Consider the following 72,089-nt stretch of genomic DNA (forward strand, 5'->3'; position numbering starts at 1 on the left):
ACAGAGCCCCTGAACCATAACATCGCACCCAATGCACCGCCGTATCAAAGGAGGTATACTCCACCGAACACAACTCTTTATAAATATCGTCATTGACTGACAAACCCTTTGGGTATGATAAATGCTGAATCAAACGAAACTTGTTCGGCTCCTTCTTTGGCACTACCCCCAAAGGGGAAACAATAAAACCCGCTACTGGTGCCGTGGGGAACGGACCAGCCATCCTGCCCAATTCCACTTCCTTTTTTAACTTCGCATCCACCACCTCCGCATGAATCGTTGCCGACCGCAAATTTTTAACAGAGAAAGGTCCACGTGACCGGGAGGTGGAATCTTGAAGCCTTCAACAAAACCTTTCCAAATAACATTGGCCTCTCCCCGAGCCAGGTACATATTTAGAAAGGGGGCCATCTCTTGAATTCTCACCGGGCTCTCCCCCTTGACCAGCACCCACATGTGGCTTACCCTTTCCTTTCTTGAAACATTTTGAAGCCCCGTGCGAGCTATCATTGCAGTGGTAGCACACGTGCTTGAACTTGCATCTGTTCCCGTACTTACACTGCCCATCATTAAATTGCCAGCATGTTCCTGACTTTTCCTTTCCTCCCTGGGTCGCCTGATCGCCACTTCCGTGTCCTGTTTGCTGACTGCCACTGCCCCCACTCCTGTGAAAGGACTGCCCATACCTCACTGGAGCCATCACCTTCAGCCACAACCCGATATCCTTCTGATCCCATTTTATCTCTGGCCGTACCGTCTTCCTCTGTCTAAACTGCTCGTCGTATCGCAGCCACGCCTTCCCCCCATAAATACGATGCGCCTCCCCAATAGCGTCTAGATAACAAAACAGGCCAGAGCAATTATCCGGAGACTTTTCACCTATGACACTCGCCAAAATAGCGAATGCCTGCATCCAGTTTACAAACGTCTGTGGAATCAGCCGCCACCTCCTCTTTTCCTCCTCTTCTTTTTTACTATCATCCTTCTTCCCCTTATCTAGGTTAAACTTTTCCAACGGAAGGAGGGAGAATATCTCAACATACTCATCCCGCCAGATCTTTTCCTTCACTTCTTTTTTTAAATGGTCACCCAAAGGCCCCTCAAAGCATACATAAACCTCTCCCTTAGCCCTATCATCCAGTTTTATCCTATCTCCCTTGTCGGTCTCGGTCTGCACCGAGACCGATACCCTCACCGATGCTCCTCCGTCGCATTCAACCGAGCGTAGCGCCTCACCTACTGAGTGCTGGACCCGTGACCAGCTAACCATGCCCCCGCCGGAGATGGGGCTGCCTCCCCAATTACCCCCCTCCAATCTCCTCAATATTTGTGATATATTGTCCAAAATATCCCTCAGCCCGGGCACTTCAGCCCCGCTAGGCCCACTACACCCCCTCTGCTCCCTACCATCCCCCAGCCTACCCCCAACCTCCTGCAATACAGCCCCTGTGGGCGACAGACAAGACATGGATCCATACCCACATAGCTGTGCGGGTGCTGTGTCCCCGTCAGCCGAATATCCCGAATCCTGACGTCCTCCATGATCCTGATGTCCGCTCCGCTGCTCACACCCCTGGCCTCCTCATCACCAGGGGGACCTGAGCATATGACTCCTGCCATTCCATGGAACTCCCACCTGAGCGGGACCTGTATGGATCCCTAGACCCAGACTCAGCCTGTCCGGTCCATTGCACCCTCCAGCCAACTGCCGGACAGGTGCTCGTGGCTGCATGCCGCTCTCTCCATCCTGCTCGTAGTGCTGGGGCCAGGCAGGACGTCATCAAAATGCCCCCCCGTCCGCTGTGTCGCTCAGCCTGGCACCCTGTCTGGCAAGCACCTCGGAGAGGGCCTCATCCCCGGGAACACCTGCCTTGTCATCTGCTGCCGCCATCCTCACCGTCACTGCCTGCTCCCGCTGCCCGCCTCTCCATTGTGGCACAGGCCTGCCGTGGCCTGCTCCTGCTCCTGTGAGCTGGCCTGGTGCCGCCGCGCTCCCCGATACTTCAGCTCCCGCCCGTGACATCATCATTTCTGGTCTGGCCTGAGGTTCCTGTGCAACTCCTGCTCTCCTCCTGCTTGCACTCGCGGGCCGGCTGGGCGGATTCCTGCCGGGACGGGCACCAAGGGGAGAAGGTACCCCGGCGCTGTCACTTCCGGTGACAATCTTTCAGGGGGCCGCGTCCTTCTTCCCCGCTGGCTGGTTCCCGGTGCATCGGCCGCCCTGAGGAGGGAGGACAGCTGGGTCTGGAGCCATCCTCCCCTCCTGGACCGGGCCACGTCCTGGAGCCGGGACATCAGCTCATCAACGGTCTCCATCTTCTTCATGGTCTGTAAGGTGAGTCTTCACTCCTCTGCTTGCAGCTGCCAAATGCGGCTTTTCCAGCACTTTCTCCCCACTGCCCAGGCTGCCCCCACCCCGATCTCCTCCCCTGGCCCCCATCCCTGCCATTCATATCATTCCGGCCAAAAGAAGTTTAAAAAACTTGCACGCCTACTGCAGTCATGGGGGGCTTTCTCCAGGCTGTGCCCTCCCCAGCCCCCTCCTTTACTTTTTCAGTTTGTTAATTTATTAGAAATGAACACTAAATCTTCTATTTTTGAAAGTTTACATTTTATTGTAGCATTTTTTCCCAGCTGCGGTTGGACGAATTGATGGTACTGTATATGAGCATTAGCGCCATGCAAGTCTGTAGAAACAGTAAGAACATTCATTTATACCAACATCTAGTGTAGCAGAATAAAGTTGATCAATTTTAACTACAGGAAACCGTCTTCATGGCTATGTTTATTTGATTTTTATTAAGGAAGTTGATTTGAACCTGTCAAAAGAATGCAAACCTTCACTTGATTAAGGCTCCTAGTTGAAAAGTGTTGGTTTGTTTTCTATGGATTTCTGATGGTGACCAGTACATTTATCTTTAATATTGGAATAATAAAAGCTAGTTTTTATATATTTTAACCCTACCTTGACGAAAATGTACTAAAATACCCCTGAAGAAGCTGAATGCGAAACGCGTGTCGGGGTGAGGAGAGGCGCCAGTCTTTTTGTGTCACTGCTACCTTCACCATTGTTCTATTTCCCGGTAATGTATACCATTATCTTAGTACATTTTCATCATGATGGGTCTTTGTGACTGGTCTATGTAGCAATTATTTTTTATCTATTTACCGGCTTTACTTATTTATAATTGGTGTTTGTGTTGCCATATATTAAGTACACACCTGGCATCTCCCCTAGTTTGGGCGCCATGATTGATTGTTTTCTATTAGGATTTTATTATGTTTGATTTTAATAGTATTAATAAAATATTGCAGTTTTTTATTGTTATTTTCTGGATCTCTTCTTTCGGCAATTATTTGATGTAAGTCCGATATTTTTTGCTAATGTTTTTGTGAAGTGCCAGTCTTCTATATACTATCGGACATCTTTATGTATGATATCTATATGTACATTGTCTATTGATAGTGAACTGCTTATCACAGAAGGGGCCATGGTCCAAAAACTGCTCACCAGCCCGCTTGCAATGACAAAGTCATAGTGATAGAACCTTCATTATTAGTAAACAACAGCACACAGCTTGATAATGGACACATCCTTGAATTCAGTGTTTAACCCCGACTCATGCTGTCATCAGATTACATAGCAAAAACCTGCTGACAGATTCCCTTTTAACAATGATAGATTTAGACCATTGGATAGTGTTAACCTATTTTTTTTCCAAAATTTGCTTTCTAAACTTCAGTACATTAAGAGCTTTTCTAATATGTTTTACAAAAGTTATTCATTTTGTTCCATGAGATTTAATTTTCAGTGAAAGATTGTAACAGAATAGAACCATAAATCATATTGCAGTGCTATAATGGGTCATGGCTAATAACTTTATAACCTAAAACAGTTTTAGAATGTGCACTCCAAGTAATTTAATCTTTTCTGCCATTTGACCTGTGATTCAGGGGAATATATCTTTCCTGTGGAACAGTAACAAATATTTGAGCAGTTAGATGTTATCGTTTTCACTTCCACAGTTATCTATTTCTTTGCCTGCAGAAAGATGTTCAATTATAAAACTATGTGGAACTAACTAATTGGAGAGATTCCTAGGAAAGATTAGCACACTGCTTATGTCTACAGGGAATGAACTTATCTTTACAGTGAATATTTATTGAATGGAGTTAAATTCAAGTAGAAAATGGAGACTCACCTTTGAATGTAGAGTTTGATAAAAAGTGGCTTGCTTGTTGAATTTCAATCTCAGGCCTATTTATTGCAATACTGTATGTAAGATCAGACTCTGGCAATTTTATTATAATTTGTTCTTATTTTCTGTGGATGAGAACAGTCTTGCATCTATTTGCACTTGTATGATTTCATCAATTCTAAATCTATGATTGTTTTGATAGATATTTTTTATATGAGTTGAGATTCTCAATATCCAGGTTAGTTAAATTAAATGTTGTTTGGATTAAAATTTGAGGGTAAATTGAAATGAAATGAAAAAGATTTTGTAGGTAGCAAAAAATGGCACTTTCAAGATTTGTTCTCAACACTCTCTGGTTTGTGATGCAGACTCTAATCTTATATGTTTCTCGTGTTATTTCTATGTTATTACTTAAGCCCCCATCACACACAGCGAGATCGCTGCTGAGCCACAAGTTTTGTGATGCAACAGCAATCTCACCAGCGATATCGCTGTGTGTGACACCTATGAGCGACCGCCCCCCCCCCCGGGTATCGCTGATCGAGCTCGAAAGCCCTGGACATTTTTTTGATCGTTGGTCTCCCGCTGGCCAGCATGCATCGCTGCGTGTGACAGGTGGGAGACCAGCGATCAGCGAGCTGGAGCCTGGTATCCAAGGTAAACCACGGGGTTACTAAGCATGCGCGTCACTTAGTTACCCGCTGTGTACCTTAGATGCCAGCGCGCTGGTGCAGGGAGCTGGTAACCAAGGTAAACAGCGGGTTTCTAAGCGCCGCACGGTGCTTAGAAACCCGCTGTTTACTTTGGTTACCAACTCCCTGCACCAGCGCGCTGGTATCTAAGGTACACAGCAGGTAACTAAGCGACGCCCTCGCTTGTTACCCGCATCGTCACTGGTCCTCATCGCTGGTGAGATCTGCCTGTTTGGCAGCTCACCAGCGATCATGTAGCGACACACCAGCGATCCTGACAAGGTCATATCATTGTCGGGATCGCTGGTGCGTCGCTATGTGTGACAGGGCCTTACTGAGACTTGTTCATCATCTGACCCAACTTTTACTTTATTTATATCCCCCCTCCCAATAAAAAAACTACCTTATGCAGAATTAATCAATTTGTCCTAACATAGAAGAGGAGGAGAAACAGCAAGAGAGGAGGAAAACAAGGAAGAAATAATTTCATAAATGATCATCAGTACAAAGAAAATATGGAATTATGATTTTATCGAAGTGCATAAACAACAAATATGTACCAAGTTCACTGAGATGTTTTGGTCCAGATGCATGGAGTGTCGGAAATAAGCCTCAACAGATAAACAGAATGGCATAACCCATAAGTCTTTAACCCCTTCACCCCCAAGGGTGGTTTGCACGTTCATGACCGGGCCAATTTTTACAATTCTGACCATTGTCCCTTTATGAGGTCATAACTCTGGAACGCTACCATGGATCCCGGTGATTCTGACAATGTTTTCTCGTGACATATTGTACTTCATGATAGTGGTAAAATTTAATTCAAATAACTTGCGTTTATTTGTGAAAAAAATGGAAGTTTGGTGAAAATTTTTAAAATTTTGCAATTTTCCAACTTTGAATTTTTATGCCCTTAAATCACAGAGATACGGCACACAAAAAACTTGATAAATAACATTTCCCACATGTTTACTTTACATCAGCACAATTTTGGAACTAAAATTTTTTTTTGTTAGGAAGTTATAAGGGTTAAAAATTGAACAGCGATTTCTCATTTTTGCAACACCATTTTATTTTTACGGACCACATCACATTTGAAGCCACTTTGAGGGGTCTATATGATAGAAAATACCAAAAAGTGACACCATTCTAAAAACTGCACCCCTTAAGGTGCTCAAAACCACATTAAAGAAGTTTATTAACCCTTTAGGGGCGTCACAGGAATTTTTTTGAATATTTAAAAAAAAATGATCATCTAACTTTTTTTCACAAAAAAATTACTTCAGGTTCAATTTTTTTTATTTTACCAAGGGTAACAGGAGAAATTGGACAGCAAAAGTTATTGTGCAATTTGTCCTGAGTACACTGACACCTGATATGTGGGGGGACCACTGTTTCAGCGCATGGCAGAGCTCAGAAGGGAAGGAGCGCCGTTTGACTTTTTCAATGCAAAATTGGCTGGAATTCAGATCGGACACCATGTCACATTTGGAGAGCCCCTGATGTACCAAAACAGTGGAAACCCCCCACAAATGACACCATTTTGGAAACTAGACCCCCCAAAGAACTTATCTAGATGTGTGGTGAGAACTTTGAACCCCCAAGGGCTTCACAGAGGTTTATAACATACAGCCGTACAATTAAAAAATCATATTTTTTCCACAAAAATGATCTTTTCACCCTCAATTCTTATTTTTCCAAGGGTAACAGGACCCTAAAAGTTATTGTGCAATTTATCCTGAGTACGCTGATACCCCACATGTGGGGGTAAACCACTATTTGGGCGCATGGCAGAGCTCGGAAGTGAAGCAGCCCCATTTGACGTTTTTGGCTGCAATTGAGATCGGACACCATGTCGCGATTGGAAAACCCCTGATGTACCAAAACAGTGGAAACCCTCCACAAATGACATCATTTTGGAAACTAGACCCCCCAAGGAACTTATCTAGGTGTGTGGTGAGCACTTTGAACCCCCCAGTGCTTCACAGAAGTTTATAACGCCCGGGCGTGAAAATAAAAAATTTGTATTTTTTCCACAAACATGATCTTTTAGTCACCAATTCTTTTTATTTTCCCAAGGGTACCAGGAGAAATTGGGCCCCAAAAGTTGTTGTCCAATTTGTCTTGAGTATGCTGATACCCTATATGTGGGAGAAAACTACTATATGGGCACATGTCGGGGCTCAGAAGGGAAGTAGTGACGTTTTGGAATGCAGACTTTGATGGAATGGTCTGCGGGTGTCATGTGCGTTTGGAGAGCTCCTGATGTACCTAAACTATTGAAACTCCCCACAAATGACCACATTTTGGACAATAGACCCCCTACGGAACTTATCTAGATGTGTGGTGAGCACTTGGAACCCCCAAGGGCTTCACAGAAGTTTATAATGCCCGGGCATGAAAATAAAAAAATAATTTTTTTCCACAAAGATGATATTTTTGCCCCCAGTTTTTTGTTTTCATAAGGGTAACAGGAGAAATTGGACCCCAAAAGTTGTTTTGCAATTTGTCCTGAGTAGGCCGATACCCTACATGTGGGGGTAAAACACTGTTTGGGCTCATGGCAGAGCTTGGAAGGGAAGGAGCACCATTTGACTTTTTCAACTCAGAATTGGCTGGAATTGAGATCAGACGCCATGTTGCATTTGGAGAGCACCTGATGTGCCCAAACAGCGGAAATCCCCAATTCTAACTCCAACCCGAACCCCAACACACCCCTAACCCTAGCCCTAGCCCTAACCCTAACCCTAATGGGAAAATGGAAATAAATACATTTTCTTTTAATTTTATTATTTTTTCCTAACTAAGGGGGTGATAACGGGGGGTTTGATTTACTATTTATGGCGGTTTTTATTTTTGGCAGCTGTCATATGCTAAAAGACGCTTTTTATTGTAAAAATAGTTTTTGCATCATCACATATTGAGAGCTATAATTTTACCGTATTTTGACCCACCGAGTCATGTGAGGTCTTATTTTTTGCAGGATGAGTTGACATATTTATTGGTACCATTTTCGGGCACGTGACATTTTTTGATCGCTTTTTATTCCGATTTTTGGGACGCAGAATGAACAAACAACAGCGTTTCATGAATTTCTTTTGGGGGGGTGCGTTTACACCATTCCACGTGCGGTAAAATTGATAAAGAGGTTTTATTCTTCGTGTTAGTACGGTTACAGCGATACCTCATTTAGGTTATTTTTTTATGTTTTGGCGGTTTTATGCAATGAAAACTATTTTATATAAAAAATAATTATTTTTGCATCGCTTTATTCTGCGAGCTATAACTTTTTTATTTTTTCGTTGATGATGCTGTATGGTGGCTCATTTTTTGCAGTACAAGATGACGTATTCAGCGGTACCATGGATATTTATATGCGTCTTTTTGATCGCACGTTATTGCACTTTTTGTTTGGCGGTATTGATAATAAATCATTATTTTTTGCTTCGTTTTTTATTTTTATTTTTTAAGGGGTTAACTAATGGGACAGTTTTATAGGGCAGGTAGTTACGGACGCAGCGATACCTAATATGTGTACTTTTAGTGTTTTTTTTTGTTTTTTTTAAATGGATTTATTGGGGGAATATTTTTTTTTTCTAATTTTTTTGGCGATTTTTTAAAATTATTTTAACACTTTTTTTTTTTTAACTTTATTACATAGTCCCAGGTGGGACATCACTGTCCTGTGGGCGCCGCTGATCGTGCTAGATGTACTATCCCGTCTATGGGCATAGGGGCCCGGGTCCCATGGACGGGATAGTACGTCTGATGTCAGAAAGGGGTTAAAATGTATTCAAATCAGAAAGAAAAACCATACACATTTTAGGCTTAGTAACCCATAAGCCAAAAGCGCTCCAGCTCCCATAAAATCGTAAATCTTTATTCTTCCATTAAAAGCATTAGACAAATGGCATGCTCATGTGAGGCAGCTCAGGGAACAAGCGACGCGTATTGATCAATATCAGTGGCTGTGATAAAGATCTTATTGATTGAAACGCGTCGCTTGTTTCCTGAGCTGCCTCACATGAGCATGTCATTTGTCTAATGCTTTTAATGGAAGAATAAAGATCTACGATTTTATGGGAGCTGGAGTGCTTTTGGCTTTTCTTCATGTGATCCACGCTTGTTCTGGCAGAGCTCCGTGCACTCGTGGCAGACCGGTGAGCTGATTACTTTCTTTTTTTTTCTAACCCATAAGCCACAGCATAAATAAATCATGGAAAATAGGAAAAATATAAATGACTCACTGGTCAATCATCTTGTAAAACAAGACCACCTGAAACAATAGTATATAAAAAAAATTAGAAACCCCATTATTGTAATTAGGCATTAGCATAAGAAATTACATTGAAAAAGTTTGAACATCACAAAACTCACAAATTGCACAGAAAATGTACAGTAGCATAATAAAAATGTATGAAAAATGTAAGAGAAAAAAACAAACAAAAAATTCCCCAGTATATAAAAGGGAAATAAAAACACAAGGAAACCCCATGGATATTCATAAATATATACAGTCAGTTCAAGACAATGAAGTATTTCTCAAAGAAAATTATTGCAAATACTCATGTTTTGTTATACACATGTTTATTTCCTTTGTGTGTATTTGAACAGCACAAAAACAGAGAGAAAAAGGCAAATTGGACATAGTTTCACACAAAACCCCAAAATACTTCATTTTCTGGAACAACTTCAAGGATGACCATGACAAAAAAGGTGGAGTGTGTATTTTCGTAAAATCCAATGTCCAATATTCAAAGGCCTATTTCATGAGTTTTATTTTTTTAAATTCTGTGGAGGCATGGTTGAAAAGCAAATTCTGACATTCATTTGTTCATTTTCATAGATTTTTGATTTATTATTACTTTTGTCAGATTAAAGTTATTTCTGTCACTAGTGTGGGTTTTTCTGTCATTAAATGAGGGGTACCAACAATTTTGATCACGTGTGTATATTCTCTCTGTAGCCAACTGTTTTCAGTCATCAGAGTAATGCAGGTTGATGTAAGAGTCACCACTCACTATACTGTAACCATACTCCTGCAATTTGATTAGGAGCAGAATCTGTGTGAACAGCAGACTATAAATCAAATCATAGCATTAGGGAGTGATTACAGTGCACTTACAATATAATCTGTAGTGACTATTCGCTCCCTGCACTGCCCTGATCATTGGATTTAGAATGTTTTTGATGTATTAAATAAGAAAATTAAAGGAAGCAATAATCACGGGGTAACAAAGCTGTGTAGTATATATAAAAATGAGGCTTGCAGATGGGACCAAATGGATTTAGGCATCTCATCTTCCTGTTGACTAACTATGCGCCCAAATGTTGTAAGTCTCTCTCTTTTCTACAGACTGTAAGCTTTATTGGTCAGCATGGCTCACTCTCCCCTACATGTATTTTCTTAGCAATTTCAAGTTTTCAGTTTTGAAATTTGCACAAATTTATTCACCACAAATCAAATTTGTTGCGAGAATTCAGCAAAGCGAGAGAATTCAATTTTCCAAACATCTGCTCATCTGTAGGTAAAATCAAGAGTTTCACAATGTGTTATTCATGTGTTTAATATGAAATACAAATGCCCTGTATTTTATGGGTTAAGATACCAAGAAAATATCAAATAAGAATTCAATATAGAAGTATAGGTGAAGGAAAGAATGATAGGACAGCAAAAAGAGAAATAGAGACAAAAGTTCAGAAATAGTGTTCCTCCAGACTTCAATTTTAGATGAGAGAATGATCTCTAATTCAGCCAGTCACATGAGTGCAAAAAACTGTCTCATATTTTCCTAATATTAGATAGGTTTGTTTTAAGGAAGAAGATTTTGGCAATCCTGTCTGTGGTCGAAGTACTATCTGGTCAGAAGTTTGAAAATTGCTTCATTCGTATTCTGGTGTCAGTAACATGTGTAAGGAGGTGGCGAGAACCCCGTTGCTCCCCCTCTCTCTCCTATGTTCACATGGTGCGGTACCCGGACGGTGTACCCATTTAGTATTATCTGCATTCCAATTGATTTGAGTTTCTGTGGTAACTTGTAAAGCACTGTAATGGATAATGTCTGCTGATATACCTATATGTTAATATGATGTCTGTATTAGAGTGCTACATTTGTAATGTTTTATCATGTAAGTGCCCTTTAAATTGTCTGTGTTCCAAATGTACAGCTCTGGCAAAAATTAAGAGACCACTTTCAAATGTTCAGTTTGTCTGATTTTTCTCTTTATAGGTATATTTTTGAGTAAAATGTTCTTTTAGTATGTACACTTCTGACGACATGTCACCCAATCTCCAAGCAATAAATTTTGCATTTTTTTCTGACAAAGAAAAATGGTCAAAATAAAAAAACAGTGCTTTCAGATGTAAAATAATGAAAAGAAAACAAGTTCATAATCATTTGGAAACAACAATACTAATGTTTTAACTCAGGAAGAGTTTGGAAATCAATATTTTGTGGAATAACCATGATTTTTAAAAACAGCTTTCATGCGTCTTGGCATGCTTGCCAACAGTCTTTCACACTGCTTCTGGTGCAAAAATGAAAGGAGTTCTTATTTGTTTGATGGCTTGTGACTTTCCATCAATCTCTTGATTATATTTCAGAGGTTTTCAATGGGGTTCAGGTCTGGAGAATGGGCTGCCCATAACAGGGTTTTGATGTGGTGGTGTCTTAATTTTTGCCAGAGCTGTATATGCTTTATTAGAGTTAGGGTAAGCAGAGAGTTAATAGTTAAAAGTGGGCTGGATCAGCAGCTCAGAAAAAGGCAGCAGGAAGCTGCTGCTAGTGCAGTAGCCCGGGCTTGTTGGCCCTGGGCTGATGTATAGGAACAGCTGGCGCATTGCCAGATCCCAAGAGGGAAAAAAACCTCAAAAAATTATTAGAAAGGATCAAGTAAGCAAAAAGAAAACCAAGATAGCAGCAAGCAAAAGACCCCTAAAAATTGTAACTTTTAATTCAATATTTAAAACCTGGACAATACAAGTTCATAGGGTGCTGGGCATTAAATCACAAAAACACCAAAAAACACCAAAAAATATTGGTAATAGATAATAATTATACAGGGCAACTACACTCGCCCTAGTGGGCCCAATCAAGTCCCTTCCTGACTGCGGAGGTCGGCACCCAAGTTGTAGACGATATGGCGCCCCCGCTCAACGTCGGTGACCCTAGAAAGCCCTGCAAAACCCTAGTCAACGACGAGGATACACAGAAAAAACACAAACACACAATACCCGAAAAAAATCCCCCTAGTGGAGAGACTGAATAACGTCTCTTAAAGTGAAAACTTATCTCGCAGTAGAGCCAAGGGCATTCAGGCTCATCCTAATTAGAGTTGAGCGACTTTTGGTTTTTTAGGGTCGAGTTTCGTTTCGTGAAACCCGACTTTTCCAAACGTCCGGTCGAGCAAGATCGGCCGATTATAGGGAAAAGTCAGGGTCGTCCCGAAACACGAAACCCAATGTAAGTCAATGGGGAATAAAAGTCGGCAGTGAGAGGAGGACAGGAAACACACCTACAGTGCCCATTTGAATGCCAAAAGCATCAATTCTTCTTACTTAAGCTTGTCAACCTTAATTAACTTCATAATGCAAGTTACGCACTGAAAAATGGGGGTTATTTAGCTAAAGTTGTGGGGGGGTAGGGCTGGCTCCAGGTTTTCATGTGCCCTGGGCGAAAGAGCGCCCCTTTAACACATACCACAACTCATCATGCTCCGATACGGCAGAGAAATAGCGGTATAGTACAATGAAAAATACTTCACTTTTTACATCTCATGACGAGGCCCATCTATTTCTCCATACAGAATCATTGGTCCCATATAATGTTTTAAACAGTATATGATGAGCTCCACATAATGCTACAGTATATGTTGGTCCCCATGGATGAAGCTCCACTGTCTTATGGGCCCAAATAATGCTCCAAACATAATGGGCCCCATTTCTAATGCTCTAGTGTATAATGGTCCCTGTAAATGCTGCTCCAGTGTCTGATGTCCACCTTTGGAATGTTCCAGTGTATGGTGGGCCCCATCTATCATTCTCCAGAGTATAGTGCTCCCCAAAAATTGCTGTCCCAACATTGAAAACAATCAAATAAGTCTCCTCGCTAGGGAATCCCTGTACTAGTCTGGACTCCTCGTCGTCCCCATCTTCCATCTCACTGCACAGTATTTCAACCTTGCAAGTGCTGTGATCCTGAGCAAGCAGTGGGGGCCCACTCGTTGGCGACGGCACTGGCACAGGGCCCCTGATAGTACGGTGGTGTGTCTGATGGCAGGTGGGCCGAACCTGCACTTTCATCTGCAGCTTCCTCTTTGTCACCGTGTAAGATGGAACTGTATATGGGAAGGGTAACCTGAGTTTCATCAGGGTCAGATTCAGGCCTTGTAGCGTGCGAGGAGAATGTAGTGGTCTGGGTCAATGTACCAGCAGATTCATCGAGCAGTGGCTGGGCATCAGTGCACTTGTGTCGCCCCCAGGAGTACGGTCGCCACAGTGGCATTACCTTCCTCCTAGGGAGTGTGATGTCATGATTGGGAGCAACGAAGGATCTCTCTAGCAGGTTAACTGATTGGGCGGCGTTATTCCCACGAGTCATGACCCTCCAAACAGCGTTCATGAAGGCAAAGTGTTTGTTTTACATGGGCAGTATGGTTGCAAAGCTGAACCTTAAAGGAATGTCCAGAAGGGCACCACCAGGGGTGGAGCCTACGGTTAAATTCGACTCCACCTGGGAAACCTCAAACATGCCAGCTACAGAACAGATGCACACATTGCAAGCTTAATTCCGTTAACAAACGAGACTCCGTCATGCCCCGCGGACCGAGTCCGGCTTACTAGAGGATAATCAAAAAATTTTTGGCACTCAACTCGTTGCAAAGATGAAGAATTTTTATTTGCAGTCACAAATATAGACGTTTCGGCTGTATCAAATAGCCTTCATCAGTAAACTGCAAAGTCGACAAAAGTATATACAATATACAATCAGATACTACAGATAATCAATCCATGAAGATATCAATAACAGAAGAAACAAGTATTGGTATGTGCACAAGTGGTAGGGAGGACGGAACAAGGTATATAGGAAATGTGGCTTATGGAAGGAAAAGAAACAGAAATACACATAAAAGTAAAAGAAAAGACATCAAACCTACCAAGACTGCTCCTATCTCTATAATTTTCTGGACATCTATGGTGAGACAAGATTTAAATCAATAAAATTATCCTGCTAAGAAGTAATCAATGGAGTCTATAACTGTAGAATATATATATATATATATATATATATATATATACTCACTATATTGTATGACCAATAGTAAATTAGGTGCTATTGGAGGTGATACCATCTATACTGGTGTGGGAACCTTCTTTTGTGCACCGACACAGCTGTGCCACGTTATACTATTGATCGGCTTACTAGAGGGACACGTGAGGCTCTGGCACATGAGATTGGCCAATAACTGGTGTATCATGCCCTTACATGTCCGTGGCTGCATGTGCGCTACACTGAAAAGGCCAGCGTTTGTCGCTTACAGGTGCAGATAACCCGCTGAACAACCTTAGTGATGGGGATCACTGATTACAATTACTACCCGCGAACGATGATTTCCCAGAAAGTGCAGGTCAACCGCAGTTCCGGAATTAGGCCTAACCGTCATTCCTGAAAAAATGAAAAACTTACGTGTGCAAACCACAGGTGCTGTAGCTTGCTTAACAGCTCGCCAGCCGTTCTCACGCCCAGTATGGATTACACGTGATTGCACAAAGGTGAGAAAGGGTACCGTATCCCCAGATAACATGTATGGATAGCGTACACCTTCAAAATATATGTCTATACATCAGGAGGTAGGCTCAGACGGTGTTAGGCCCAGTATGGCTTGCACGTGATTGCACAAAGGTGAGAAAGGGTACCGTATCCCCGGATAACATGTATGGATAGCGTACACATTCAAAATATATGTCTATACATCAGGAGGCAGGCTCAGACGGTGTTAGGCCCAGTATGGATTGCACGTGATTGCACAAAGGTGAGAAAGGGTACCGTATCCCAGGATAACATGTATGGATAGCGTACACATTCAAAATATATGTCTATACATCAGGAGGCAGGCTCAGACGGTGTCAGGCACAGTATGGATTTGACGGCCCAGACTACACAGCGGAGGAGCAGGGAGAGGTAAAGAATGCAAATGCTGGGGCCCTGCCCAAGCAAGGGGGGCCCACTCGTGGGTGTCGGTACTGGCACTGGGCCCCTCAAAGTACGGCAGTGTGTCTGACAGCGGGTGTGCACCACCACCGTCAGAGACACTTGATTGCACTATGAGGGACCCTGTGCCAGTGCCCGCGCCCAAGAGTCGGACTACCCACCTGTCCAGGGCAACGGCACTCGCACGGTGTCGTGCGCTAGGTGGTGATCCCGGCCATGGGGGGGGAGGCAGCACAGTTAGGGAGTTTTAGAAAGTGGCATATGTTGATGTTGGACATTCAGCTGATGCAAAAGGCGAAATAGGTCAAGTCCCAGGAAGAGGTGGACCAAAGCAAGCCATTTTTCTGTCACCCTATGTGTCATCAGGGGAAGGTGGGACAAAATCCTTGGAAACCCATGCATGGTTCATTTTAATGAAGGTTAGATCATCCACATTTTGGGTTGACAGACGGGTCCTTTTTTCTGTCAGGATTCATCCAGCTGCAATGAAGACTCTTTCCGATAGCACACTTGCAGCTGGGCAAGCGAGCTCCTGTAAGGCATATTGTGCCAATTCAGGCCAGGTGTCCAGTTTAGCGGCCCAATAGTCAAAGGGGAATGACCTGTGTGTGAGAACATCGATATGGGAGGAAAAGTAGTTTGTAACCATAGTTGACAACTGCTGTCTCCTGTCACTTTCCATCGATGCAGTATTACCAGTTGTGTGAGCGGTACTTGAAAAATCAGTCCACAACATTGTCATGAAACCCCTGTCTCCAATGCCACTTCTGCTGTGTGCACCATGAACACCTCTGCCAAGCTGCCCCCGGCCCATACGGCTCGTGTGAGAACCATCACCGCTGCTGTGTGCTGGGAATGCCTGAAGCAACCGATTTACCAGAGTTGCTTGTTTATTAGCCAATATTAGGTCAAAGTTCTCCTGTGGCATGATGTTTTGTAATTTGCCTCTATAGCGTGGATCCAGGATGCTGGCCAACCAGTAGTCGTCATCGTTCATCATTTTGGCAATGCGGGGGTCCCTTTTTAGGATCTGCAAGGCATAATCTGATATGTGGGCCAATGTTCCCGGTGTCAATGATGCACTGCGAGTGCTGGTTGGAGGAGCACTTTCTGGCAAATCCACATCCCTCCAGTCACGCACAAACCCTGTACCAGACCTTGCCACACCAACATTTTCACTTGCCCCACGAGTAGAGTTGAGCGATACCGTCCGATACTTCAAAGTATCGTATCGGATGGTATCGGCCGATCTTTAAAAAAAGTATCGGTATCGCCGATTCCGATACCGGAAGTCCCATTCAAGTCTATGGGACTTCCGGTATCGGAATAAGAAAAACCCTTTCCTGCCCTTGTACAGCCTCTCTGGGGTCTGTACGGGCCTTTCGGGGGGCTGTGCCGGCCTGCCAGGGGGTCTGTGCAGGCTCCGGTGGTCTGTGCCGGCCTGCCGGTGGTCTGTGCAGGCTCCGGGGGGCTGTGCCGGCCTGCCGGGGGGCTGTGCCGGCCTGCCGGGGGGCTGTGCCGGCCTGCCGGGGGGCTGTGCAGGCTCCGGGGGGCTGTGCCGGCCTGCCAGGGGGCTGTGCCGGCCTGCCGGGGGGCTGTGCCGGCCTGCCGGTGGTCTGTGCAGGCTCCGGGGGTCTGTGCAGGCATCGTCCGATGGGACTACAAGTCCCATCGGGCGATGCCTGCTACCATGACAGTGATTGACACATTAGCCAATGATGGGACAGTAGTAGTCCCATCATCCGGCTAATGTGTTAAATGTAAAAAAAAAAAAAAAAAAAAAAAAAAAAAATTACATGCTACATACATACAACATGCATACTACATACATGCTACATTCATACTACATACTACATACATGCTACATTCATACTACATAAATACTACATGCAACATACATACTACATATATACTACATGCATGCTACATACATACTGCATGCTACATACATACCACATATATACTACATACATACTACATGCATGCTACATGCATGCTACATGCTACATACATAACACATATATACTACATGCATGCTACATACATACTACATGCTACATACTACATATATACTACATGCATGCTACATACTACATGCTACATACATACTACATATATACTACATGCATGCTACATACATACTACATGCTACATACATACCACATACATACTACATATATACTACATGCATGCTACATACATACTGCATGCTACATGCATGCTACATACATACTACATACTTACTACATGCTACATACATACCACATATATACTACATACATACAATACATTCATACAATACATACATAGACATACAGTACATATAACATAGAGTAACATACTTACCAATACTTGTCACATTGTTCCCCGAAGCCATTGTCTTTTCCGGAATAAATATTAACATAACAAACCACAAAAATACTCACCCACGATCCGAAGCAGTCCACGAGTGTGTCCCACGACGATCTTGGGTAGAGAACTGCAGCATCAGCTGTTGCTGCCGTTCTCTACGGGCTGCAGGAATCCAATGACGGAAGGTAGGTATCCTTCCGCACTGTATTCCTCCGCCACTTAAAAAAAAAAAAAGTCCCTAGTCTCACTTTATGCCATTGCTGTGTGGGAAATTCCCACGCAGCAATGGCATAAAGTGAGACTAGGGACTTTTTTTTTTTAAGTGGCGGAGGAATACAGTGCGGAAGGATACCTACCTTCCGTCATTGGATTCCTGCAGCCCGTAGAGAACGGCAGCATCATCTGATGCTGCAGTTCTCTACCCAAGATCGTCGTGGGACACACTCGTGGACTGCTTCGGATCGTGGGTGAGTATTTTTGTGGTTTGTTATGTTAATATTTATTCCGGAAAAGACAATGGCTTCGGGGAACAATGTGACAAGTATTGGTAAGTATGTTACTCTATGTTATATGTACTGTATGTCTATGTATGTATTGTATGAATGTATTGTATGTATGTAGTATATATGTGGTATGTATGTAGCATGTAGTATGTATGTAGTATGTATGTAGCATGCATGTAGCATGTAGTATGTATGTAGCATGCATGTAGTATATATGTAGTATGTATGTAGCATGCATGTAGTATATATGTAGCATGTATGTAGTATGTATGTGGTATGTATGTAGCATGTAGTATGTATGTAGCATGCATGTAGTATATATGTAGTATGTATGTAGCATGTAGTATGTATGTAGCATGCATGTAGTATGTATGTAGCATGCATGTAGTATGTATGTAGTATGTATGTAGCATGCAGTATGTATGTAGCATGTATGTAGTATGTATGTAGTATATATGTAGTATGTATGTAGCATGTAGTATGTATGTAGCATGCATGTAGTATATATGTAGTATGTATGTAGCATGCATGCAGTATGTATGTAGTATGTATGTAGTATGTATGTAGCATGCAGTATGTATGTAGCATGCATGTAGTATGTATGTAGTATATATGTAGTATGTATGTAGCATGCATGTAGTATGTATGTAGCATGTAGTATGTATGTAGCATGCATGTAGTATGTATGTAGCATGTATGTAGTATGTATGTAGCATGTATGTAGTATGTATGTAGCATGTAGTATGTATGTAGCATGCATGTAGTATGTATGTAGTATATATGTAGTATGTATGTAGCATGTAGTATGTATGTAGCATGCATGTAGTATGTATGTAGTATATATGTAGTATGTATGTAGCATGTAGTATGTATGTAGCATGCATGTAGTATATATGTAGTATGTATGTAGCATGCATGTAGTATGTATGTAGTATGTATGTAGTATGTATGTAGCATGCAGTATGTATGTAGCATGTATGTAGTATGTATGTAGTATATATGTAGTATGTATGTAGCATGTAGTATGTATGTAGCATGCATGTAGTATGTATGTATTATGTATGTAGCATGTATGTGGTATGTATGTAGCATGTAGTATGTATGTAGTATGTATGTAGCATGCATGTAGTATATATGTAGTATGTATGTAGCATGCATGTAGTATGTATGTAGTATGTATGTAGTATGTATGTAGCATGCAGTATGTATGTAGCATGTATGTAGTATGTATGTAGTATATATGTAGTATGTATGTAGCATCCATGTAGTATGTATGTAGCATGTAGTATGTATGTAGCATGCATGTAGTATGTATGTAGCATGTATGTAGTATGTATGTAGCATGTATGTAGTATGTATGTAGCATGTATGTAGTATGTATGTAGCATGTAGTATGTATGTAGCATGCATGTAGTATGTATGTAGTATTTTTTTTTTTTTTTTTTTTTTTTTAACATTTAACACATTAGCCGGATGATGGGACTACTACTGTCCCATCATTGGCTAATGTGTCAATCACTGTCATGGTAGCAGGCATCGCCCGATGGGACTTGTAGTCCCATCGGACGATGCTTGCACAGACCCCCGGAAATCAGCACAGCCCCCCGGCAGGCCGGCACAGCCCCCCGGCAGGCCGGTACAGACCCCGGGCAGTCCACACAGCCCCCCGGCAGGCCGGCACAGCCCCCCGGCAGGCCGGCAGAGACCCCCGGAAGGCCCGAAATGACGGCGCATCATGATGCGCACACACCGCGCATCATGATGACGTCAGGCCGTCAATCAACTGAACTTCCGATTCCGATGCCGAATTCCGATATTGAAAAAATATCGGAAGTCGGTATCGGAATTCCGATACAGCAAGTATCGGCCGATACCCGATACTTGCGGTATCGGAATGCTCAACACTACCCACGAGATGCATCCTCCTCCCCTAAGTAATCATCCCCATCATCATCCTCCTCCTCCTCTTCTTCCTCCACCTCGTCCAGGAGAGGTCCCTGAGCAGACAATGGCTGAATGTCATCAAGGATTCCCTCCTCCTCTTCCTCCTCATCAACATTGGCTGCAGACGCCTGCTCCTTAAGGTGCGTCAAAGTTTGCATGAGCAGACGCATAAGTGGGATGCTCATGCTTAGGATGGCATCGTCTGCGCTTACCAGCCATGTGCATTCTTCAAAACACTGAAGGACTTTACAGAGGTCTTTCAGCTTCGACCACTGCACACCTGTCAACTCCATGTCTGCTCTCAAAGTGCCTGGCCGTGTATCCTCCCACAAATGCATTATGGCCTGCCTCTGCTCGCACAGCCGCTCCACCATGTGCAGGGTGGAGTTCCACCTTGTTGCAATGTCGATAATGAGGCGGTGGTTGGGAAGGTGGAGCAATCGCTGCAGCTTCTGCATACGAACGGAGTGTACAGGTGACCGGCGGATGTGCGCGCACAGTCTTCGCACCTTCTGGAGCAGGGCTGTTAACTCCGGATAATTTTTGAGGAAGCACTGCACCACCAGGTTCAAGGTGTGAGCCAAGCAAGGTATGTGGCTCACATACTTACAACATATATACTACATGCATACTACATATATACTATATATACTACATGTAACATACATACTACATATATACTACATGCTACATACATGCAACATACATACTACATACATGCTACATTCATACTACATACATAATACATATATACTACATGCATGCAACATACATACAACATATATACTACATGCATGCAACATGCATACTACATATATACTATATATACTACATGTAACATACATACTACATATATACTACATGCTACATACATGCAACATACACACTACATGCTACATACATGCAACATACATACTACATACATGCTACATACATAGTACATATATACCACATGCATGCAACATGCATACTACATATATAATGCATATATACTACATGCATGCAACATACATATATACTACATACAATACATACATATAGACATACAGTACATATAACATAGAGTACATACTCACCGTCACTTGTCACTTTGATCCCCGAAGCCATTGTCCCCTTGAGGAATAAATATCAAAATAAAAAAACACCAATATACTTACCCCGATCCGCAGAAGTCCACAAGGGTCCCACGTCCATCTTGCGTGGAGAACAGCAGCATCAGCTGAATCTACCGTTCTCTACCAGCTCCAGGAATACAATGACGGAAGGTAGGTATCCTTCCGCACTGTATTCCTCCACCACTGAAAAAAAAGTCCCTAGTCTCACTTTATGCCATTGGACGTGAGACCCTCGTGGACTTCTGCAGATCGGGGTAAGTATATTGGTGTTTTTTTATTTTGATATTTATTCCTCAAGGGGACAATGGCTTCTGGGATCAAAGTGACAAGTGACGGTGAGTATGTACTCTATGTTATATGTACTGTATGTCTATATGTATGTATTGTATGTAGTATATAAGTATGTTGCATGCATGTAGTATATATGCAGTATATATGTAGTATGCATGTTGCATGCATGTGGTATATACACTCTCTGGCCACTTTATTAGGTACACCTGTCCAACTGTGTGTTAAGACTTAATTTCTAATCAGCCAATCACATGGCGGCAACTCAGTACATTTAGGCATGTAGACATGGTCAAGACAATCTCCTGCAGTTCAAACCGAGCATCAGTATGGGGAAGAAAGGTGATTTGAGTGCCTTTGAACGTGGCATGATTGTTGGTGCCAGAAGGGCTGGTCTGAGAATTTCAGAAACTGCTGATCTACTGGGATTTTCACGCACAACCATCTCTAGGGTTTACAGAGAATGGTCCGAAAAAGAAAAAAAATCCAGTGAGCGGCAGTTCTGTGGCCGGAAATGCCATGTTGATGCCAGAGGTCAGAGGAGAATGGGCAGACTGGTTCGAGCTGATAGAAAGGCAACAGTGACTCAAATTGCCACCCGTTACAACCAAGGTAGGCAGAAGAGCATCTCTGAACGCACAGTGCATCGAACTTTGAGGCAGATGGGCTACAGCAGCAGAAGACCACACTGGGTACCACTCCTCTCAGCTAAGAACAGGAAACTAAGGCTACAATTTGCACAAGCTCATCGAAATTGGACAGTAGAAGATTGGAAAAACGTTGCCTGGTCTGATGAGTCTCGATTTCTGCTGCGACATTCGGATGGTAGGGTCAGAATTTGGCGTAAACAACATGAAAGCATGGATCCATCCTGCCTTGTATCAACGGTTCAGGCTGGTGGTGGTGGTGTCATGGTGTGGGGAATTTTTTCTTGGCACTCTTTGGGCCCCTTGGTACCAATTGAGCATCGTTGCAACGCCACAGCCTACCTGAGTATTGTTGCTGACCATGTCCATCCCTTTATGACCACAATGTACCCAACATCTGATGGCTACTTTCAGCAGGATAATGCGCCATGTCATAAAGCTCGAATCATCTCAGATTGGTTTCTTGAACATGACAATGAGTTCACTGTACTCAAATGGCCTCCTCAGTCACCAGATCTCAATCCAATAGAGCATCTTTGGGATGAGGTGGAACGGGAGATTCGCATCAGGGATGTGCAGCCGACAAATCTGCGCCAACTGTGTGATGCCATCATGTCAATATGGTCCAAAATCTCTGAGGAATGCTTCCAGCACCTTGTTGAATCTCTGCCACGAAGAATTGAGGCAGTTCTGAAGGCAAAAGGGGGTCCAACCCCTTACTAGCATGGTGTACCTAATAAAGTGGCCAGTGAGTGTATGTAGTATGTATGTAGCATGTATGTAGTATGTAGCATGTATGTAGTATGTATGTTGCATGTATGTAGCATGTAGTGTGTATGTTGCATGTATGTAGCATGTAGTATATATGTAGTATGTATGTTACATGTAGTATATATAGTATATATGTAGTATGCATGTAGTATATATGTTGTATGTATGTTGCATGCATGTAGTATATATGTATTATGTAGGTAGTATGTAGCATGTATGTAGTATGTAGCATGTATGTAGCATGTAGTATATACGTAGTATGTATGTTACATGTAGTATATATAGTATATATGTAGTATGCATGTTGCATGCATGTAGTATATATGTTGTATGTATGTTGCATGCATGTAGTATATATGTATTATGTATGTAGTATGTATGTAGCATGTATGTAGTATGTATGTAGTATGCATGTTGCATGTAGTATGTATGTTACATGTAGTATATATGTAGTATGCATGTTGTATGTATGTAGCATGTATGTAGCATGTATGTAGCATGTAAATTTTTTTATTTTTTTTTTACATTCAACACATTAGCCGGATGATGGGACTACTACTGTCCCATCATTGGCTAATGTATCAATCACTGTCATGGTAGCAGGCATCGCCCGATGGGACTTGTATTCCCATCGGACGATGCCTGCACAGACCCCCGGAGCCTGCACAGCCCACCGGCAGGCCGGCACAGCCCCCGGAGCCTGCACAGACCACCGGCAGGCCGGCACAGCCCCCCGGCAGGCCGGCACAGACCACCGGAGCCTGCACAGACCACCGGCAGGCCGGCACAGCCCCCCGGCAGGCCGGCACAGCCCCCCGGAGCCTGCACAGACCACCGGCAGGCCGGCACAGCCCCCCGGCAGGCCGGCACAGACCCCCGGACAGTCGGCACAGCCCCCCCGAAGGCCCGAACTGATGGCGCATCATGATGCGCACAGACAGCGCATCATGATGACGTCATTTCGGCAGCCAATCAGAGCCACAAAAGTGGCTCATTGCATTTTGGACTTCCGATTCCGGTATCCGATACAAAAAACGTATCGGTACTCGGTATCGGAATTCCGATTCGGCAAATATCGGCCGATACCCGATACTTGTGGTATTGGAAAGCTCAACACTACTGCTGATGCTTTCCACTAGCTGCTTGATAGGGGGACACCTCGTGTGCAACAGTGGCAGCTGCAGATGGAGTGCTCGTGCGACTGCGCTCTGTGGACGAGCTTTCGCTTCTGGAGGAGGAGGAGGAAGGTCGAACGCCTACAGCCAACTGTTTCCTATACCGTGGGCTAGGCAGCACTGTCCCACCACCGCTGTCCCCTGTGGACCCTGCATCCACCAAATTAACCCAGTGCGCAGTGATGGACACGTAACGGCCCTGGCCATGCCGACTGGACCATGCATCAGTTGTGAGGTGCACCTTTCCACTCACTGACTGCTTGAGTGCATGGACAATGCGGTCTTTTACATGATGGTGGAGGGCTGGGATGGCTTTGCGAGAGAAGAAGTGGCGACTGGGTAGGTCATAGCGTGGTACTGCATAGGCCATGAGTTCGCGGAAAGCTGCGCTTTCCACCAACCGATAGGGCATCATCTCAAACGAGATTAGTTTGGCAATGTGGGCGTTCAAACCCAGTGTACGTGGATGAGAGACTGAGTACTTTCTTGACCTACTCATAGTGTCTGGGAGGGTGAGCTGGACTTGAGAGCTGCATATGGTGGAAGTAGCGGTGGACAGGGCGGACTGAGAGAGGGTTGATGATGGTGATGGAGTTGGTGTTCTTTCTGATGGCCTAGATTCAGTATTTCGTTGATATAACAGTGGGATTCCCTGACTGCTTTGGCCTTGCAACGACACCTCAACATTTGCTGCTGTGCTAACCGGTGGGCTTACAGTGGGGGAAACAATGTAGCGTTGTTGACTACCTTCTTTGTGATCAGTTGCACATGTGGTACTTGAGGTTTGGTGTTGTGTCCACGCTTGCAAGTGCATGCTGGTTAAATGTCTAAGCATGCAACTGGTATTCAAATTTTTCAGATTTTTCCCTCGGCTAAAGGTCTTTGCGCACTTCTTACAGATAACCTTGGCCTGATCATGAGGATTTTGTTCAAAAAAGTGCCACACTGCACTCTTCCTACTTTGGCAGACATTTTGCGGCCTAGCACGCTGTGATCTTTTGACGGTCTGGACAAGCTGTCCAGCAACTCTTTTGATTTTTGGAACCTGTCTTTGGAGTGCTCCGGGCCTGCCAGATAACAGCTGTTGCGATGTCGATGTCTGCTGTGGATGCTCCTCCTCATCTGAGCTATTGGAAGCAGCACCCTCTTCCCCCAATGGATGCCAATCTGGGTCAACAACTGGGTCATCCATCACCTCCTCTTCAATGTCATGTGCACCTTCCTCTGTGTCAGCGGCTGTGCATCAGTGCACTCCATGTCAGATTCATCTTGGCCTGGGTAATTCACTATTTCACTTGATAATCCAGGCATGGTATGTGAAAACAGCTCCATGGAGTAATCAGTAGTATGGCCTGCGTCATCCTTCAATCTTGGTTGGGGTGAAGGACACAAGGAAAGGTGTGGTTCATGAACATGAGCCTCCAATGACGACTCAGTGCTTTTACTTTTTACAACTTCAGAAGAGGAGGCGATAGAGCTCGAGGCTGAGTCATCAATGTAAGACAAAACTTTTTCCTGAAGCTCTGGCTTTAAAAGCGGTTTGCCAACTCCTAGAAAACTAAGCCTTCGTGGCCTTGTGGAGCCAGACGATGACGCAGGCTCAACACCTCCTGCATTCGGTCCTATTTTGCTTTTGCCACTACCATCAGATCCACCACCAACACCATCATTACCAGCTGCCAACCCCCGCCCAATTCCACGGCCTCTTCCACCAGCCTTCCTCATTTTTGGTGGAAATGTAGACAAAATCCAACAAACTATATAGTAATGTAAAACAAGGTACAAGGTGTCTATAGGACAGGGGAGATTTTGAATTTCTGCAGACACTAGTGGACACTGGACACTTTTGGATTGTGTGAGGCCCACTGAATATCAGAGCGCTATGTCACAGGCTCGATAGCACAGGTGTGAAAAAAGTGACTACAGGATAAGGGAGATTTTGAATTTCTGCAGACACTAGTGGACACTGGACACTTTTGGATTGTGTGAGGCCCACTGACGCTGTATGGTGTGAAAAAATGCATGCTCAGTACCTCAGCAGGACAAAAAAAAAAATTGGGATTGCTTTTAAAAAAGCAGTTTGCAGAGCAGTGGGTAAACAGCAATGCAGCTGTCAGGAAGCCTTAGAAGGCAGCCTAACAACCAACACCACTGATACACCACAATATAGCCTCCCCTTGCACTGCACACACAGTGACTGGTGTGTTGTACAGGCAAAATCGCTAGCAGCAGAAGCAGTTTTTTTTTCTTCTTCCCTGCCTAACGCTCTCCCTACAGAATCAGCAACCTCTCCCTATGCTAAGATCGGCAGAAGTAAGATGGCGGTCGGCGTGCACGCCCTTTTATAACCCCTGTGACGCCCACCAAAGCAACCCAATCACTTGCATGCCCATCTGAAAGATGGTGGTGACCCCTGTCTATGTCATCACATTGCCCACAGTGTCCGTGGATCCTGATTGGCTGAAAAAGAGCGCAAAACAAACTTTTGAAACGCGACTTTGGCGCGCAAGTCGCCGACCTCGTGGCCGACCTCATCCTAGGGTTGGGTTTCGTTTCATGAAACCTGACTTTGCCAAAAGTCGGCGACTTTTGAAATTTTTCGACCCGTTTCGCTCAACTCTAATCCTAATTCTATCTTCTAATGGCTGATAAGTATCAATGTTTTTAACGCTGACAGACTGATGGCAGGCAATGTAATTTTTGGCTATATGTGGATACTATGGCATCCTGTATTTTAGGGAGTGCCTTTGTTGCCATCTTTGTTTACATTTAGGACTATTATGTCCATTCTCTATGATTAATCAGTGCCTTCATGTCATTTTTATGCCATTATGCCATTTATATCCTACCTGGTGGGTTATTTACCTGAAGTGCTTTAATTGTGCATTATTGCTTCTACCTCTTTTTGTGTAAACATTTTTTTGGGGGGGCATTTATATTTGGTCTGTCATTGCATGCAGCCTAAAGTCTTTTTGCACGACGAGATAAGTCATTGTAAGCTGCAATATTAAGCATTTTTTACTACAAGATAGAATTAGGATGAGCCTGAATGCCCTTGGCTCGACTACGAGGTAAGTTTGCACTTTAAGAGACGTTATTCAGTCTCTTCACTAGGGGGATTTTTTTTGGGTACTGTGTGATATTGTGTGTTTGTGTTTTTTCTGTGTATCCTCGTCGTTGACTAGGGTTTTGCAGGGCTTTCTAGGGTCACTGACATTGAGCGGGGGCGCCATATTGTCTACAACTAGGGTGCCGACCTCCGCGGTCAGGAAGGGACTTGATAGGGCCCACTAGGGCGAGTGTAGTTGCCCTGTATAATCATTATCTATTACCAATATTTTTTGGTGTTTTTGTGATTTACTGCTCTGCACCCTATGAACTTGTATTGTCCAGGTTTTAAATATTGAATTAAAAGTTAAAATTTTTAGGGGTCTTTTCCTTGCTGCTATCAGATCCCAAGAGGGAACAGAATCTGCTGCCCCAGACTAAGGACTTAAGGACCACAACACGGCCCCAGGATTTTGGAAGGGCCCTCACTGAAGGGATTAAAGCATCCAGATTCCAGCGAGTGGACTGTTGCTTGATTTTGGCCATCATGGCTGTAGTGGGTGCGGCCGTGGAAAGTGTCAGGGAGAGAGCAGGAAGCTAGTGTTGCACCCCTTGTGCTCATTACTGTGTTATTAAAGTTCATTCCCTGTTGGACTACAGCCGGATCCTGGACTTTAATTGCCTGGACTACTGTGGCTGGGGGAACAAAAGGTAATTTGTGTGGGGAGCTGTGTCCATACAGTGATTTATTTGCAATGGGCCGGGGTGTCTATGCACTGTGTCTTGTGGGAGAACTCAGTCCGGACTACCACCCCGGTTGCCCTTGTTACACATGTACAGATGCGTCCTGCCTTAACTTGCCTCTAAAGCTGACATTTACCAAGATGGATGGTGCAAAATATTAAAGATTCATCAAATGAAAAACTCACAAGTTAATAAGTATCTTGACAGATGCGATCCTTCAGCTGTCACACATTTTCTCTTTTGTTAAAAAGTATATGTTATAATGTACACTTTTGTTTCATTGACCAATTAAACTGATGAATGTCATCTGTCAGCCAGACATCTGACCCATATTTCTATTTAAAAAAAATTAAAATTAATATATATATATATTTTGCTGTGCTCCATTTGTGTGGAACGAGAATGCAACTACTTGACAGCTTCTGCCCAGGAGTATGCATGTCGCATACATTGCCACCATTTCCAGCTCAGAAACTGATGAATCCTCACAGCGCACAGTGCATGTGTTGGGGGGATTAAAAAGTCTGCCGTCACACATGTGTTACCTTGAGATTCGTTATTGGCAGGTTATGATTGACATGTGTTACTTGCCGAGGTTCTTTGAGAGGCTAAAAATGTTTTTATAGGGACTACAGTGACATCAGCAATGTCTTCCCTTCTTAACTATATTTGAAAAAATGATAAGAAAGATGTAACAAGGAATGTAGAAAAAAATAGTAGTTTGGTCTTTTTGTATCCTATGATACTTTGCATTGCTTTTTCACAGCAATGGTAAGCACCTGGCACCTGAGTATATGGGTCATCCCAGCTTCTTTTTATTGTTTCATAACTTTGTTAATACTTTCATGAGACTTTTTTTGGGTTATGCTGAGCAAGAGAATTTTAGATTTTTGTGTAAACTTGTTTTTTGCTCACTTGTTGAGGTGGATTCACTGAGCCATATGCCTGGGTGAGCAACATGGGATAATTGTGGTAGACAAGAAAACAGAATTTTCTAAATGGCACATAGATCAATGAGGATCAGGAGAGCAAAATACATCAGGAGACTGAGGTAGGAGTGTGGATATAAAAAGAAACTGAAGAAGTGTAGTCAGTCCAGGACTTGCAGCATAAAAAGGTTAATGGCAGAGTTGCTTGCTAGCAGGAGACAGATGACAATGGCAGAGAAGTAGCCAATTATCAAACAAATGTTTATTCACAAGCAGAGGTGATGAATGAGTTAAGGGCCTTTTACACATAGCGAGATCGCTAACGCTCTCTTTAAAGTGTCACCAATTTTGTGACAAAACAGCGATAGCGATCTCGCTTTGTGTGACACGTACCTGAGACCGGCCCCCCCGCTGGATATCGCTGATAGTGCTCGAAAGTCCCGGGCCATTTTTTCATTTTTTCCTTGTTGGAGTCCGGCTGGCACTGACTAGCGATGCATGGACGCAGGCAGAAGTCGTCATCATCGCTGCGGTATGACAGGTAAGAGCGACCGCCGACAGATCGCTTATCGCTGCTGCGTCGCTGGTGAGATCTACCTGTTTGGCTTCTCACTAGCGACCATTTAGTGATGCACCAGCGATCCTGACCAGGTATTATTGTTGTCGGGATCGCTGGGGCATTGCTAAATGTAACGGAACCCTTAACTAGATGCTTGTTTGAACAAAAGATCACACTATTGTAGCAGTATTGTGAGCAGCACCAGAGTCCATTATGACTACAGCAAACAAATAGTTATCTGCAGGTTTGAGCCAAAAATTAACTGCAAATAGTTAATAAACAAGTAGAAATTCACTAATCAACTGCGAAAATCAAATGTTGGAGCAAACTCCCAAAATACATGTAGAAGCATTCAATACTCATGAATAATGTATGAGTCAGACTTAAAAAGCCTTCGGTGAAGAGGTCAAAGGAGTCTCAGGCTTAGGGTCCTGTTACACATAGTGACACTCCAGAGATCCCGACAATGATACCACCTGGTAAGGATCGCTGTTACATCGCTACATGGTCGCTAGTAAGCTGTCAAACAGGCAGATCTACTCAACGACGACCTTGGCGGTCATTGGGACATTATCACACAGCAGCTATTCTGACGACTCAGACCTCGATAGGCGTGCTTCAGCATTGCCTTTTCCATGCTATCACTACACGGTTTGCTTCAACGTCCCTGTCTGAGTCGCTAGTGCGCAATTTATTCGTGGATCCACAGTCACTGACACTAGATACGCGATTATTCTAACTGTACATGTTAAATGTTATGATTGCATACAATTGACAGCTGACCTAAAAAAGGAAACTCTACAAAGATCCTAATTTGAAACCACCAATCGGAGCTGAGGGGGCATTGAAAAGACAAAGCATAATCACGCCTACGTCCCTGAGTTCTGAGTCGTCAACAAGGTTGCTCATCGTTTTTATGGCGTCAAACATAGCGATGCATGCTGGCCAGTGGGACAACAATGATCAAAAAATGGCCTAGGACAATTGAGCACAATCAGCGATATTGCAACGGGGGGCCGGTCGCCGCTATGTGTCACACGTAGCGAGGTCGCTGTGGCGTCACAAAAATCCTGTGATGTTTCAGCGATCTCGCTAACGATCTCGCTATGTGTGAAGTACCCTTTACTTGAAAAACCAGGCGTAGAGTAAATAAACCTGAAACTACTCTCACAAAAGGGATATGTTTTTCATGGCTTGTTAAGAAGCCACCATCTCTTTCTACTATCTGTTGCTCAACCTAAAATAGGGATTTTTTTTTATTTTAGCAGTAGTTGTAATTCAGTGCAAAACTATTGGATACAATTGAAGTTTAAAAAAATGAATTCAAATTTCAAGAAGTTTTAATTATCTCAAATCTATAAAGCTTTGAAGACCATTAAATATTATGCTGTGAACTCCAATGATTACTACTGCTGATCGACAAATTATACATTTGGATTCATGTATCTATTGAACTGGCATAGGTGACCTACCGTATGTAGATTTAGTAATCAGAATCCCAATTGAGCATTATTAGTTACTTCACTACTATGTGTAATCTTTTAGTTGACCAATGACAACATCAACATGGAGATTGTATGAACAGTTAAACTTTTATAGAATGATTCCTTATCCTTTATTTTCATTCTACCACATACTTTATAACTTATCTGTTTGATAGTTTGACTCTCAATTCTCCCAAGAAATGATATTGAAAGTGTTGCTTTTAATGTAGGTAATACACATTATTATTGTTAATAAAAGAAAATAGCAGTCAATAAAGCGATAAAACCCTATCAGAACACTTCTATATTACTTCCCTATTTCTTTATGATTTTAATCAGTGCTCATCCTCTCCTCGCCCAGGCTTTAAAATTAATGTTCTAAGCACTGAAGCGACATGGTGTTTGAAGGGATATTATTTAGTGCTCTCAAATATAATTTCCTGAGGCAAGCCATATGCAATGGATAAGATCCAGGCAACTTCCTACTGATCTCTAGGTTGACGAGATTATTTTTCTACTCTGATGACAAAAACAAGAGCTAAGCTGGAACATTTGACATTTTTGCCTGCAATAAAAGTATTTTAGATTAGATGACTTTCCTTTAATTTTCCCACAAACAACAGACAGAATACTTTAAATATGGAAATGTTGATTTAAATTGTAATATATTTTATTTTTCTTTAGGAAAACCTGCCAACATTTTCATCTTTGAGACTTCTTGTTTTCTCTGAGTTATAAGAAAGGATATAAATGGATGATACATAGTGATTTCATGCAGAGCTCACATTGTCAGGATAAATTTAAAATATATCATCTGGCCCCATTAAATCATAGCTGATTATGCTTCTCTTTTTTGAGTCTCATGCATACTGACACAGTATACACAAAGGCAGGGCTGCCATTAGGAATTTCGGGGCCTCATACTGGCAACATTTTCGGGGCCCCCTTGAGACTCCACCCAGGCTCCACCCCTCAAACTGTCCACAGCTCCACTGCTCTCACTTGGAAAAACTACACTTCTCACCAATCACACATTAAGGCTGCGCTCACACGTTGCAGTTTTTTTTACGCTTTCGTGGCAGATTTAATGCGCGATAAAGCCACGAAAATGCAAAAAAAAGCATCCCATGCAATCCTATGGGATTGTTTGAATACACAGCATGCTCACTAATTTTGCATAGGCAGCCTCAATAGTAAAAAGTTGGTCCACTAGTCAAACACTGTGTTTAACGAGTCTGACCAACCTGTCAATCAGTTCTCCAAGCGATGATACAGATCGCTTGGAAAACGCTAGCATTCTGCAAGCTAATTACTAGGGATGAGCGAAACGGGTCGAAAAATTTCAAAAGTCGCCGACTTTTGGCAAAGTCGGGTTTCATGAAACGAAACCCGACCCTAGGATGAGGTCGGCCACGAGGTCGGCGACTTACGCGCCAAAGTCGCGTTTCAAAAGTTTGTTTTGCGCTCTTTTTCAGCCAATCAGGATCCACGGACACTGTGGGCAACGTGATGACATAGGCATGGGTCACCACCATCTTTCAGAAGGGCATGCAAGTGATTGGCTTGCTTTGGTGGGCGTCACAGGGGGTATAAAAGGGCGTGCACGCCGACCGCCATCTTACTTCTGCCGATCTCAGTATAGGGAGAGGTTGCTGCTGATTCTGTAGGGAGAGCGTTAGGCAGGGAAGAAGACAAAAAAACTGCTTCTGCTGCTAGCGATTTGGCCTGCATAACACACCAGTCACTGTGTGTGCAGTGCAAGGGGAGGCTATATTGTGGTGTATCAGTGGTGTTGGTTGTTGGGCTGCCTTTTAAGGCTTCCTGACAGGCTGGCATTGCTGTTTACCCACTGCTCTGCAAACTGATTTTTTAAAAGCAATCCAATCTCCCTTATCCTCTAGTCACTTTTGTCACAGCTGTGCCATCGAGCCTGTCACATAGCGCTCAGATATCAGTGGGCCTCACACAATCCAAAAGTGTCCAGTGTCCACAAGTGTCTGCAGAAATTCAAAATCTCCCTTATCCTCTCGTCACTTTTGTCACAGCTGTGCCATCGAGCCTGTGACATAGCGCTCAGATCTCAGTGGGCCTCACACAATCCAAAAGTGTCCAGTGTCCACAAGTGTCTGCAGAAATTCAAAATCTCCCTTATCCTCTCGTCACTTTTGTCACAGCTGTGCCATCAAGCCTGTGACATAGTGCTCAGATATCAGTGGGCCTCACACAATCCAAAAGTGTCCAGTGTCCACAAGTGTCTGCAGAAATTCAAAATCTCCCTTATCCTCTCGTCACTTTTGTCACAGCTGTGCCATCAAGCCTGTGACATAGCGCTCAGATATCAGTGGGCCTCACACAATCCAAAAGTGTCCAGTGTCCACAAGTGTCTGCAGAAATTCAAAATCTCCCTTATCCTCTCGTCACTTTTGTCACAGCTGTGCCATCGAGCCTGTGACATAGCGCTCAGATATCAGTGGGCCTCACACAATCCAAAACTGTCCAGTGTCCACAAGTGTCTGCAGAAATTCAAAATCTCCCTTATCCTCTCGTCACTTTTGTCACAGCTGTGCCATCGAGCCTGTGACATAGCGCTCAGATATCAGTGGGCCTCACACAATCCAAAAGTGTCCAGTGTCCACAAGTGTCTGCAGAAATTCAAAATCTCACTTATCCTCTCGTCACTTTTGTCACAACTGTGCCATCTAGCCTGTCACATAGCGCTCAGATATTCATTGGGCCTCACACAATCCAAAAGTGTCCAGTGTCCACAAGTGTCTGCTGAAATTCAAAATTTCACTTATCCTCTAGTCACTTTGGTCACAGCTGTGCCATCGAGCCTGTCACATAGCGCTCAGATATTCATTGGGCCTCACACAATCCAAAAGTGTCCAGTGTCCACAAGTGTCTGCTGAAATTCAAAATCTCACTTATCCTCTAGTCACTTTGTTCACAGCTGTGCCATCGAGCCTGTCACATAGTGCTCAGATATTCATTGGGCCACACAATCCAAAAGTGTCCAGTGTCCACAAGTGTCTGCTGAAATTCAAAATCTCACTTATCCTCTAGTCACTTTGGTCACAGCTGTGCCATCGAGCCTGTCACATAGCGCTCAGATATTCATTGGGCATCACACAATCCAAAAGTGTCCAGTGTCCACAAGTGTCTGCTGAAATTCAAAATCTCACTTATCCTCTAGTCACTTTGGTCACAGCTGTGCCATCGAGCCTGTCACATAGCGCTCAGATATTCATTGGGCCTCACACAATCCAAAACTGTCCAGTGTCCACAAGTGTCTGCTGAAATTCAAAATCTCACTTATCCTCTCGTCACTTTTGTCACAGCTGTGCCATCGAGCCTGTGACATAGCGCTCAGATATCAGTGGGCCTCACACAATCCAAAAGTGTCCAGTGTCCACAAGTGTCTGCAGAAATTCAAAATCTCCCTTATCCTGTCGTCACTTTTGTCACAGCTGTGCCATCGAGCCTGTGACATAGCGCTCAGATATCAGTGGGCCTCACACAATCCAAAAGTGTCCAGTGTCCACAAGTGTCTGCTGAAATTCAAAATCTCACTTATCCTCTAGTCACTTTGGTCACAGCTGTGCCATCGAGCCTGTCACATAGCGCTCAGATATTCATTGGGCCTCACACAATCCAAAAGTGTCCAGTGTCCACAAGTGTCTGCTGAAATTCAAAATCTCACTTATCCTCTAGTCACTTTGGTCACAGCTGTGCCATCGAGCCTGTCACATAGCGCTCAGATATTAATTGGGCCTCACACAATCCAAAAGTGTCCAGTGTCCACAAGTGTCTGCTGAAATTCAAAATCTCACTTATCCTCTAGTCACTTTGGTCACAGCTGTGCCATCGAGCCTGTCACATAGCGCTCAGTAGAGTTGAGCGAAACGGGTCGAAAAATTTCAAAAGTAGCCGACTTTTGGCAAAGTCGGGTTTCATGAAACGAAACCCGACCCTAGGATGAGGTCGGCCACGAGGTCGTCGACTTACGCGCCAAAGTCGCGTTTCAAAAGTTTGTTTTGCGCTCTTTTTCAGCCAATCAGGATCCACGGACACTGTGGGCAACGTGATGACATAGGCAGGGGTCACCACCATCTTTCAGAAGGGCATGCAAGTGATTGGCTTGCTTTGGTGGGCGTCACAGGGGGTATAAAAGGGCGTGCACGCTGACCGCCATCTTACTTCTGCCGATATCAGTATAGGGAGAGGTTGCTGCTGATTCTGTAGGGAGAGCGTTAGGCAGAGAAGAAGACAAAAAAACTGCTTCTGCTGCTAGTGATTTGGCCTGCACAACACACCAGTCACTGTGTGTGCAGTGCAAGGGGAGGCTATATAGTGGTGCATCAGTGGTGTTGGTTGTTGGGCTGCCTTCTAAGGCTTCCTGACATTCCTGCATTGCTGTTTACCCACTGCTCCGCAAACTGCTTTTTTAAAAGCAATCCCAATTTTTTTTTTTTGTCCTGCTGAGAAGAAAAAAAACTGATTCTGCTGCTAGTGATTTGGCCTGTACAACACACCAGTCACTGTGTGTGCAGTGCAAGGGGAGGCTATATAGTGGTGTATCAGTGGTGTTGGTTGTTGGGCTGCCTTCTAAGGCTTCCTGACATTCCTGCATTGCTGTTTACCCACTGCTCCGCAAACTGCTTTTTTAAAAGCAATTCAATCTCCCTTATCCTCTAGTTACTTTTGTCACAGCTGTGCCATCGAGCATGTGACATAGCGCTCAGATATCAGTGGGCCTCACACAATCCAAAAGTGTCCAGTGTCCACAAGTGTGTGCAGAAATTCAAAATCTCCTTTATCCTCTAGTCACTTTGGTCACAGCTGTGCCATCGAGCCTGTCACATAGCGCTCAGATATTCATTGGGCCTCACACAATCCAAAAGTGTCCAGTGTCCACAAGTGTGTGCAGAAATTCAAAATCTCCCTTATCCTCTCGTCACTTTTGTCAGAGCTGTGCCATCGAGCCTGTGACATAGCGCTCAGATATCAGTGGGCCTCACACAATCCAAAAGTGTCCAGTGTCCACAAGTGTGTGCAGAAATTCAAAATCTCCCTTATCCTCTAGTCACTTTGGTCACAGCTGTGCCATCGAGCCTGTCACATAGCGCTCAGATATTCATTGGGCCTCACACAATCCAAAAGTGTCCAGTGTCCACAAGTGTGTGCAGAAATTCAAAATCTCCCTTATCCTCTCGTCACTTTTGTCACAGCTGTGCCATCGAGCCTGTCACATAGCGCTCAGATATCAGTGGGCCTCACACAATCCAAAAGTGTCCAGTGTCCACAAGTGTCTGCAGAAATTCAAAATCTCCCTTATCCTCTCGTCACTTTTGTCACAGCTGTGCCATCGAGACTGTGACATAGCGCTCAGATATCAGTGGGCCTCACACAATCCAAAAGTGTCCAGTGTCCACAAGTGTGTGCAGAAATTCAAAATCTCCTTTATCCTCTTGTCACTTTGGTCACAGCTGTGCCATCGAGCCTGTCACATAGCGCTCAGATATTCATTGGGCCTCACACAATCCAAAAGTGTCCAGTGTCCACAAGTGTGTGCAGAAATTCAAAATCTCCCTTATCCTATCATCACTTTTGTCACAGCTGTGCCATCGAGCCTGTCACATAGCGCTCAGATATTCATTGGGCCTCACACAATCCAAAAGTGTCCAGTGTCCACAAGTGTGTGCAGAAATTCAAAATCTCCTTTATCCTCTAGTCACTTTGGTCACAGCTGTGCCATCGAGCCTGTCACATAGCGCTCAGATATCAGTGGGCCTCACACAATCCAAAAGTGTCCAGTGTCCACAAGTGTCTGCAGAAATTCAAAATCTCCCTTATCCTCTCGTCACTTTTGTCACAGCTGTGCCATCGAGCCTGTCACATAGCGCTCAGATATTCATTGGGCCTCACACAATCCAAAAGTGTCCAGTGTCCACAAGTGTGTGCAGAAATTCAAAATCTCCCTTATCCTCTAGTCACTTTTGTCACAGCTGTGCCATCGAGCCTGTCACATAGCGCTCAGATATCAGTGGGCCTCACACAATCCAAAAGTGTCCAGTGTCCACAAGTGTCTGCAGAAATTCAAAATCTCCCTTATCCTCTCGTCACTTTTGTCACAGCTGTGCCAACGAGCCTGTCACATAGCGCTCAGATATCAGTGGGCCTCACACAATCCAAAAGTGTCCAGTGTCCACAAGTGTCTGCAGAAATTCAAAATTTCCCTTATCCTCTCGTCACTTTTGTCACAGCTGTGCCATCGAGCCTGTCACATAGCGCTCAGATATCAGTGGGCCTCACACAATCCAAAAGTGTCCAGTGTCCACAAGTGTCTGCAGAAATTCAAAATCTCCCCTGTCCTATAGACACCTTGTACCTTGTTTTACATTACTATATAGTTTGTTGGATTTTGTCTACATTTCTACCAAAAATGAGGAAAGCTGGTGGAAGAGGCCGTGGAATTGGGCGGGGGTTGGCAGCTGGTAATGATGGTGTTGGTGGTGGATCTGATGGTAGTGGCAAGAGCAAAATAGGACCGAATGCAGGAGGTGTTGAGCCTGCATCATCGTCTGGCTACATAAGGCCTCGAACGCTTAGTTTTCTAGGAGTTGGCAAACCGCTTTTAAAGCCAGAGCATCAGGAAAAAGTTTTGTCTCACATTGCTGACTCAGCCTCCAGCTCTATCGCCTCCTCTTCTTCAGTTGTAAAAAGTAAAAGCACTGAGTCGTCATTGGAGGCTCATGTTCATGAACCACACCTTTCCTTGTGTCCTTCACCCCAACCAAGATTGAAGGATGACGCAGGCCATACTACTGATTACTCCATGGAGCTGTTTTCACATACCATGCCTGGATTATCAAGTCAAATGGTGAATTACCCAGGCCAAGATGAATCTGACATGGAGTGCACTGATGCACAGCCGCTGATGGATGATTCTGCTGGTACATTCACTCAGAGCACTACATTGTCCTCGCAGTGTACAGAGCCAGATTCTCACCATGATGAGACTCAGGTGCCCCTTCCCGCACACTATACCACCATACACAGTGACACAGAGGAAGGTGCACATGACATAGAAGAGGAGGTGATGGATGACCCAGTTGTTGACCCAGATTGGCATCCATTAGGGGAAGAGGGTGCTGCTTCCAATAGCTCAGATGAGGAGCATCCACAGCAGACATCGACATCGCAACAGCTGTTATCTGTCAGGCCCGGAGCACTCCAAAGACAGGTTCCAAAGATCAAAAGAGTTGCTGGACAGCTTGTCCAGAGGGTCAAAAGATCACAGCGTGCTAGGCCGCAAAATGTCTGCCAAAGTAGGAAGAGTGCAGTGTGGCACTTTTTTGACCAAAATCCTCATGATCAGGCCAAGGTTATCTGTAAGAAGTGCGCAAAGACCTTTAGCCGAGGGAAAAATCTGAAAAATTTGAATACCAGTTGCATGCTTAGACATTTAACCAGCATGCATTTGCAAGCGTGGACACAACACCAAACCTCAAGTGCCACATGTGCAACTGATCACAACGAAGGTAGTCAGCAACGCTACATTGTTTCCCCCACTGTAAGCCCACCGGTTAGCATAGCAGCAAATGTTGAGGTGTCGTTGCAAGGCCACAGCAGTCAGGGAATCCCACTGTTATATCAACGAAAGACTGATTCTAGGCCATCAGAAAGAACACCAACTCCATCACCATCATCAACCCTCTCTCAGTCCGCCCTGTCCACCGCTACTTCCACCATATGCAGCTCTCAAGTCCAGCTCACCCTCCCAGACACTATGAGTAGGTCAAGAAAGTACTCAGTCTCTCATCCGCATACACTGGGTTTGAACGCCCACATTGCCAAACTAATCTCGTTTGAGATGATGCCCTTTCGGTTGGTGGAAAGCACAGCTTTCCGCGAACTCATGGCCTATGCAGTACCACGCTATGACCTACCCAGTCACCACTTCTTCTCTCGCAAAGCCATCCAAGCCCTCCACCATCATGTGAAAGACCGCATTGTCCATGCACTAAAGCAGTCATTGAGCGGAAAGGTGCACCTCACAACTGATGCATGGTCCAGTCGGCATGGCCAGGGCCGTTACGTGTCCATCACTGCGCACTGGGTTAATGTGGTGGATGCAGGGTCCACAGGGGACAGCGGTGGTGGGACAGTGCTGCCTAGCCCATGGTATAGGAAACAGTTGGCTGTAGGCGTTCCACCCTCCTCCTCCAGAAGCGAAAGGTTATCCACAGAGCGCAGTCGTACGAGCACTCCATCTGCAGCTGCCACTGTTGCACATGATGTGTCCCCCTAACGAGCAGCTAGTGGAAAGCGTCAGCAGGCTGTGTTGCAGATGATGTGTTTGGGCAACAGACACACCGCCGAGGTGCTGGCAGAGTACTTGAAGCGACAAACTGAGTCATGGCTGGGCAGTGTACATCTTGAGGCAGGCAAGGTAGTTAGTGATAACGGCCGTAATTTTGTGGCAGCCATAGCCCTTTCAAAACTCAGCAATATACCTTGCTTGGCTCACACCTTGAACCTGATGGTGCAGTGCTTCCTCAAAAATTATCCGGAGTTAACAGCCCTGCTCCAGAAGGTGCGAAGACTGTGCGCGCACATCCGCCGGTCGCCTGTACACTCCGTTCGTATGCAGAAGCTGCAGCGATTGCTCCACCTTCCCAACCACCACCTCATTATCGACATTGCAACAAGGTGGAACTCCACCCTGCACATGGTGGAGCGGCTGTGCGAGCAGAGGCAGGCCATAATGCATTTGTGGGAGGATACACGGCCAGTCACTTTGAGAGCAGACATGGAGTTGACAGGTGTGCAGTGGTCGAAGCTGAAAGACCTCTGTAAAGTCCTTCAGTGTTTTGAGGAATGCACACGGCTGGTAAGCGCAGACGACGCCATCCTAAGCATGAGCATCCCACTTATGCGTCTGCTCATGCAAACTTTGACGCACCTTAAGGAGCAGGCGTCTGCAGCCAATGTTGATGAGAAGGAAGAGGAGGAGGGAATCCTTGATGACATTCAGCCATTGTCTGCTCAGGGACCAATCCTGGAAGAGGTGGAAGAAGAAGAGGAGGAGGAGAAGGATGATGGGGATGATTACTTAGGGGAGGAGGATGCATCTCATGGGGCAAGTGAAAATGTTGGCGTGGCAAGGTCTGGTACAGGGTTTGTGCGTGACTGGAGGGATGTGGATTTGCCAGAAAGTGCTCCTCCACCCAGCACTCGCAGTGCATCATTGACACCGGGAACATTGGCCCACATGTCAGATTATGCCTTGCAGATCCTAAAAAGGGACCCACGCATTGCCAAAATGATGAACGATGACGACTACTTGTTGGCCAGCATCCTGGATCCACGCTATAAAGGCAAATTACAAAACATCATGCCACAGGAGAACCTTGACCTAATATTGGCTAATAAACAAGCAACTCTGGTAAATCGGTTGCTTGAGGCATTCCCAGCACACAGCAGCGGTGATGGTTCTCACACGAGCCTTACGGGCCGGGGGCAGCTTGGCAGAGGTGTTTGTGGTGCACACAGCAGAAGTGGCGTTGGAGACAGGGGTTTCATGACAATGTTGTGGACTGATTTTTCAAATACCGCTCACACAACTGGTAATACTGCATCGATGGAAAGTGACAGGAGACAGCAGTTGTCAACTATGGTTACAAACTACTTTTCCTCCCATATCGATGTTCTCCCACACAGGTCATTCCCCTTTGACTATTGGGCCGCTAAACTGGACACCTGGCCTGAATTGGCCCAATATGCCTTACAGGAGCTCGCTTGCCCAGATGCAAGTGTGCTATCGGAAAGAGTCTTCAGTGCAGCTGGATCAATCCTGACAGAAAAAAGGACCCGTCTGTCAACCCAAAATGTGGATAATCTAACCTTCATTAAAATGAACCATGCATGGGTTTCCAAGGATTTTGTCCCACCTTCCCCTGATGACACATAGGGTGACAGAAAAATGGCTTGCTTTGGTCCACCTCTTCCTGGGACTTGACCTATTTCACCTTTTGCATCAGCTGAATGTCCAACATCAACATATGCCACTTTCTAAAACTCCCTAACTGTGCTGCCTCCCCCCCATGGCCGGGGTCACCACCTAGTGCACGACACTGTGCGAGTGCCATTGCCCTGGACAGGTGGGTAGGCCGACTCTTGGGTGCGGGCACTGGCACAGGGTCCCTCATAGGGCAATCAAGTGTCTCTGACGGTGGTGGTGCACACCCACCGTCAGACACACCGCCGTACTATGAGGGGCCCAGTGCCAGTACCGACGCCCACGAGTGGGCCCCCCTTGCTTGGACAGGGCCCCAGCATTTGCAATCTTTACCTCTCCCTGCTCCTCCGTTGTGTAATCTGGGCCGTCAAATCCATACTGTGCCTGACACCGTCTGAGCCTGCCTCCTGATGTACAGACATATATTTTGAATGTGTACGCTATCCAAACATGTTATCCGGGGATATGGTACCCTTTCTAACCTTTGTGCAATCACGTGCAATCCATACTGGGCCTAACACCGTCTGAGCCTGCCTCCTGATGTACAGACATATATTTTGAATGTGTACGCTATCCATACATGTTATCCATTGATACGGTACCCTTTCTAACCTTTGTGCAATCACGTGCAATCCATACTGGGCCTAACACCGTCTGAGCCTGCCTCCTGATGTACAGACATATATTTTGAATGTGTACGCTATCCATACATGTTATCCGGGGATACGGTACCCTTTCTAACCTTTGTGCAATCACGTGCAATCCATACTGGGCCTAACACCGTCTGAGCCTGCCTCCTGATGTACAGACATATATTTTGAATGTGTACGCTATCCATACATGTTATCCAGGGATACGGTACCCTTTCTAACCTTTGTGCAATCACGTGCAATCCATACTGGGCCTAACACCGTCTGAGCCTGCCTCCTGATGTACAGACATATATTTTGAATGTGTACGCTATCCATACATGTTATCCGGGGATATGGTACCCTTTCTAACCTTTGTGCAATCACGTGCAATCCATACTGGGCCTAACACCATCTGAGCCTGCCTCCTGATGTACAGACATATATTTTGAATGTGTACGCTATCCATACATGTTATCCAGGGATACCGTACCCTTTCTAACCTTTGTGCAATCACGTGCAATCCATACTGGGCCTAACACCGTCTGAGCCTGAATCCTGATGTACAGACATATATTTTGAATGTGTACGCTATCCATACATGTTATCCAGGGATACGGTACCCTTTCTAACCTTTGTGCAATCACGTGCAATCCATACTGGGCCTGACACCGTCTGAGCCTGCCTCCTGATGTACAGACATATATTTTGAATGTGTACGCTATCCATACATGTTATCCGGGGATACGGTACCCTTTCTTACCTTTGTGCAATCACGTGCAATCCATACTGGGCCTAACACCGTCTGAGCCTGCCTCCTGATGTACAGACATATATTTTGAATGTGTACGCTATTCATACATGTTATCCAGGGATACGGTACCCTTTCTAACCTTTGTGCAATCACGTGCAATCCATACTGGGCCTAACACCGTCTGAGCCTGCCTCCTGATGTACAGACATATATTTTGAATGTGTACGCTATCCATACATGTTATCCAGGGATACGGTACCCTTTCTAACCTTTGTGCAATCACGTGCAATCCATACTGGGCCTAACACCGTCTGAGCCTGCCTCCTGATGTATAGACATATATTTTGAATGTGTACGCTATCCATACATGTTATCCGGGGATACGGTACCCTTTCTAACCTTTGTGCAATGACGTGCAATCCATGCTGGGCGTGAGAACAGCTGGCGAGCTGTTAAGCAAGCTACAGCACCTGTGGTTTGCACACGTAAGTTTTTCATTTTTTCAGGAATGACGGTTAGGCCTAATTCCGGAACTGCGGTTGACCTGCACTTACTGGGAAATCATTGTTCGCGGGTAATAATTGTCATCAGTGATCCCCATCACTAGCGTTGTTCAGCGGGTTATCTGCACCTGTAAGCGACAAACGCTGGCCTTTTCAGTGTAGCGCACATGCAGCCACGGACATGTAATGGCATGACACAACAGTTATTGGCCAATCTCATGTGCCAGAGCCTCACGTGTCCCTCTAGTAAGCCGGACTCGGACCGCGGGGCATGACGGAGTCTCATTCGTTAACGGAATTAAGCTTGCAATGTGTGCATCTGTTCTGTAGCTGGCATGGTTGAGGTTTCCCAGGTGGAGTCGAATTTAACCGTAGGCTCCACTCCTGGTCGTGCCCTTCTGGACATTCCTTTAAGGTTCAGCTTTGCAACCATACTGCCCACGTAAAACAAACACTTTGCCTTCATGAACGCTGTTTGGAGGGTCATGACTCGTGGGAATAACGCCGCCCAATCAGTTAACCTGCTAGAGAGATCGTTCGTTGCTCCCAAGCATGACATCACACTCCCTAGGAAGAAGGTAATGCCACTGTGGCGACCGTACTCCTGGGGGCGACACAAGTGCACTGATGCCCAGCCACTGCTCGATGAATCTGCTGGTACATTGACCCAGACCACTACATTCCCCTCGCACGCTACTCAGCCTGAATCTGACCCTGATGAAACTCAGGTTCCCCTTCCCATATAATGTTCCATCTTACACGGTGACAAAGAGGAAGCTGCAGATGAAAGTGCAGGTTCGGCCCACCCGCTATCAGACACACCACCGTACTATCAGGGGCCCTGTGCCAGTGCCGTCGCCAACGAGTGGTCCCCCCCTGCTTGCTCAGGATCACAGCACTTGCAAAGTTGAAATACTGTGCAGTGAGATGGAAGATGGGGACGACGAGGAGTCCAGACAAGTACAGGGATTCCCTAGCGAGGAGACTTATTTGATTGTTTTCAATGTTGGGACAGCAATTTTTGGGGAGCACTATACTCTGGAGAATGATAGATGGTGCCCACCATACACTGGAACATTCCAAAGGTGGACATCAGACACTGGAGCAGCATTTACAGGGCCCATTATACACTAGAGCAGTAGAAATGGGGCCCATTATGTTTGGAGCATTATTTGGGCCCATAAGACAGTGGAGCTTCATCCATGGGGACCAACATATACTGTAGCATTATGTGGATCTCATCATATACTGTTTCAAACATTATATGGGACCAATGATTCTGTATGGAGAAATAGATGGGCCTCGTCATGAGATGTAAAAAGTGAAGTATTTTTCATTGTACTATACCGCTATTTCTCTGCCGTATCGGAGCATGATGAGTTGTGGTATGTGTTAAAGGGGCGCTCTTTCGCCCAAGGCACATGAAAACCTGGAGCCAGCCCTACCCCCCCACAACTTTAGCCAAATAACCCCCATTTTTCAGTGCGTAACTTGTATTATGAAGTTAATTAAGGTTGACAAGCTTAAGTAAGAAGAATTGATGCTTTTGGCATTCAAATGGGCACTGTAGTTGTGTTTCCTGTCCTCCTCTCACTGCCGACTTTTATTCCCCATTGACTTACATTGGGTTTCGTGTTTCGGGACGACCCCGACTTTTCCCTATAATCGGACGATCTTGCTCGACCCGACTTTTGGAAAAGTCGGGTTTCACGAAACGAAACGCGACCCTAAAAAACCAAAAGTCGCTCAACTCTAGCGCTCAGATATTCATTGGGCCTCACACAATCCAAGAGTGTCCAGTGTCCACAAGTGTCTGCAGAAATTCAAAATCTCCCTTATCCTCTCGTCACTTTTGTCACAGCTGTGCCATCGAGCCTGTGACATAGCGCTCAGATATCAGTGGGCCTCACACAATCCAAAAGTGTCCAGTGTCCACAAGTGTCTGCTGAAATTCAAAATCTCACTTATCCTCTAGTCACTTTGGTCACAGCTGTGCCATCGAGCCTGTCACATAGCGCTCAGATATTCATTGGGCCTCACACAATCCAAAAGTGTCCAGTGTCCACAAGTGTCTGCTGAAATTCAAAATCTCACTTATCCTCTAGTCACTTTGGTCACAGCTGTGCCATCGAGCCTGTCACATAGCGCTCAGATATTCATTGGGCTTCACACAATCCAAAAGTGTCCAGTGTCCACAAGTGTCTGCTGAAATTCAAAATCTCACTTATCCTCTAGTCACTTTGGTCACAGCTGTGCCATCGAGCCTGTCACATAGCGCTCAGATATTCATTGGGCCTCACACAATCCAAAAGTGTCCAGTGTCCACAAGTGTCTGCTGAAATTCAAAATCTCACTTATCCTCTAGTCACTTTGGTCACAGCTGTGCCCTCGAGACTGTCACATAGCGCTCAGATATTCATTGGGCCTCACACAATCCAAAAGTGTCCAGTGTCCACAAGTGTCTGCTGAAATTCAAAATCTCACTTATCCTCTAGTCACTTTGGTCACAGCTGTGCCATCGAGCCTGTCACATAGCGCTCAGATATTCATTGGGCCTCACACAATCCAAAAGTGTCCAGTGTCCACAAGTGTCTGCTGAAATTCAAAATCTCACTTATCCTCTAGTCACTTTGGTCACAGCTGTGTCATCGAGCCTGTCACATAGCGCTCAGATATTCATTGGGCCTCACACAATCCAAAAGTGTCCAGTGTCCACAAGTGTCTGCTGAAATTCAAAATCTCACTTATCCTCTAGTCACTTTGGTCACAGCTGTGCCATCGAGCCTGTCACATAGCGCTCAGATATTCATTGGGCCTCACACAATCCAAAAGTGTCCAGTGTCCACAAGTGTCTGCTGAAATTCAAAATCTCACTTATCCTCTAGTCACTTTGGTCACAGCTGTGCCATCGAGCCTGTCATATAGCGCTCAGATATTCATTGGGCCTCACACAATCCAAAAGTGTCCAGTGTCCACAAGTGTCTGCTGAAATTCAAAATCTCACTTATCCTCTAGTCACTTTGGTCACAGCTGTGCCATCGAGCCTGTCACATAGCACTCAGATATTCATTGGGCCTCACACAATCCAAAAGTGTCCAGTGTCCACAAGTGTCTGCTGAAATTCAAAATCTCACTTATCCTCTAGTCACTTTGGTCACAGCTGTGCCATCGAGCCTGTCACATAGCGCTCAGATATTCATTGGGCCTCACACAATCCAAAAGTGTCCAGTGTCCACTAGTGTGAGCAGAAATTCAAAATCTCCCCTGTCCTATAGACACCTTGTACCTTGTTTTACATTACTATAGAGTTTGTTGGATTTTGTCTAAATTTTTAGCAAAAATGAGGAAGGCTGGTGGAAGAGGCCGTGGAATTGGGCGGGGGTTGGCAGCTGGTAATGATGGTGTTGGTGGTGGATCTGATGGTAGTGGCAAGAGCAAAATAGGACCGAATGCAGGAGGTGTTGAGCCTGCATCATCGTCTGGCTCCATAAGGCTTCGAAGGCTTAGTTTTCTAGGAGTTGGCAAACCGCTTTTAAAGCCAGAGCATCAGGAAAAAGTTTTGTCTTACATTGCTGACTCAGCCTCCAGCTCTATCACCTCCTCTTCTTCAGTTGTAAAAAGTAAAAGCACTGAGTCATCATTGGAGGCTCATGTTCATGAACCACACCTTTCCTTGTGTCCTTCACCCCAACCAAGATTGAAGGATGATGCAGGCCATACTACTGATTACTCCATGTAGCTGTTTTCACATACCATGCCTGGATTATCAAATGAAATGGTGAATTACCCAGGCCAAGATGAATCTGACATGGAGTGCACTGATGCACAGCCGCTGTTGGATGATTCTGCTGGTACATTCACTCAGAGCACTACATTGTCCTCACAGTGTACAGAGCCAGATTCTGACCCTGATGAGACTCAGGTGCCCCTTCCCGCACACTATACCACCATACACGGTGACACAGAGGAAGGTGCACATGACATTGAAGAGGAGGTGATGGATGACCCAGGTGTTGACCCAGATTGGCATCCATTGGGGGAAGAGGGTGCCACTGCCAATAGCTCAGAAGAAGAGGAGGAGCATCCGCCGCAGGCATCGACATCGCAACAGCTGTTATCTGGCAGGCACGGAGCAGTCCAAAAATGGGTTACAAAAAGTCGAAAAGTTGCTGGACTGCTTGGCCAGACGGTCAAAATAGCACAGCGTGCAAGGACGCAAAATGTCTTCCATAGTAGAAAGAGTGCAGTGTGGCACTTTTTTGAACAAAATCCTAATGATCAGGCCAAGGTTATCTGTAAGAAGTGCGCAAAGACCTTTAGCCGAGGGAAAAATCTGAAAAATTTGAATACCAGTTGCATGCTTAAACATTTAACCACCATGCACTTGCAAGCGTGGACACAACACCAAACCTCATGTGCAACTGATCACAAAGAAGGTAGTCAGCAACGCTACATTGTTTCCCCCACTGTAAGCCCACCGGTTAGCACAGCAGCAAATGTTGAGGTGTCATTGCAAGGCCACAGCAGTCAGGGAATCCCACTGTTATATCAACGAAAGACTGATTCTAGGCCATCAGAAAGAACACCAACTCCATCACCATCATCAACCCTCTCTCAGTCCGCCCTGTCCACCGCTACTTCCACCATATGCAGCTCTCAAGTCCAGCTCACCCTCCCAGACACTATGAGTAGGTCAAGAAAGTACTCAGTCTCTCATCCGCGTACACTGGGTTTGAACACCCACATTGCCAAACTAAAATCGTTTGAGATGATGCCCTTTCGGTTGGTGGAAAGCGCAGCTTTCCGCGAACTCATGGCCTATGCAGTACCACGCTATGACCTACCCAGTCGCCACTTCTTCTCTCGCAAAGCCATCCCAGCCCTCCACCATCATGTGAAAGACCGCATTGTCCATGCACTCAAGCAGTCAGTGAGCGGAAAGGTGCACCTCACAACTGATGCATGGTCCAGTCGGCATGGCCAGGGCCGTTACGTGTCCATGTGTCCATCACTGCGCACTGGGTTAATGTGGTGGATGCAGGGTCCACAGGGGACAGCGGTGGTGGGACAGTGCTGCCTAGCCCACGGTATAGGAAACAGTTCTCTGTAGGCGTTCGACCCTCCTCCTCCTACTCCAGAAGCGAAAGCTCGTCCACAGAGCGCAGTCGTACGAGCACTGCATCTGCAGCTGCCACTGTTGCACACGAGGTGTCCCCCTATCGAGCAGCTAGTGGAAAGCGTCAGCAGGCTGTGTTGCAGATGATGTGTTTGGGCGACAGACACACCGCCGAGGTGCTGGCCGAGTACTTTCAGCGACAAACTGAGTCATGGCTTGGCAGTGTACATCTTGAGGCAGGCAAGGTAGTTAGTGATAACGGGCGTAATTTTGTGGCAGCCATAGCCCTTTCAAAACTCAGCCACATACCTTACTTGGCTCACACCTTGAACCTGGTGGTGCAGTGCTTCCTCAAAAATTATCCGGAGTTAACAGCCCTGCTCCAGAAGGTGCGAAGACGTCGCCTGTACACTCCATTCGTATGCAGAAGCTGCAGCGATTGCTCCACCTTCCCAACCACCGCCTCATTATCGACATTGCAACAAGGTGGAACTCCACCCTGCACATGGTGGAGCGGCTGTGCGAGCAGAGGCAGGCCATAATGCATTTGTGGGAGGATACACGGCCAGGCACTTTGAGAGCAGACATGGAGTTGACCGGTGTGCAGTGGTCGAAGCTGAAAGACCTCTGTAAAGTCCTTCAGTGTTTTGAGGAATGCACATGGCTGGTAAGTGCAGACGACGCCATCCTAAGCATGAGCATCCCACTTATGCGTCTGCTCATGCAAACTTTGACGCACCTTAAGGAGAAGGCTTCTGCAGCCAATGTTGATGAGGAGGAAGAGGAGGAGGGAATCCTTGAAGACATTCAGCCATTGTCTGCTCAGGGACCTCTCCTGGACGAGGTGGAGGAAGAAGAGGAGGAGGAGGAGGATGATGGGGATGATTACTTAGGGGAGGAGGATGCATCTCGTGGGGCAAGTGAAAATGTTGGCATGGCAAGGTCTGGTACAGGGTTTGTGCGTGACTGGAGGGATGTGGATTTGCCAGAAAGTGCTCCTCCAACCAGCACTCGCAGTGCATCATTGATACCGGGAACATTGGCCCACATGTCAGATTATGCCTTGCAGATCCTAAAAAGGGACCCCCGCATTGCCAAAATGATGAACGATGACGACTACTGGTTGGCCAGCATCCTGGATCCACGCTATAAAGGCAAATTACAAAACATCATGCCAAAGGAGAACTTTGACCTAATATTGGCTAATAAACAAGCAACTCTGGTAAATCGGTTGCTTGAGGCATTCCCAGCACACAGCAGCGGTGATGGTTCTCACACGAGCCGTACGGGCCGGGGGCAGCTTGGCAGAGGTGTTCGTGGTGCACACAGCAGAAGTGGCGTTGGAGACAGGGGTTTCATGACAATGTTGTGGACTGATTTTTCAAATACCGCTCACACAACTGGTAATACTGCATCGATGGAAAGTGACAGGAGACAGCAGTTGTCAACTATGGTGACAAACTACTTTTCCTCCCATATTGATGTTCTCCCACACAGGTCATTCCCCTTTGACTATTGGGCCGCTAAACTGGACACCTGGCCTGAATTGGCCCAATATGCCTTACAGGAGCTCGCTTGCCCAGCTGCAAGTGTGCTATCGGAAAGAGTCTTCAGTGCAGCTGGATCAATCCTGACAGAAAAAAGGACCCGTCTGTCAACCCAAAATGTGGATGATCTAACCTTCATTAAAATGAACCACGCATGGGTTTCCAAGGATTTTGTCCCACCTTACCCTGATGACACATAGGGTGACAGAAAAATGGCTTGCTTTGGTCCACCTCTTCCTGGGACTTGACCTATTTCACCTTTTGCATCAGCTGAATGTCCAACATCAACATATGCCACTTTCTAAAACTCCCTAACTGTGCTGCCTCCCCCCCCATGGCCGGGGTCACCACCTAGCGCACGACACCATGCGAGTGCCGTTGCCCTGGACAGGTGGGTAGGCCGACTCTTGGGCGCGGGCACTGGCACAGGGTCCCTCATAGTGCAATCAAGTGTCTCTGACGGTGGTGGTGCACACCCGCCATCAGACACAACGCCGTACTATGAAGGGCCCAGTGCCTGTACCGACGCCCACGAGTGGGCCCCCCTTGCTTGGGCAGGGCCCCAGCATTTGCAATCTTTACCTCTCCCTGCTCCTCCGCTGTGTAGTCTGGGTCGTCAAATCCATACTGAGCCTAACACCGTCTGAGCCTGCCTCCTGATGTATAGACATATATTTTGAATGTGTATGCTATCCATACATGTTATCTGGGGATACAGAACCCTTTCTCACCTTTGTGCAATCACGTGCATTCCATACTGGGCCTGACACCGTCTGAGCCTGCCTCCTGATGTATAGACATATATTTTGAATGTGTACGCTATCCATACATGTTATCTGGGGATACAGAACCCTTTCTCACCTTTGTGCAATCACGTGCATTCCATACTGGGCCTGACACCGTCTGAGCCTGCCTCCTGATGTATAGACATATATTTTGAATGTGTACGCTATCCATACATGTTATCTGGGGATACGGAACCCTTTCTCACCTTTGTGCAATCACGTGCAATCCATACTGGGCCTGACACCGTCTGAGCCTGCCTCCTGATGTATAGACATATATTTCGAATGTGTACGCTATCCATACATGTTATCTGGGGATACGGAACCCTTTCTCACCTTTGTGCAATCACGTGCAATCCATACTGGGCCTGACACTGTCTGAGCCTGCCTCCTGATGTATAGACATATATTTTGAATGTGTATGCTATCCATACATGTTATCTGGGGATACGGAACCCTTTCTCACCTTTGTGCAATCCCGTGCAATCCATACTGGGCCTAACACCGTCTGAGCCTGCCTCCTGATGTATAGACATATCTTTTGAATGTGTACACTATGCTATCCATACATGTTATCTGGGGATACGGTACCCTTTCTCACCTTTGTGCAATCACGTGTAATCCATACTGGGCCTGAGAATGGCTGGCGAGCTGTTAAGCAAGCTACAGCACCTGTGGTTTGCACACGTAAGTTTTTCATTTTTTCAGGAATGACGGTTAGGCCTAATTCCGGAACTGCGTTTGACCTGCACTTACTGGGAAATCATCGTTCGCGGGTAATAATTGTAATCACAGATCACTAACGTTGTTCAGCGGGTTATCTGCACCTGTAAGCGACAAACGCTGGCCTTTTCAGTGTAGCGCACATGCAGCCACGGACATGTAAGGGCATGACACACCAGTTATTGGCCAATCTCATGTGCCAGAGCCTCACGTGTCCCTCTAGTAAGCCGGACTCGGACCGCGGGGCATGACGGAGTCTCGTTCGTTAACGGAATTAAGCTTGCAATGTGTGCATCTGTTCTGTAGCTGGCATGGTTGAGGTTTCCCAGGTGGAGTCGAATTTAACCGTAGGCTCCACTCCTGGTCGTGCCCTTCTGGACATTCCTTTAAGGTTCAGCTTTGCAACCATATTGCCCACGTAAAACAAACACTTTGCCTTCATGAACGCTGTTTGGAGGGTCATGACTCATGGGAATAACGCCGCCCAATCAGTTAACCTGCTAGAGAGATCCTTCGTTGCTCCCAAGCATGACATCACACTCCCTAGGAGGAAGGTAATGCCACTGTGGCGACCGTACTCCTGGGGGCGACACAAGTGCACTGATGCCCAGCCACTGCTCGATGAATCTGCTGGTACATTGACCCAGACCAGTACATTCCCCTCGCACGCTACACGGCCTGAATCTGACCCTGATGAAACTCAGGTTACCCTTCCCATATACAGTTCCATCTTACACGGTGACAAAGAGGAAGCTGCAGATGAAAGTGCAGGTTCGGCCCACCCGCCATCAGACACACCACCGTACTATCAGGGGCCCTGTGCCAGTGCCGTCGCCAACGAGTGGGCCCCCCCTGCTTGCTCAGGATCACAGCACTTGCAAGGTTGAAATACTGTGCAGTGAGATGGAAGATGGGAACGAGGAGGAGTCCAGACTAGTACAGGGATTCCCTAGCGAGGAGACTTATTTGATTGTTTTCAATGTTGTGACAGCAATTTTTGGGGAGCACTATACTCTGGAGAATGATAGATGGGGCCCACCATACACTGGAACATTCCAAAGGTGAACATCAGACACTGGAGCAGCATTTACAGGGCCCATTATACACTAGAGCATTAGAAATGGGGCCCATTATGTTTGGAGCATTATTTGGGCCCATAAGACAGTGGAGCTTCATCCATGGGGACCAACATAAACTGTAGCATTATGTGTAGCTCATCATATACTGTTTCAAACATTATATGGGACCAATGATTCTGTATGGAGAAATAGATGGGCCTTGTCATGAGCTGTAAAAAGTGAAGTATTTTTCATTGTACTATACCGCTATTTCTCTGCCGTATCGGAGCATGATGAGTTGTGGTATGTGTTAAAGGGGCGCTCTTTCGCCCAGGGCACATGAAAACCTGGAGCCAGCCCTCCCCCCCCACAACTGTAGCCAAATAACCCCCATTTTTCAGTGCGTTACTTGTATTATGAAGTTAATTAAGGTTGACAAGCTTAAGTAAGAAGAATTGATGCTTTTGGCATTCAAATGGGCACTGTTGGTGTGTTTCCTGTCCTCCTCTCACTGCCGACTTTTATTCCCCATTGACTTACATTGGGTTTCGTGTTTCGGGACGACCCCACACGAGGAGACGGCCAAGGGGAACCCACGCCGGGGTTCAATGCAAGGACATGGCAGGGAACAAGGCAAGGAACAAGCAGAAACAGAGCCAGGTCAGAGCGAGGACAGAGTCTAGCAGCGGAGCGTAGGCAGAAGCCCAGAGCCGGGCCAAGGGAAGACCTTGGGACTAGACATAGAAATGAGCACTAAGGAGAGGAGAAATGGTGCGTGTGCCAGGTAGCACTACAGAGCACCATAGGAGAGAGCGAGGCAGAGCAAGCAAAGACTGAGACCATAGGGAGGAACACAAAGCAAGGAATAGCAAGGCAGAGAACACAGGGAGGACTACAAGTCAAAGCATAGCAAAAGCAAGACATGGCAAAACAGGCGAGGCAGAGAACAAAGGAAGGACTACAAGTCAAAGCATAGCTAAGGCGAGACATAGCAAAACAGACTAAGACAAAGAACAGCAGAAGGACTACAAGGCAAAGCAAGGCAAAGACAAACATGGCACGAGAGACAACACAAGACAAGAGGCGGAATACGAGCACGGAGCGTGTGCAGAGACGCACTACAGAGCAAAGTGCAAGGGCACAGAATAGAGGGAGCAACCCCACAGACCCAGAGCCTTGCAGGGAAGCAACACAATAATCAGGCCCTGAGCATAGGAAGAGGCGGCCTGATATAGGGCATAGCACCTCCTCCTCCAGGTCAGGACCAGGGGAGAACTTCCGGGATTCTAGACATGACGAGATGATAGCAGAACCAGACAGTGCAGGATCTTAGGAAACGTCACATGATCAGGGTTTCAGACATGACGAGATGATCACCGAACCAACCAGTGCAGGATCCTAGGAAGAACACATGATCCGGGATTCTAGACATGACGAGATGATTGCAGAACCAGACAGTGCAGGATCTTAAGAAACATCACATGATCAAGGACTCCAGACATGACGAGAAGATCACAGAAGGCAGAGCAGAAACGCAGGGATCCTGCAGCTCAGACATGAGGTGAGTCTGCACACAGCTCTAGCGAACATGCAGGACAGCAGACAAAACATGCGCATGCACATCGCTCCAGGAGTTCTTGAGACAAACAGACATGGCAGACATGGCGGACGTGACACAATGTTGTTATTGCACTATGTAAGTTGTAGGATATGTTTGTAATTTTGTTTGAACAACAATGTTGAAATATGACAAATGCCCAATTTGGGCCATTGCCCAAGTTTTTCATAGGGCAAGAATATGTTTGCCTTACAAACTACAAAAAAACCCACAAAAAAGCCAAAAGTAAAAATTGGCCAACTACACTTTACGTCTCTCTCTTAATGGTCCAAACCCATATCAAAATACGCTTACCAAAGCAAAGCAACAGTCATAGATTCAGAAGGGGTAGAAATATATATATTTTGACACACATCAAACCAACATTGCCAACATAGATCCAGCATGCTCTTGCCAAGAAGGTTCCCCCTGAGGTGCCATAAAGTAATTAGTGAAATGATCACACACCTTGAGTCCAGAGATCGGTCTACGTTGATGGTTGATAGGTGGTCTCACCCTACACACATTGTCCAGCCTACGCACAACACCAGCAGAGGAGGAACAATTATGTATCCTGGTGAAGTTATGAAGTACCACACAGGCTTTCACTACTTCATTAACATTTTGTTCACTCAGCTGAATGGCAGACTGGAGTACCCACCATTTGGCACAAAGAATGCCAAAGGAACACTCTACCAGTCGCCGAGCACGTGACAGGCGCAAGTTACATATCCTGCGCCTGTGGTGAAGGTTGCGCCTGGGATATGGCCTCATGACATTGCGCGTTAACTGAAAGGCCTCATCTGCCACAAGAACATAAGGGACAGATTCTTGAGTGGAGCCTGGTAGCTGGCGTGGTGGTGGTAGATCCAACTGGTTGATGCGTAGAGTCTCCCGTCCTTCCATAGGCCCCAATGTCAACAATTATAAACTTGCATTGAGGGTCGGCCAGAGCCAACAATACAACAGAAAAGTATTGTTTATAATAGAAGAATTGGGAGCCAGAGTTCGGCGGATTACGCCCCCGGATATGTTTGCCATCAAGGGCCCCAATACAATTTGGAAACTGGCATTCTTCCTCAAAGTCCCTTGATATCCTCAACCAGTCTTCCATCCTGGCCTCGGGCATGACGACTTGATATAGTCTTGTCCATATTTCAATACATGTTGACCTGACTATGCCAGATATGGTTGATCTTCCAATCAGAAACTCATGGTGGAGGGCAGCATAAGACAGGCCAGTGGCCAGGAAGCTGAAGAACAGCAGAAAAGGATGATTGTCGAATGCACATATTTACAAAACAAACAGGTCCATACATACCAAACTTGGTAAGATTTCAGAGCAAATAACACACACATCTTGCTTTGCACAATGAGTAAGTGATATTCAGTACATATTCCACACAACATTCGTGTCTGTAAGTTGAAACATATGTGGACTAAGATGAGGGCCTAAAACTTACTCCAAGAAGGCAAAAATTCAAACTTTGCCCAACACATCATGAACATAGAGAATGTGGTTGTGTAGTACATACCGTATTGTGAGTCGAAGACGCTCCTCTGCAGGTATAGCTTTGCGCATCCTTGTATCCTGAAAGGTTATCCAAGGGCGCACTGTCTCCAAGAGTGTAGAAAATGTTGCAAGGCTCATGCGACAGTATTGGTAGAATTTGACAGGATGCTCCCAGAGAGAATAATAGAGGCGGTGTAAATGACCTCTTGTGAGTCGTTGCCTCAAAAGTGGATGTACCCACATGCGTCTCCTCCTCCGCGGATCCACTATCACTGGGTTTGGTTGGCCAAAGCACCATGACAAAAGCCAGTTGAAGAGAACCTGCTCAGTTGTGTTGAAAGTCAGACTGTCTGCCATGTTGCACATACCACAGCAACACACCTAGTGAAGGCAAGGTGACAAATGGACAGAATGGAGGCTGCCACCTGTTCCTGAGCCAATAAATACAGTGCAGGCTAATGATTTAAATAGTTAGTAGGCCTCAAAACCGTTAAATGTCCATTTTGCAAGGCTGCGAGAAAATCTCGCCATACGAATTGCATACGGATGCCATACGGATTACATACGGATGCTGACATGGGCAAAATACGCAACCGCACCTTGCTTACGGATGACCTATGGAGCACTATTTAGGGGTCATTCATCCGTATTACGCCTGTAAACTACGGACCGTATTTTGCGCAGGATAGTGTGACTCCGGCCGAAAGGTAATACACTGATCACTGGTGACATTGTACACAGGACTGCTGTATATAGTATACAGTGTATAGTGTCAGTGTACAGGTAACACAATGACTCACCAGTGACATCTCTAAGTGAAGTCCTTCATCTTTGCTTCTCATCTTCATCCAGCACAGACCATCATCACTTCTTCCAGCCAGGGCTTGTCTCTGCAGCAAATAACACAGTTATCTAGAGTTCCACTTGCAGAGTACATTACTTAATTTTTTCCCAATTTCTACACTATATACAACAGATGAAGAAAAAAAAGACATAGTGTCGCTCTGCAGAGTAACAGGACCGCCTCCCCCATTTAAAACAGTATCCTCAAAAAATAAAATAAACACATGACTGCAGTAATACTATCCCTTAATTAGCCCCTATTGGAGTAATATCCCTCATCCTGGCCCCTGTGTGTCTCATTCCTGGCTCCAGCCATATGTTTTCCCATCCTGACCTCATGAGTATCCATTGTGCCCCATGTGATGTCCCATGATCCTGCCCCATCTGTCCCATGATCCTGCCCCATCTGTCCCATGATCCTGCCACATCTGCCCCATGATCCTGCTCCATCTGTGCTATAATCCTGCCCCATCTGTCCCGTGATCCTGCCCCATCTGCCCCGTGATCCTTCCCCATCTGTCCTGTGATCGTGCCCCATCTGCCCCATGAATCTGTCTCAACTACCCCGTGATTTTGCTCCATCTGTCCCGTGATCCTGTCCCATCTGCCCCATGATACTGCCCCATCTGTCTCCATTGTATCCATCCTGCACCATATGTCTCCATCCTGCCCCATGTCTACATCCTGCCCTGCTGGTCACTGATGGGTTGGCATGGCAACCTGGGGTCAGCAGAAGACCCCTGTGGTTGCCATTACTGGGTCACTATGAGCACCGCCTAGTGGTCGGCGCTCATAGCATGCAAGCATTTCTGCTACATAGAGCATTGCTGCAGCCCTGCTCTATGCAGCAGAGGAGATCGAATAACTGCAGCTTCAACTACTGAAGCACGTAAAAGGAAAAAAAAATTAAAAAACATTAAAAAATTTTAAAAAATCAAAGTTCAAATCACCCCCCTTTCTCCCTATTCAAAATAAAACAATGAAAAAATCAAATATACACATATTTGGTATCACCGCTTTCAGAATTGCCCGATCTATCAATCTAAAAAAAGAATTAATCCAATCGGTAAACGGCGTAGTGAGAAAGAATCGAAACGCCAGCAACATTGCAATAAAATGCAATAATGGGCGGTCAAAAAAACATATCTGCACCAAAATGCGTGCGCTGCGCATTTTTGAAGGTGCAGCGAGCACGCCGAAATGCAACATGCTGCGTTCGGCGCACACAGGCGTACCTTCAAAAGTGCGCAGCGCATGCCAAAATCCTACTAGCGCACGGCCAGCGCACGATCTGCGCACCCTATGCTAAAGATAGGGTGTGCAGATCGCAAGCGTCCATGTGTGATAGTAGGCGGCGATGACCGGATGGGGAGGGCAGGGAGCCGGCAGGGGGTGGGGCTTAGCGGCGCCGTGCGCTGCGTCGAATAAATGCTAGTGTGAAACTAGCCTTAGATAAAAAAGAACCTAGACATGTTTGATGTCTATTAGCTTATAATGATCTGGAGAATCATAATGGCAGGTCAGTTTAGTGAACCTAGTAAAAAAAAAAGCCAAACAGAAAACAAGTGTGGGATTGCACTTTTTTTTGCAATTTCACCGCACTTGGAAATTTCTTCCTGTTTTCTGTTACGTGACATGGTAAAAACAATGGTGTACAGCTCATCCTGCAAAAAACAGCCCTCATATGGCCATTTTGACCAAAAAGTTAAAAAGTTATGGCTCTGGGAAGAAGAGGAGCAAAAAATAAAAATGCAAAACCAAAAATACACCTGGTTGTTAAGGGGTTAAAACCACCAGAATTGCATATTTTTGCTGCCGTAACATTGCAATAAAATGTATTAAGAGATCAAAGCATAGTATCTACCACAAAATAGGATCAATAAAAAAATCAACTCGGTGCACAATAAGAAAGCCCTTATTCAGCACCACAAGCTGAAAAATAAAGTCTTGGAAAATGATGACAAAAGCAAAACTTTTTTTAAAGAAATTTCTGCGTTTTTTTCATCACACAAAACTACACGTTTGGTTTCTGCATACTCATACTGACATGGTGAACTATATTGCCAGGTCAGTTTTACCATATAGTGAACATGGTAAAAAAATAATAATAATTTTGAAATTGCACTTTATTTCAATTTCATCACACTTGAATTTTTTTTCCCATTTCCCAGTACACTATATGGTAAAGTGAATAGTGTTATTCAAAAGTACAAATCTTCCCATAAAAAAACTCTCATATGCCTATATAGATAGAAAAATAAAAATTGTACTTGGAAGAAGAGGAAAAAAAAAAAGAAAATTGCCTGGGGATGAAGGGGTTAAAAATCAAAAAAGAGGGTGGATAACCAATTTAAGTACTGTGCATCAGAATTGTGACGGACATGTTTTGTGCTTTGTCTCATTTACGAAAATTTTTAATTAAAAAAAAAACTGGTTGGAACTTAAAGGGAACCTGTCAGCAGGATTGCGCACAGTAACCTACAGACAGTGTCGCCGTTATACTGATTAAAATATACCTTGGTTGATGAAATCCATCTTGTGGCTGTTGTGTAATCTTTATTTATAGTTTTGAGTTAATAATATGATTGTGCTCTGGGGTGGGCCTGTGGGGGGGTCTTATTAGATGTTCATCAGTATGGCTTCTGACAGATCACTGATCCCTCAGTCACCTACCCCTTAGTTTGTATAATGTTTACATAATGAATATTTTGTATATTTAAAAAAAATCCCCTTCTGCACTGCACCATGATCACATTCATAATGTGCAGTTACTTATTCTTTTTGATGGTATCCATAAATTCCTAAAAAAAAAAGTTGGAAGATAGTGCCGGCTACACCTGCGCAACAGCAGTTATCGGCAATTCGATAGCTGCTACTGCGAAAGCTTCGGTGGTGCCATCTTGCTAGAGAAAAAAATTGCCTCCTCCAAGATGGCACCACCTGCACAGTAGCATCGATCGGATTGCTGATAGCTGCTACTGCTAAGGCACCGGCGGCTGTCTGTAGGTTACTATGCACAGTACTGCTGACAGGATCCCTTTAATAAAAAGGAGTAAAGACCCACTATCGACCCGACAGATCTATTATAATTTATGTAAACAATTTGGCTCATATCTATAGAAGATTAAACTTTTTGATGGAAGATAGCCAGAAATGCTGAAAAATATTTTAAGAGTCATGTCCCTTAATAAATTAAGCACATTGTAATCCATTATTGTCCCATAAAAGCTTTGTTTTTAGAGTATAATACAGCACCTCTGTACATATGGAGCAAGATGGATCATGCCATGAATAGTTTTCATATGAACAGAATAAGTACTATGCATGTGTATCACATTGCATTCCAACAAGGATTAAATAAAAGCCCCATGACACCTGTGAAAACTAAGGAAATGATATGGCTGTGTGTATGAGTTCTTAGTAAAGAAGCATCATACCTCACATTCAGGTGAGTCAGAATACCTGCAGGTTATCTAGGTCCCCTCATGGGTGTCCTCAGATCTTAGGCTATTTTCACACTAGTGTATGGAGGAGCTGCAAACGTCAAGCGCACCAAAATGCAACATGCTGCGTTTGGCGCAGATCGCCGTACCATCAAAAAGACGCATGCGGAGGCATCTGCATTCATCGGCACGGCATGCGTACCTAATGCTAAAGATAGGGTACGCAGGCCGCATGCCGACAGAGGCGGAGCTGACCAGAGGAGGTGCGGCCGGGGCAGAGCTTCACGGAGGAAGCCCGCAGCCGTCTGCAGCTCCTCCATATGCTAGTGTGAAACTAGCCTTAACGGTTAACCTTTTTCCATTGTTACTAAGCTGGATCAGAGAATCTTTTGACTTAAAATGGTAATACACAATAATCCAAATTATTTTATAGTGATAATTGCTATATTTATGATACAGTAGAGGGTAACAGTATATTCAGCACACAGCTGATGGCCAGATAAAGCTTCTAATCTGATTGGAAAGGAAGCTTAATAAATTCATCTAGACCATGTGTACTTTTTTTCAGCGGAAGCCCATAACAACAGCATAGTTGTGCCAATCAATAAAAATCTTTGCTTGATAGAGCAATTAAATTTGGTGCCTAAAAACCCTTTTCTATCAATTATGTGTTTAGTTTAACTATAGTCTGGAAACAATAAATAATAGGCAATGGAAAAGCATGATTTTTCCAATGATGCAAACAGTTCATGGCAAATTTATATTTGTACTGTGTCTCTTCCTGACAAGTGTTCCAAAAAACAGCAAGCAAATAAAAAAGGAAGTTTTTCTTACCATGGTTAAGTACTTAGGTCTATTGAGAGCTTTTTTTTTATAGAGAACTAGTAGAATACCCGCTGCTTTGCTGGCAGAAAATATATTAAATTGTTGGTTATGGCAGCTAAAGTAAAATTTTCAGTGTCACCCTGAAATTGATATTTTCAGAGTGCTACAGTAAATTTTTTTTTCCACTTTCAATTTTTATTATTTTGGCATTTTACTACTTTGTCGTGACATTGATGTGAACAACAACTTTTTTTTAATTTCAACATTTTTATTGATTTTACATATTCAATACATATTATGTAGCATAAACTATTACAACTATTTTTTAAAATATTTTTTATCAAAAATGAAAATTTATGCACCTAAAATGTGGTTAGAAGGCCCATGTCTGATCATTATTTGGTAGGCATAAAAGTCCATAGCTGATATTTTTTTTATTGGTTGGCCTAGCAGTCTTGGGATCAGTCTGTGTTAGATTAAAGTGATAGCCATCTTGGCCATTCCAAAATATTATCGGATATTGCAGAGCATCACATGGTCTATGTGTTTCTGCAATATGGTGAAGATTGTCACTTCATCGCTGAATAATTATATCTCGGCTTTGAAAGTCCTGTCCAACCATCACAATAGCTACTTCGTTAACCGTGGGAGAATTAAATCGCCTTTCATGCTCGCCAACCGGTGTCTTGTCTGCTCTTATTACAACTTGATATTCATCACTTGGCATTCTTTCTAAGGCTATTTTGAAAAGGTTTAGTAACTGATTGTGCTGATGGAAAAATCTTTGCAAATTCAAGACAATCTCTTTTTTTGTCTCAAGTATAGCTGCACAACGTCTATCAGCTTGCATTTGTTCGTCTCCCAAAAAATACATTGGTAAAAACTTTGCATCTTTATTTGCTACTGGAAGCATTGAACCGATTTTGTAATATATTTGGCCCTGGACTTTAAAAGTTGGCATAAATCCTGCTTCCTGGAGTACAGCTGTCGTACCAAAGGATGTCATCTGGAAAGATGAATTTTATCTCCTAATATTTTGCAGAAAATGCTTGGACTCGGGAGTTTTTCCTGACATGTATGAAAGAAGAGGTTTAGGAGGTGACAAACTGACTTTGCCATTTGAGCAGCACATACCAGGGAATTCCAAGTTAAACTTCTTTGCTTGACAATGTTTGCATATTATGTCCATTTTGCTAAGCATGACTTTCTGATGTGACCTATAGTCTTGAATTGGGTTGTAATGAAATGCTTCCAAACTCAAATCAGCCTGCCTACATCTTTGCAGACGTTGCATATGTCATATGCGGTCATTTTCACAACGTTCATCCTTTTGTTCAGATGTTTCCATATTCCTTGCTTCAGCCTGCCTTATCTGATTCTTGTGAAGAAGACAATCCCATTGCTCTGATGTCTCAGCTGACTTACATTTAGCCTATCTCATCTGTTTCTTTTCAAGCCGCGAGTCACGTTGTTCCCTTGTCTCAGCTCTTTGATACAATTTTGGTTTTGTCGCTTTTGGATGAACTTGAAAAAATAGATGGTTGTTTTTTGGGCAATACCTTTAGTATTCACGTGACACTGATAAGAGATGTAATAGGATGAATAGTAAATACAGAGCAGCCCTCACACAGTATTACTGTGAGCTGAAGGAGCTCACATCTCAGTAATGAAAACCGCCTCACAGGCAGACTTGTCTAGTTGCCCATAGCAACCAATCAGAGCTCAGCTTTCACTTTACCTCAGGAGCTTCAGTGATGAAAGCTCCCTGTATAGTAAGCAATAATGACAATCTTACTATGAAGCATTTTTCACCTGACCAATATTGCTGCTCAGTAATGTTCATCCGTGTGCGTAGGGTGCATCCATCTGAGTTTGTTTGCATGTGTGTGTGGTCCTTGCGAGTGTGTGTGTGTGTGGTATTTATGGGGTGGTGTTGTTGTATTTGTGGGGTGGTGTTTGTGTTGTGTGTGTCTAGAGTGGTCTGGCGTTTGTGTGGTGTGTTGTGGCATTTGTGTGGTGTTGTGCTTGTGGTTTGTTGTATGAGTGCTGTCTGTGTGATGCTTGTATGGGGTTTGTGAAATGTTTGTGGGCTGTGTGTAGTGGTGCGACCCCTTTAACAGTGACTCTTTGGAGCCGTCACTATAATCCATCCCTGTCAGTTACAACTGTTCTTTTCCCCTCAGCACTTTTACTTTCACCTTCACAATTCTACATTATATGTATAGGGCCTAACTTCGGGGCCCCAATCTCTTGATGGGGGGACCCTAGCGAGATTTATTGTGTGCAGTATTCTGCTCCTGTGGGTGGAGAGGGGGTGTGCCAAATTTCACCCAAATCAAGCAAGAACTGTGGATTTGTATAGAGCAGGCTACTACAGATTTCACATTTCCCCAATTTATGTATAGGGCCTAACTTTGGGGGCCCAATCTCATGACGGGGGAATGCTAGCAAGATGTAACATGTGTAGTATTCTGCTCCTGTGGGTGGAGAGGGAGCATGCCAAATTTCACCCAAATCAGGCAAGAATTGTGGTTTGCATAGAGGTGGCTACTACAGATTTTGAGTTTTATATATATATAGATCTGATTTTGTCACCTTAAACTGTCCAGTTGGGGCTGGTTATCCGGCCTAGAATACTTGTGATATTTAATAGTGATACTTGTGATAATCTATTAGCTCAAAATACAGGACTTTGCTCCACATCAGAGTCCTGTAGTGTTGATACTGGTGCTGAAGCTGAAACTTCATACTAACTGCCCTTATAAGGACTAACCATTTGCAGCAAACACAATCTACATTTAGCTTGGGGAGGGAGAAAGAGTCGCAGGAGCAGGAAGATTGACAGAATCCAGTCTGCAGACAGAGATTAGGTCTGTGCAGTCTGTTGGCAAATAAATAGCTGCAGTGTTTTATTGTGGCTGCTGGAAAATTGAACATATTTTGATCTATCAAGTATTGTCTGCTTTGAGGTCCTTTTTCTGTGACATAACACACCTAAAAATTGTTAAAACATTTTCCTGGGCTACATTTTTCAGCCATATGCAATTCCTTAGTGTGGAGTACATTTCTGTGATCTGTAAAAGTGAACAAAAGCTTTTAAATATTTTGTAGGCCTCCATTTCTCAGACACACTGTATTACATGCTCTGTGAACATTTATGCGATCTGTAAAATTGCAAAAAGCTATTAAAAATTTTGTAGGCCTCCATTTCTCGAACATATAGTTTTACTTTGTCTGTGATTTTTCTGTGAGGTCTAAAAGTGAACAAAAGCTTTTAAAAATGTTGCTTCCATTTCTCAGACATACAGAACAACATGGTCTGTGATCATTTCTGTGATATGTAAAACTGGGCATAGAAACATTTTTCTGGATTGAATTTGATTGTCATCCACACACTATTGCATTCTTTCTGTTACATTACGGTGAAAAAAACTAAAAAAAACTGCTTTGATTGTTGCAGGTGACCACTTTTTTTCTTTTAATATGAATAAACTTGGTTTTAAGAGACCAATCAACTACAAAATGCGTAAGGCATGCATTAAGTGATGGAGAAGTGGAGGTGCTAATGATGGTGCACGCAGATGCTTAGCACGCTTGTTACTGGAGCACAAGAAACATGCCAATCTACAATACAGGTTCCTGTCCCACTTTGCAGGGAGGCACGGTGCACCACTTCTGCACAGTGCAAACAGATGGTCAGATGAATAGCAGATAATGCTTCCAACAGGCTTGGCAGCACCACACAGTCTTCCACACAGTCTAGTCTTGTCATTCCTTAAAGTGGAGTAATAGTGTGACACCATTGTTCTCAGTAGTGATCTGGGAGTCATGGGGCTTCCACATACTGTTCTCCTTCCATTTGGCATGTTTTCCATCCATTTCAACATTTTCACTGCCCCCAGTCCTCCTTGCAAAAGTCTGCCATAAAAATGCTTGGTTTTCCCATTGACTCCCATTTTACTAGCTACTCGAAGCGAGCATCTGAGCAATAGAAATTGCTTTATTCAAGTAACGAACACCTGAACATTTTAGTGCTTGCTCATCTCTATGTCAAAATATAAAATAAATTGATCAGATCGATAAATGGATTAACGAGAAAAAAATCAAAACGCCAGAATTATCATTTTTTTGCCTTCCGCAACAATAAAATGTAATAAGAGGTGACCAAAACATTGTACCAACCCCATAATGTTATTAACAAAATCGTCAGCTCAGTGTGCAAAAAATAAGACATCACCCAGCCCCAGATCACAAAAAATTAGAATATTACAAGTCTTAGAATATGGCATCAAACCCAAAACTCTTTTGTTCATTCAAATTTCAGATTTTTTTTCACTGCTTAAAAAATAATAATAAACTTTGCATGTTTTGGTATGGCGTACTCATGTTGACTTGGGGAATCATATTATAAGGTCAGTTTTACCATATAGTGAACATAGTAAATTAAAAAAACTCAAATTGTGGAATTGCACTTTTTTTGCAATTTCACCACACTTTTTTCCCATTTACACTGTGTGGTAAAATCAATAATATAATTCAAAATTTCAACTCATTCCACAAAACACAAGCATTCATACGGCCATATTGATTGAAAAAGTAAAAACGTTATGGCTTTTGGAAGAAGGGAGGAAAAAATGAAAATAAAAACGGGAAAAGGCCATGGAATGAAAGAGTTAAGGAAGCTTCTACTCCGGCAAAAGGATGCATATAAACACTGAAACCAAGTAATGTAGAAACATGAATGCAAACAAGATTAAAAGAAAAATAGGGCACAAATGGAGTTATTTATGATCTGAAAAGAAGGTTACAGAAAGCAGTTTAAAGAAAATGGAGGTATGATTCGAATATAAGAATGTAAATTATAGCTTTAGAATGAGATTTTGTAAAAAAAAAAGTTAAAACGTTGTGAGTAGAAAGCTATTATTTCATAAAGAGTGTGAGCATTGGACCATATGGTTAGACATGATACAATAGAGCTGAAAATGTCATCACCATAAAAAGTTCTCTATAAAAGATTGCCCTAGTTATTCAAGACAAAAAGCAGATTTACAAATCATACTGCAATTAATGACAAAAGGCTCCATGAAAACTCCTAATGGAATGCATGATTTCTCTGTACCTTGCTTCATTTATCCAAGCATCTAAGACACTTAATTTTAGCATTAAAAGCTATTATTGAGAGATCATGAAGGTTCACTGCTCAGCCAACGATGTAATAGAGATTCTTAAGATACATTTTTTAGGCCCTGAGCAGCAATAGCCATGAGCCACTCAGTCAATTTTGCAAATATACAAGTTTCAATGTTGCTTATAACTATTGGTGCTTGGGACCTACACAGTAATCCATGTGATATCGGGAGTTTAGCAGCTCTGATTTTGAGTCGGAATTTTCGAAAGTTTTGGATCCATGCGAATTCAAACATCTTACAAGTTGGCTCTTGAGGATCGCCAAAAAAATGCTTATCTGCTTATTCTTCATTATATAAAGAGCCAGAATACATAGACCTCAAGTGCGCTGCTGATTTATCCCGTTCACCTCGAAGCCTATTTTCATCTTCCTGAACAGGCCAATTTTTTCAATTCTGACCACTCTCAATTTATGAGGTCATAAGTCTGGAACGCTTTAGTGCATCCCACTAATTATGAGAATATTTTATGGTGACATATTTTACTTTATGATAGTGGTAAAATTTATTTGATATGACTTACGTTTGTTGTGAAAAAATTGGAAATTTGGCGAAATTTTCAAAATTTAAATTTTTATGCCCTTAAATGAGAGAGTCATGTCACACAAACAAGTTAATAAATAACATTTCCCACATATCTACTTTACATCAGCACAATTTTTGAAAAATAATTTTTTGTTAGGAAGTTTGAAGGGTTAAAAGTTGACCAGCTATATCTCATTTTTACAACAAAATTTACAAAACTTTATTTTAGGGACCACATCACATTTGAAGTGACTTGAAGGGGCCTGCATGACAGAAAATACCCAAAAGTGACACCAATCTAAAAACTGCATGCCTCAAGATGCTCAAAATCATATTCAAGATGTTTATTAACCTTTCAGGTGCTTCACAAGAATTAATGGAATATATAAAAAAATAAAATGTTCCTTTAGAACAATATTCTTACTTTCTCAATGATAACCAGAGAAAATGGACCATACAATTTTTTGATCAATTTCTCCTGAACATGCTGATACCCTACACATGGGGGAAAACCACATTTTGGGTGCACAGCATGGCTTCGAAGGTAAGGAGCGCCATTTGACTTTTGAATGTAAAAGTTGCTGACATAATTTGCGGACAACATGTCGTGATTCAAGAGACCCTGATGTGCCTAAATAGTCTAAACCCCTCAAAAGTGACACAATTTTGGAAACTGGACCCCTCAGGGAACTTATCTAGATGTGCATTAAGCACCTTGAAGTCCCAATGCTTCACAGAAGTTTATAAGCTGAAAAAATGTTTTTTTTGCTCCAAATGTTGCATTTTCATAAGGGTAATAGGATAAATTGTGCCATATAATTTGTTGTGCAATTTCTTCTGAGTAATATATAAAATATAATATAACATTATTAATATATTATATTATAATATAACATATCTATATGTGTATTGAGCAACTTGAACCCCCAGGTGCTTCCCAGAAGTTTATATCATTGAGCCGTGAAAATAAAAAAGTCAAATTTTTCCCAAAAAATGTATTTTAGCTCTAAATTTTGCAATTTCATAAGGATAGCAGGAGAAATTGCACCATACAATATGTTCTGCAATTTCTCTTGAGTACGCTGATACCCAATATGTGGAGGAGAAACTATGATTTGGGCATATGGCAGGGCCTAATGTGCCTAATAGAGATGAGCAAACTTGTTCAAAAAGTGCTTGCCAATCTCAAATTCGGCATGAACGTAGCATTTTCGGATTCTTGTTCAGGCACCCAAGCATTTTTACTAAAAATAGGCAAAATTCAGCCAAAGTTTGTTACATGATCACTTTTAGACTTATGCTTTTGTTATGACTAGGATAGTGGTGCTGTATTATGAGTGGGGAGGACGTGGGGAAAGGTTAGGGGAGCGGTGGAGTGTTTTTTCCCCTTAACTTTATGTGTGGAGATTCTGGCAGTCAGTCTTGGCACAGAAACCATCCACAGCATCCCAACACAAGGGCTTGTGCCATTGGCTGCCGGCTGTCACATGTCAGTCTTCATATAAAGAGCAGAAATGCTGTTTTGGTGCCATTTTGTCAGACTAACAGAACAGAGAGGACTGTTGTGAGCTCATCTGTTCATTCATCTTTTGTGTCCGAGGATCTCCCTCTTCTGGTGAAGGAAGGTAGTGAGGCTGATTACCAAACACCTGATCAGGTGCACTATTGTTACAATAAAGCCTTTTTATCACTTTGTTAATCAGGTGGTTGCGCCTTATTGTGCCGTCTTTCTTCTTTTTTGAAACACAGTTTTAGCACAAACAATTAGGAGTAGCTAAATTGGATGCAGCATTATATTAGGCCTAATGATTTTTAGGTGGAAATCTGTCCTTCTAATTTGCCACTGAAACACAGTTTTAGCAAAAACAATTCAGAGTATTTAATTGGGCCTCATGGCTGAACCACTATAGTAGGCCTAATGATTATTACATGAAAATCTAGCCTTGTGATTACCACTGAAACACAGTTTTAACACAAATGATTTTGAGTAGCTAAGGGGGCTTCCAAAGACTGCCACACAGTATTTGCACAATCTATTTTGATGCTGGAAGATTGATATCACACAGAACAAGTTCACTTTCAGCAGCAAAAGCTCTAGTGCAGGAGAGACCTCTCTGCACTGTGATGCTGAGCAAATGGCGCCAGCAAAACAAGATGTCTGCTTTTTATATGGCCAGGGACATGTGACTGCGGCATCAGTCACAGAAGCCCTTTTGTTATGACATTGTGGATGGTTTCTGCGCATTGATTGGTTGCCGGAATCAACACACATAAAGTTAAGAGAAAAAAAAGGATGCACCCCTTCTGTAATCTCTTTAGACGCTCCTCTAACCTTTCTACACCCCCTCCCCTCATGAAACACATCTTTACACCCCACCTGCTCATCATACATCACCACTATACTAGCCAAAGTCAAACAAAAGCATTCGTGTGAATGCTATCATTTAATAAACTGTGACCGACTCTTGCCGACTTTGATTAAAAATGCTTGTGAAAGTGAACACAAATCCGAATGTGCTCCGTTTGTGCTGAATTTGAGATTGGTGAACATTTTCTGATTATGTTCACTCATCTCTAATTATGACCAGCTTATGCTTCTGGAAACACGCACCTGTAAATTAGGTGGGCTCTCATCACTACAGAAATGCCAAACATGTGGGCGCTAAATATGGTTTAGACACACTGGGACTCAGAAGGGAGAGGGGCGTTCAGATTTGGGAGTACAGAATTTGCTGAATTTCTTTTGAGGGACGAGGAACCATTTAGCTTTTTTTCAGAGCCTTTGAACTACCAGCAACGTGGAAGTCCCCTATATTTTCAATGACAGATGGCGGACTTTTTTTTTGGATTGAGTTGAAGCTTTTATTTGGAACTAGCTGAAGAGCCCGGCCCTGCCCGGGCATAGTACCTAACTGTGGTTAGTTATAGCAAATTATAATTATCCTCCATCCCATAGTCCCATGCCCATATACCCATCACACATATCTATGATCCCATAGGCCCGTGCAAATATACCCATCATACATATCCTCCATCCCATAGTCAAGTGCCCATATACCCATCACACATCCTCCATCCCATAGTCCCATGCCCATATACCCATCATACATATTCGCCCATAGTCGAGTGCCAATATACCCATCACACATCCTTCATCTCATAGTCCCATGCCCATATACCCATCATTCATATCCTCCATCCCATAGTCCCGTGCCCATATACCCATCATACATATCCACCATCCCATAGTCCCGTGCACATGTACCCATCAAACATATCCTCCATCCAATAGTCCAGTGCCAATATACCCATCACACATCCTCCATCCCATAGTCAACCATTATGACATCATAATGAGCGGCGGGGCTTGCAACTTATGATGACATCAGCGTCGCCATGGCAACCATTATGACATCATGATGAGGTGCGGGGCTTGATACACACACACTTTTTCCCCATTATGTAGATAGGGGCAAAATTGTTTGGTGAATTGGAACACGCGGGGTTAAAATTTCACCTCACAACATAGCCTAGGATGCTCTCGGGGTCCAGACGTGTTACTGTGCCAAATTTTGTGGCTGCAGCTGCGACGGTGCAGATGCCAATCCTGGACATGCACACACACATACATACATACACACACTTGAGCTTTATATATTAGATATTTTTCACAATATTTAGAATCACATTTATGCGGCACTCTACGCTGAGCACTTACTTTGGGATTTCCAACTAAATCTCAGGATGAAACCCCTGAGGGATCCATTCACAATAATGATGCAGCAGAGTTAAGCGCTGAGTCACAACTTTTGTGACGTAACAGCGATTTCACCAGCGAGATCGCTTTGTGTGACAGCGATCAGCGAGCGGCCCCCCTGCCGGTATCGCTGATCACTGTAAGAAACCTCTGGACATTTTTTTGGTTGCTGGTCTCCTGCTGGCCAGCACGCATCGCTGCGTGTGACAGGCGGGAGACCAGCGATCAGCTGTAAAAATAGAATTAAAATAAAAAATATTGTTATTCTCACCTTCCGACGTCCCGCGCAGCATTACCGCTTCTCTCCACGCTCCGGTCCCAGTGATCCTTTGCAAGAATTACCGCAAGATTTCGCGATCCCGCGAGAACGGACGTCATCGCAGTCATTCTCGCAAAGGATTACTGGGACCGGAGCGTGGAGAGAAGCGGGAATGCTGCGCAGGACGTCGGAAGGTGAGAATAGCAATATTTTTTATTTTAATTCTATTTTTTACAGGGATGGCAACCGATGCCGGGCGATCGGCATCGCTGTGCTGATCGCTGGTGAAGCTGTCTGTGTGACAGCTCATCAGTAGAGTTGAGCGACTTTTGTTTTTTTATGGTCGAGTTTCGTTTCGTGAAACCCGACTTTTCCAAAAGTCGGGTCGAGCAAGATCGGCCGATTATAGGGAAAAGTCGGGGTCGTCCCGAAACACGAAACCCAATGTAAGTCAATGGGGAATAAAAGTCGGCAGTGAGAGGAGGACAGGAAACACACCTACAGTGCTCATTTGAATGCCAAAAGCATCAATTCTTCTTACTTAAGCTGGTCAACCTTAATTAACTTCATAATACAAGTTACGCACTGAAAAATGGGGGTTATTTGGCTAAAGTTGTGGGGGGTAGGGCTGGCTCCAGGTTTTCATGTGCCCTGGGCAAAAGAGCGCCCCTTTAACACATACCACAACTCATCATGCTCCGATACGGCAGAGAAATAGCGATATAGTACAATGAAAAATACTTCACTTTTTACATCTAATGACGAGGCCCATCTATTTCTCCATACAGAATCATTGGTCCCATATAATGTTTGAAACAGTATATGATGCGCTCCACATAATGCTACAGTATATGTTGGTCCCCATGGATGAAGCTCCACTGTCTTATGGGCCCAAATAATGCTCCAAACATAATGGGCCCCATTTCTAATGCTCTAGTGTATAATGGGCCCTGTAAATGCTGCTCCAGTGTCTGATGTCCACCTTTGGAATGTTCCAGTGTATGGTGGGCCCCATCTATCATTCTCCAGAGTATAGTGCTCTCCAAAAATTGCTGTCCCAACATTGAAAACAATCAAATAAGTCTCCTCGCTAGGGAATCCCTGTACTAGTCTGGACTCCTCGTCGTCCCCATCTTCCATCTCACTGCACAGTATTTCAACCTTGCAAGTGCTGTGATCCTGAGCAAGCAGGGGGGCCCACTCGTTGGCGACGGCACTGTCACTGGGCCCCTGATAGTACGGTGGTGTGTCTGTTAGCGGGTGGGCCGAACCTGCACTTTCATCTGCAGCTTCCTCTTTGTCACCGTGTAAGATGGAACTGTATATGGGAAGGGTAACCTGAGTTTCATCAGGGTCAGATTCAGGCCGGGTAGCGTGCGAGGGGAATGTAGTGGTCTGGGTCAATGTACCAGCAGATTCATCGAGCAGTGGCTGGGCATTAGTGCACTTGTGTCGCCCCCAGGAGTACGGTCGCCACAGTGGCATTACCTTCCTCCTAGGGAGTGTGATGTCATGCTTGGGAGCAACGAAGGATCTCTCTAGCAGGTTAACTGATTGGGCGGCGTTATTCCCACGAGTCATGACCCTCCAAACAGCGTTCATAAAGGCAAAGTGTTTGTTTTACGTGGGCAGTATGGTTGCAAAGCTGAACCTTAAAGGAATGTCCAGAAGGGCACCACCAGGAGTGGAGCCTACGGCGTAATTTGACTCAACACGGGCAACCTCAACCATGCCAGCTACAGAACAGATGCACACATTGCAAGCTTAATTCCGTTAACGAACGAGACTCCGTCATGCCCCGCGGTCCGAGTCCGGCTTACTAGAGGGACACGTGAGGCTCTGGCACATGAGATTGGCCAATAACTGGTGTGTCATGCCCTTACATGTCCGTGGCTGCATGTGCGCTACACTGAAAAGGCCAGCGTTTGTCGCTTACAGGTGCAGATAACCCGCTGAACAACATTAGTGATGGGGATCACTGTTTACAATTATTACTCGCAAACGATGATTTCCCAGTAAGTGCAGGTCAACCGCAGTTCCGGAATTAGGCCTAACCGTCATTCCTGAAAAAATGAAAAACTTACGTGTGCAAACCACAGGTGCTGTAGCTTGCTTAACAGCTTGCCAGCCGTTCTCACGCCCAGTATGGATTACACGTGATTGCACAAAGGTGAGAAAGGGTACCGTATCCCCGGATAACATGTATGGATAGCGTACACATTCAAAAGATATGTCTATACATCAGGAGGCAGGCTCAGACGGTGTTAGGCCCAGTATGGCTTGCACGTGATTGCACAAAGGTGAGAAAGGGTACTGTATCCCCGGATAACATGTATGGATAGCG

The sequence above is a fragment of the Dendrobates tinctorius genome, unplaced genomic scaffold, assembly GCF_039654945.1.
Source record: "Dendrobates tinctorius isolate UK_male_01 unplaced genomic scaffold, ASM3965494v1 ptg000084l, whole genome shotgun sequence".
NCBI classification, from domain to species: domain Eukaryota; kingdom Metazoa; phylum Chordata; class Amphibia; order Anura; family Dendrobatidae; genus Dendrobates; species Dendrobates tinctorius.